The sequence below is a fragment of the Crocodylus porosus genome, unplaced genomic scaffold, assembly GCF_001723895.1.
Source record: "Crocodylus porosus isolate Cpor-Errol unplaced genomic scaffold, CroPor_comp1, whole genome shotgun sequence".
In the NCBI taxonomy this organism is placed as follows: Eukaryota; Metazoa; Chordata; order Crocodylia; family Crocodylidae; genus Crocodylus; species Crocodylus porosus.
Genome location: NW_017728920.1, coordinates 143,940 through 206,617, shown reverse-complemented (window position 1 = coordinate 206,617; position 62,678 = coordinate 143,940). Strand labels below are relative to the sequence as shown.

The 62,678-nt window shown below is 45.4% G+C and overlaps 1 protein-coding gene across 3 annotated transcripts; it reads right to left on the bottom strand.

Annotated features, from left to right (window-relative positions):
- Positions 1–15,661: 15,661 nt before the first annotated feature.
- Positions 15,662–56,362, bottom strand: ZNF365 (zinc finger protein 365). Of its 3 annotated transcripts, none has more exons than XM_019538455.1 (5): positions 56,243–56,362; positions 54,718–55,461; positions 35,085–35,265; positions 23,427–23,464; positions 15,662–18,224 (listed from the first exon to the last, which is right to left on the bottom strand). In XM_019538455.1, the coding sequence occupies exons 2-5, from the start codon at positions 55,446–55,448 to the stop codon at positions 17,978–17,980; spliced, it is 1,197 nt and encodes a 398-aa protein (XP_019394000.1). In that variant the 5' UTR covers positions 55,449–55,461; positions 56,243–56,362; the 3' UTR covers positions 15,662–17,977. The 3 variants fall into 3 exon arrangements, with proteins under 3 accessions (XP_019394000.1, XP_019394001.1, XP_019394002.1); XM_019538456.1 differs by having other exon boundaries at positions 18,103–18,224; positions 23,423–23,464; XM_019538457.1 differs by lacking the exon at positions 15,662–18,224 and adding an exon at positions 22,728–22,807.
- Positions 56,363–62,678: the final 6,316 nt, after the last annotated feature.

Here is a 62,678-nt window from a genome sequence, read left to right as displayed (position 1 = left end):
CCTGCCCTTTGGGCAGGGGGCTGGACTCGATGATCTCCCGAGGTCCCTTCCAGCCCTAATGTCTATGAAATCTATGAAATCTATGAAACACAGGCCCAGACAGTTACAAGAAAATCACCCCCACAAAAATCATCCAGATTAGTTACCTCAGCAGAGTCCTTTGAGACAAAGTTATCCACACTCTCCATAGGTGGTTCTGATACGGGCAGCTTGAGTTCTGTCACCGTCTCTGGTCTTGTTTTGGTAGACTTAGCACCCATCTCACACTCCTGAATCTCCTCCCTGCTTGCATGGTCTCGGGCAAACTGAGGCATCGCTCTGTGGGGCTACAGCAGTCTGGGACCTGATCGGTCATAACTATACCATGTGGTTTAAGGCGGGTCTTGCAGCATGAGGGGGTGGACTTTGGGGGCCTGCATGGGCTGTCCTTCTGATGTCATGGACCATTTGGTGGTGGTGTCACACACCAAGTGACGGGGGGATGGGGGTGGAGTTGCTGATGTTACACACCATGTGACTGGGAGGTGGGGGTGGAGGCAGAGCTGCTGATGCCATGCACCATGTGACTGGGGGAGGGGGCAGGGTTGGTGATGTCATGCACCACATGACTAGGGTCGGGGCAGGACTGGTGATGTCATGCACCACATGACTGAGGTCAGGAGGTGGGGCTAGAGATGTCACACACCATATAAGGGGAGAGGGGTGGGGCTGGGGGGGATGTCCAGTCCCACCCACCTGTCATATTTGCATTGAAGGGTGGTGACCCTATATACTACTGGGGTCAAGGAGACTGGAAACAGCACCTGGGCTTGCCCTGGCAACCTTACCTGTGGTCCTGGGGGTTCCAGTGGCAGTGATCCAGTGGGTGAAGCCTGGCTAGCAGCTGAAGTGTGGCTTTGGCTGGCAAGGCTCTGGTTTCGGGCACTGCACACTGCTGCCAGTTGTGCTGCCTCACTTTTCCAGGCACAGGTTTTTTTAACACCAGGATCTCCTGGTGTAAAACCCCGCTGCTGTGCTGCAAATTAGCAGTGCAACAAATGCCTGCATGTGTAGTACATGCAGTTTGTGGTGCCATAGATTGGTCTAGGGCACCGCATACCATGTGTGCATTCATCTGGGCATGCCCATAGGCCACAACCACAAAAGCAAACACATCTTGCCTGCAGTGCTGGGAATGCTGGGTGGTGGCAGAAGCCAGATTTGTTTTGCCTGAAGGTGCACACTAACAAATTGGATTGGCTCCATGTGCCATGTGTAGTTCCCAGGACTCAGGTGGCATCATGTACCACTGGGGGACTCTGCCTACAGTGGGCCATGAGTCCTACAAGGGCCTGGTGCTGGCTGCTGTCACTGGTGGTGGAAGCTGTGAGCCATGCAGGGGGTAGGTGGGGAGCCCATCTGTCCCACACAGTCCCTCCACCCCCACACAGCCCCCGAATCCCTATGTCCTTTCTTACCAGAGAGAGAACCTGGGTCCCAGGCAGCTCTGAGCCAGTCCTGCCAGCCATACCCCACTTCTATTTCCTCCAGTATATGAAGCAGCAAGCCAGAGCAGCGGGAGTATGTGGCAAGCATAGAGACACTCTGGCCAGGTGCTAGAGCATCTTCTTGAAGGACCCAGGCTCCAGCAGGACCCACGCCCTATGCTGCTTTTTTCTGGTGTGTTTTCTTTTGATACCAGGATTCCCTGGTATCAAACTTAGTGTCCATGCTGCATAATATTTTCAGTTCATGGCATGCCTCCTGAGGCCTCTCAAAATGCTTTGAGATGCTGCAAGAGACACATGTTCGCTCATGTGGATGCGGCCTTAGATGGCAACAGTTGTACCAGCAATCTCTTAGGGCACTTACACACCTGCATAATCCATGGGCACTTACACACATGGAAATCCAGCACAGACTCAATTAATCCAGTTTGCTGGAGCATGTAAATTGACATGCTCTGGCAGCATCGTGCATCACGTGTATCGGTGATGCGCACTGAAAAAATATCGGTGGTGCACTTTGAAATAAAACACATTTAAAGTTCTTTAGTTCAAAGCTCCCTGCTGCCATTTTCTCAGCATGGGAGCTATGCCTACTGCAATCAACATGAATGATACTTGATTTAGATTCAGATACCATACGATAACATGGGATTTATTTAGCTGTTTTTGAGGTGTTAAGTACCTCCTTCAATACAGGCCAAATATTGCTTTTTTTCACTTTGAGTAGCCAGTTCCTGAATCAGCCCCAATATTTTGGAAAGCTTCAGGGAGCAACACAATCCAGACTTGAACAGAGAAGACCTACAAAACCTCATTGTGACTGCAAATGAGTATCATAGGTTAGATAGGGCTACTCATCATCACCTAGAACAGTTGTGCTGCATGTGACTTAACTGAAGCTCTAGTAGAGCAAATCCAGAATGCCTGGTTTAGTTGGCTTTTTAAAAAAAACAACAACCCCCAAAACCCAAATCCATTTCTTGGCTGATCTAAAGCCCACTGAAGTCTATGACAAGGCCCCAGAGCTATAGAAATAGCTTATCTTTTCTCATGTAATTTGTTTTGTAGAAAATGTGGCTGGAATTTGGGACATAATTTTGATACTTTTTCCCTAAAGTCTGTGTTTGTGAAATAAATACTTAGACCTCTACTAACTTCACGAACAGGGACTTAGAGTATTAGTGCAACAGATTATCTAGTTCTTTCAGAATTTAGGACCTGGTCAATAAGCAGTACTGTGGATCCTGGGAGATATTACATTTATAGCATGATTAATGAGTTAACATAAACTGCAAAAAGCCATATGTTCAGGTAATCTATGGTACTCTAAAATGGCACACCAACGATAAACATCTCCCACTTCCACTGTAGAATATCCCTGTGGCTAGTTTGTATGGTGCCTTAAATTCAACACCTCATGTGTACCAGAGTGGGAGCTGCCCTGGACAGCATTGTTGGCATTGACTTGAGACAGCCCTGGGTCTAGATCCCTGAGGCTCAGGCTGGGGGCAGCTCCAGATCCTAAACTGGGATACAGGGTTGCCAAACTGGGATGCAGGGTTGCCCCATGCCTGATCCTGATGCTCACCTGACTGTCAGGCTGGGTGCATCTACACCATGCACTTTAATGCACATTAGCCTATTTTAATGTGCACTGAAGCATCACTTAAAAACCATGCTTTTTACTCAATGCACATTAAAATAGGCTAATGCACATTGTCACTTAGAAAAGCATGCTCTTTAGTTAATTAGTCAGGCTAATGTGCATTTTCCTATACCTAAGGGAATTTTTACATGTGCTTCAGGAGTTTGGGGGCTCTGAGAGCTGCTCTAATTAAAGCGCAACAGAGCATCCCATGTATCAGTACCCCGTGCTTCAAAATGGTGGTGGGGGCACTTTATCTAAAGCTCATCAAATGAGCTTTTGTTATAGCATGACCACCATTTTGAAGCTCAGGGACACTGATACACAAGGCCTGAGGTCTGGCTGGAACACAGTAATTACCATACTTCAGCAGACTTGATTAATTGAGTCTGCTCCAGTGTGCTGTAATGAAAGCATGTCAGAACAGCCTCCTGGTTCATGTACAGACACCCTCATAAAGGAGGTACTAGATTTAATGTGCATTAACTAAAGCACATTAATGCATATGTAGGCATGCCCAGGGTCAGACAGAGGGTAGTCCCAGGGCTGGGACACAACTCGCCTCTGCCCAATCTGTGTTTGTCCCCAGCGGTTGTGCAGTTGGGACCTGAAGAATTTTATAGCTCATGCACCTCTGCTATGGCAGGAAGTATGATTTTTGGGATGGGGCATAAAATTTCTCAGATCCCAACACTGTCATTAATTTAACAGCTGCCAGGGGCTACACAAAGGTCTAATAAATTTGTACCATGCAATGAGCATTTGAAGTTTCTGCTGTCACTATTGCTTTAAATAAGAATTTAATTATCTCTTTGGTATACCAGTGGGCAGTGACATTCTGGAATTTGTATGAGCAACTCAGTTAGATTTCTGAAAGTTAGTTCTTATTCATGGAGTGTTGATTTTCATTCATCAAGTTAAGATAACGCATTCCGCCTGTGTATTGTTTCAATGAAACTGGAATATAATGCCTATTTTTTTACTAAATTATTTTAAATAAAATTAAAATAAATTTAGAATGGGTAAACTAAGATGGGGGGTGGAGAGGGAGTTTGCTAGACCACCAACTTAATTAATTGTGAATTGTTTGTCTATATCACCTATCTAAGAAGGAAGAACAAGAATGAAATATGTTTCAGCCAAACAGAATTGTGGCATTAGCAATGAAATGAGAATGGACATCTTGTTCATATTACAACAGTTTCTATTTATATGAGCCTATTGAATCTGTAAGATCACTTCTGGGGTAAAAAACAAAACAAAATAAAACAAAAACCAGACCCTAGTGCTTATGTCCAAAGCACTAAAATAGTCCACTCCAGGTACTTCAGACAGAATGTATGGAAATAATCAGTATTAGGCTGAAGCAAGAACAAACAGCAGTAGCCATTTTGCGATGCAGAATAAAGGGACAGAATAGCAGGATTTTGCTCAAGTGTATTCAAGGACTTGGCTACCTTTGTAATAGATGATTAGAAAAAACAGAAGTGGTAATTTGACTTAGGCATCAATAAGAGCACCTACTATTCCCTTGAGTACAAATATCAGGTCGAATATTTCCCGTAACTGTACTGGAAACAAAATAAGCATGTTTAGATTTCCTCACATAGGAGATATTGTTAAATTGTGGAGACACAGAGGGATCAAATGCCATCAAGTACTTGGAAAAACAGGCTGTCTCTTAAATGTGTGGGAACACATCACAATTATAGTGGAGCTTCTCCAAACTGCAGCAATTAAGGGTTTGTCAAGGTTTTCATTAGATTCTGCTCTTTTCTAGCTTGTAATGTTACATGGCTGGTAGAATATTTAGGTTTAAGCTGAAACCTGACCCATCAGGTCCTACTTTAGAGCACACTGTTTTGAGCTTTAAACATCTATTTATTCATTTGAAGTTATAGGAGTGATAGGACATCACACTGGGAGTTTCCAAGGGTACTGAAGAGTTAGTGATCCAGCTCCTATTACATTTCAGTTGGATTTGAACACCGAACTCACTTAAACTCTTTTGGCACATCAACACATGCAGACATGTGTGCTTGCAGCAGTTCAAATAGCAGTGGCACAAATTTGTGCTGGAGATTTGTGCCTCAGCATACATGCCTGAACATGCACTTTGGTGTGGGCAAATTGTGCTATTTGGGGCAAACTGAATCTGTCCAGCTCCTCCTGGATCTTCAGCCAGAGGGAGCTGGGTATAAAAGCTGCCCTGGCAAGCACCTTAGGGCTACTTACCCTCAGAAGCTTCTGGGGGAGGAGCCTCTGGGAGGAAGTTGGCTACACCCCCTCCTGTCCTAGGCTGCTACTGCTAGTTGCTGGCTTGGTCTCAGAGCTTTTGGGAGTAAGTTGGTCACACCCCTTCCTGCCTTGGCCTGCTGCTGCTGCCCCGCCCCCACTGGAGGGGATCCTCTGCTGCACGCTGCTATCCCCACTCGGGGAGGGCCCACTGCACTGCACCCCAGTACTGTATCCCAGCTTCTGTGCCCCTGACCAGCCCACCAGCAAGCTGTGGTTGGGGGACAGCCTGGGGAGGGAGCCTGCACTGCCCATGTGCCCCTCCCCAACCAGCACTACTGGAGTCTAGAGGTGCCTTGCCTGCCCCACCTGCCTTGACAGGCCAACCCACACCTTTACCTCCACTTTCACCTAAAACACACCCTGAGTGGCTGAACTGGATGGCTCCTACCATCTCTGCTGCTGTTGTTCTGCTGCTGCCCCTTCTCAGGAGAGAGGGAGATTCCCTGCTGCACCAGCCTGCATCACCTGACACCACACCTACACTGGATTATGCCCTAATTGATTGACTGCTTCTGCCCTCCCCTACAGCTACCTCATTGCATCTGATCCTGCTTTGTCTTCCTGCCTACTGCTCTGCTGCTGAGCACCTGGCTGGAGGCCCGAGGGGTTCCTGAACAGATCTTCAACAAACAAAGCCCCTCCACCACTCCAGCCATCTTTTACATCTGCCTCAGCAGCCTTCTGTGTGTGTCCTTGCCCTTGTGTGTTAAGTCCTGTGTTCCACTTCCCCTGCCCCGGTGTTTGTTGTATGGCTGAGTAAGCCAGCTCGAGTTTCCCCAGTCTTTGTGTGTGTGTGTGTGTGTGTGTGTGTGTGTGTGTGTCCCCTCCCTCACTTGGGACTGTAGCTCAGTGAAGCTTCAGCCCCGTTCCTCCCAACCCTCATTCTTCCCCACAACCCCAACCTTCCTCTACTAGATTCACCAGCAGCCCCATTGGTTATTTTGTTTTTCCTTATTGCCTTCCCTGCCCTCATGTGAAACAATGGCAGGGCAGGAATCATCTGGGGGGGGCAGATGCCCCAACAGAGCTTCCTGTAGCCCTGATTATGGGGGTGGATCCCAGCCAAGCCCCCAAGGGGATGCACGCACCTACAGCCTCCACCCCAGAAGCAGAGCCTGACCAACCTCCTCCAGGGGTGGAGAAGCCTCCAACCTCTGCTGCAGAGGCAGGAAGGACTCCGGCAGGGAGCCAACAGGGCCAGGGGGTCTCCCCTGGCCAGGCCTCCCTTGGAGGGGTTCCCAAACCCCCTACCCTGTTATCAGGGACCAAAAGCAAGGGCAGTGAGAAGGGCTTCTCTTCATCCTCCTCCAGAGCTGGGCGCAGGAACAGCAAGGGCCCTGCCCAAACCTAGACCATCAGTGCCTGAGGGGACCAGGTGTGCTACACCAGCCAACACACCCACCCAGCTTGTCCCTGGCCCTAGCCCTGGCCTCACCAACATGGCCCCCCCGGGGGAGGGGGAACTGCAGCTATGCACAGGCAGCTGTGTAATGACCCAAAGCTGGGGGGCCTGGACCTTCCACCACCAGCCCTTCCAGCTTGGGCAGGGTGACCCCCTTTCCTGCACTTACCCGCAGGCACAGGGTGAAGTGCCAACTGCCCAAGTGGGAGAACCTGCACTTTGAGACCTTGGTGCAGACCCTGGCTTGGGTAGTGGGGGCCCCCAAGATCATGGTGGCCTCTTGCTTTCATGGCAAGGGGGCCTTTTTCCTTGCCTCAGAGGCTGCTGCACAAAAGGTGGTGGAGAGGGGGCTTGTGGTGGAGGGTGAGTATGTCCCTCTCAAACCTCCAGAAGACCTTGGGACAAGTTTGGCAGAGTCCTAAAGAGGGCAGTAGCAACCAAGGGGAGAGAGGGAGCAGGGCCCCCTTGCCCCTAGTTATGCCCCCATCATAGCTGCCCCAGCCCCGGAACTCTCACCATCTCCTACTGAAGCCTGTCTACATGAGGACCACCCCATGCTTGAGTGGGTGCAGGTCCTTTCTGGGTGCAAAGGCCTTAGGACCAGGAGAAGGATGCCTGAGATCCAGCAAGATCCATGGAGCTTGCAGACCTCTCAGTTCCAGTGGTCCCCAGGGGTGAACTACTTGTATTTCTTGACCATGACTACACCTGCCAGTCCTCCAGCAAGGCACAGTTTGCCTTGGACTGCTGGGGAAATTTTGACAGTATCCTTGCCACTGTGAGGGTGCTGGTGGGAGAAGGCAAGGGGCCCAAAAGTTGCAATGCCTGGAACTATAGGCGGGCCCGCAGTTTCATAGACGCTCTCTATATGTATGGGAGAGTGTTACACAAGCCGACGGGCCCCACACTGGGCATTGAGATGCATGAGGCCCCTGCTGAACCACCTACTCCACCATCCCAGCCATGAGGTCATTTAAGATCATGACCCTCAATGTCCACAGCTGCAGCAAGGGTCTCCAGAGATGCCAGGTGCTCTCCTTCCTTCAGAAGAGAGGGTACCTCATGGGATTCTTGCACAAAACCCCAACAACTCCAGCTGGTGAGCCTAATTGATGCTGGAGTGGGGGGCAGGGTCTTTTTTAGTCACCTCTTGGCTACCTCTTGCAGGGTGGTCACCTTGTTTTCCCCAGGCCATCAGCCAGGGTTTCTCCAGGACATTGGGGTGCTTTTGGACCAGCTGCTGCATCTCTGGGTCCAGGTGCAGAGGGTGGTCATGAACCTTCTGAACATGTATGCCCCATGAAGGACCCAGAGTTGGTGGATATTTTCCACCAGGAGACCACATACATCGGCACCCTCATCCCTCGTGAGTGCCTGGTCTTTGGTGGGGAATTTAACATCACCCTAGACATGCAAGACAGATCAGGCAGGAAGTGGAACTAGACTGCTGTGGGCATCCTCAGGGAGATCTTGATGGACTACTTGCTGGTGGATGCCTGGCGTGCCTGTCACCCTATTGACCCCCCTGCTGTCACCTGTGTGAGGGTGGGAGCGGAGCAGGTATGCCACTCCTGGTTGGATCAAGTTTATATCTCCTTGCCACACTTTGCTTGGGCTCATTCCTCGGCATCTGGCTGACCCCTTTCAGTGACCACCACTTTGTCTGGGCCCAGGCCACACTAGGGCCTGGGTGTCTGGGGTCGGCCTACTGGCATTTCAATGCCAGTCTGCTGGAGGATGTGGGCTTCAGGGAGGCCTTCTAGGAGTTTTGGATGGCCTGGTAGGAGCAATGGACAGCTTTCCCTTTGGCTCAGAGATGGTGGGATGTAGGGAAGGTGCACATCTGGCTTTTTTGCCACGGCTACATTTGGGAGCACAGCCAGCAGAGGGAGGTGGTTTGGGAACAGCTTGAGTAGGTAGTGCTAGAGCTGGAGAGGTGCCTGGCCACCAGCTCAACCAACCCGCCCCTTTGCAGAGAGTGTTGGGAGAGGCGGGATGAGGTTCATGCTCTGGATCACCACTGTGCCAGCAGTGCGTTTGTCTGCTCGCTCATCCAGTTCCTTTGGGAGATGGACCACAACTCCTGCTTCTTCTATGCCCTGGGGAGGAGTCAGGGGGCCAAGAAGTACTTGCCTTTTGGTGGGTGATGAAACCCCCCTCACGGATCCAGGTGAGATGCGCCAGTGTGTGCAGGCCTTCTATGAAGAGCTCTTCTGCCTCAATGAAACTGATGCCAAAGCTTTTCAGACCCTGTTGGAGGGACTCCCGCAGGTCAGTGTGTGTGACTGGGACCAGGTGGAGGCTTATCTCACTCTGGCTGAGTTTTTGGCCGCTCTCTGCCTGATGCCTGGCAACAAGGTGGGACATCCTCTGCCTGGACCTTGCCTCAGTCTGGGCCAAATCCGAGGGAAGTGGGGAACTCCCCCTGTTGTGCTGGAGGGCCAGGCTGACTCTCCTGCCAAAGAAGGGGGATCCCCACAACCTGAGGAACTGGTGTCCCATGTCCTTCTTCTGCACAGACTACAAGGTGACAGCGAAGGCCATCTTGCTGTGCCTGTGGCCCATGCTGATGGAGGTGATCCATCCAGACCAGATGTACATGGTGCCCAGATGTTCCATCTTCAATAACCTGTACCTGGTTTGGGACCTCCTGGAGCTAGCGTGCCAGCAGGGCCTGTCTTTTACCCTCTATCCCTGGACCAGGAAAAGGCATTTGACAGAGTGGATCACGGGTACTTCATGGGCATGCTGCAAGCCTTTGACTTTGGGCCCCACTTGGTGCAGGCTCTCCAGGTACTGTGCGCCTCTGCAGAGTGTTTTGTCAAGCTCAACTGGACCCTGATGGAGCCCATCCCATTCAGGAGAGGGGTGTGTCAAGGCTGCTCACTGTCAGGCCAGCTGTACGCCTTGGTCCTGGAGCTCTTCCTTGTTCTCCTGCAGAAGCAGGTGATGGGATTGCTGCTCTGGGAGCTGGCCATGCAGCTGGTTATGTCAGCATATGCTGACAACCTACTTCTTGTGCTCCAGGACTCAGGTGGAGGCCTGCCAGGCATTGTACTCAGCAACCTCCTCTGCCCGGGTCAACTGGGTCAACCTAGACATGCAAAACCGGTCAGGCAGAGAGCAGAACCAGGCCACCATGGGTGTCCTCGGAGATATCCTGATGGACTACTCCCTGGTGGATGTCTGGCGTGCCTGTCACCCTGCTGACCCTGCTGCCTTCACCAATGACATGGGGCCACCTGGGGCATGCCTTCCTCTGCCACTTCTGGGGGCTCCAATATAACTGGCAGGTCCTTGACCTGAAGGGCTTCTCCCTGCAGGACCTGTGAAGGCTGCTAGATTTGTACTAGGAGCTCCTCTGGGCCTGGAGGCTGGTCTCTGCCTCCAGGTCCCCTGCAACAGTCGCCCAGGCTGCCAACCTCTCTTGTAGCCCCTCCTCTGGAACTCCCAGCTGGAGGTACTGACAGCAGAGGTGCCCTGGTTGTGACAGAGGTTGATCCTCGCTGGTGTCACCCCATATCAGAGACCTCCTGGACTATGATAGACAGGAGTGGGTGGACCCTGCTGCATTGGCCTGGTACATGGGTCTACCCTCAACATGTGTGACCTGCTATCTGGTTCAGAGCTGAAATCTGCTCTACCTTTCAATGCCCTTGCCTTTGTTGAACGGATCCTGTGTGGTGGCAGTCCCTGCCCCACTCCCTGTCCTCCAGCCCACCAAATTTTGTCGTGGAGCCAGTACCTCTCCTGGCCTCACAGTGCTCCATGCTCCGTGCTCCACCTTGTGAGCTGGCTGGAGGACACCAGATTGCTCCGCTTTTCTACCATCCATCACTGCCACCTCTACACACACATGCACCACACAATCCATCATGCCACTCTTGTGTCCCATCCAGACACCAAGTGGTGGGACCTGTTCAGCAGGGGCATGGTTGGGGCACCCCTGTGACTGAGTCTGTACTCCACCCTCATTCCTCAAGCCACTGGGGATCTCAGCTGGCGGCTTCTGCGTGAAGCTGTCACCACAGGTGTGTATGTGGTGAGCTTCATGGACAACCCAGTCTCTTGCCCTTTCTATGGGCAGAGGGAGACCCTGGCGCACATGATCCACAAATGTGCCAGGCTGCAGCCCCCTTCACCTCCACCTCCAGAACCTTCTTTTGAGGTTCTGTTTGAATTTCACCCCACCACCTTTTCATTTTTGGCCATTTTTGGCCCCATGACCGGGGACCTCCTGGTCCACCTCCTCCTGGCCCTGGCCATGTGGGCCCTATACTTAACCAGGAAGGAGGCTCTGGCCAGGAAGGTGCCTGGAGACTGTGGGTCCACTTGCCTTTCATTTGTCCGTGCACTTTTCTGGATAGAGCACCAGTGGGCAGTGTCCACCAGCTCCTTGGATGTCTTTGAGGGCTGGTGGGTTTGGCCCCAGGGAGCTCTACTCATTTTCCCCCTCTGGAGCACTTTTCACATTTTGAACCTTTGACCCCCCACATCACTTCTATCCTGTTTTTGCTTTAGTTGTCCCAAGGTATTAGTTGTGTTATTGATTCACTGGCCCCACACCATGGGGGCACTAATTATTTGGGTGGGCCTTGAGCCCATGGCATTTGGGTAACACAGATAGACAGGAGCTTCTGAGGTCCAGCCAGTTGGTATCTGGGGACAGTACCCTTTATGCCAGCTGGAATGCTGAAGCAGCCCTAACTTGGAGTGTTTCCTGCAAACTCTAACTACTGCAGCAGTCTGGCAGTGGGGGCTACTCCCTGGCTGTGACTTGCTGCCACCTGCAATAGCACCTGCCCTCTTGAACCTGTGGCCCCATGGCTGATTGTCTGCCAGACCCAGGTGGGGACTGCATGGCCACCCAGATTGTGGTACAGGCACTGCGGCAGAACCTCCTACACCTCTGGGCCAGCTGCGAGTGGGCAGTGGCTGAAAGTTGGCCTTTGGATAGCATTGCTGTCATGTCTTCTGGTGCACCCACTCCGCCATCTGGACAGCTATTGTCCAGAAGATGTGCTCATTTTAGCGGCCCACTTTGAACTGTGGAAGAGTGTCCTCTTGGCCCCAAATGGCCAGGAGGCCAGCTTCCTCATTTACCCTCCAGTTGGGTCCCTGGTGCTGGTCCTGGGCAGACTCCTCTGCCTGTGTCTTGCCACTTGCCTCACCAGCAGAGATCCTAGTGTTTAAAAATTGCAAATTCTCTGATAAGAAACTCAAAACCCCTCATTAAAATACCCATAATCCATGTTCTTCTGCTATTAAAATGAAACACCACTACATATGGAGATATCAGTTGGGGAACTTTTTATTGATGCATTTACACTTTTAAAGCAATTTGGAAGCATTCCAAATTGAAAGCCCAGCAGTTGGGAAGCCTGTAGTGCCTCTGTCATCATAATAAAATGAATTCTAAATACCTTTGGCATTTGCTTTTTTTATCATAAAAATATCAGATATTTTTATGCCCTCTTCATTCACTGGGATATGGGGTGCTGAGCCACACTGATATGCTGGTGTCCTGCCTCTGCCCTTCACTCCCAACTAAGCCCCCACAAGTGGCCCTCACTCCTGACCCATAACTCCTCCCTGTCCTCACTAGCTCCTTCCTGGCAGCAGCTCCATCCCAGCACCAGGACACAAATCCAGCTGTAGCTGCTCCACCCGCTGCTTTGTGGTTTCAAGCAGTGCAAGCCCTTGGTGTCATGCTCCTTGTGCCCGTGCCCAGGCCCCAGTGATCCCCATCACATTCCTGGGAAGCCCTCAACTGGGGCTCAGGGACTGGGCTGAGTAAACCCCTTCTTTTCTAGGCCAGGTTCCCCCTGCACAGACTGCTCTGGGGGGGCAGGCAGCAATGATTAGGGGGTGCATGTGTGGGACTTATGGAAGTGGCGTAGTTGCTTTCTGATGAGTGAGATTGGCCACAGGGGAACACACCCCACAGCTAGTCAGTGAGATTGGTCAAGGGGGACCCCCCACTGTTGCTGACTCAAGAAGCACCAGTTGTCCATGGGGGCAGGGGAGCACTAAGCCTGGCTCTAGCAGCCTCTCCTATCTGGAGCACTCCCACAGCCCCTACTCCCATCTCTCTCTCTCTCACACACAAACACCCCTGCTGCCACCTTCACCCTGCCCATCACCCCCACAGTGGTTCCTGAAACTAGGAATCCCCGTCCAAGGCTGGGGCTGCATGTTTCAGCATTGGTGTGTGTAACAGGATGCGTGTCCTAGGGGTTGCTGTGCTGTCTTCTAGAGCTCCCTTACTGTGCCAAGTTGCATAAAGGGCATCCTCCATTCTCGTCTACCATGTCTTTGATGTTATATATGTATTATAGGGAGGCTGCCTTTCCGTTCTTTTGGCCACGGTTTCCTGCTGTACACTAGTTCTTTCTATATTAGGTGTTTCTGTGTCCCCCCAGCCTTATGGGCTATGCATGGCTCCAACCACCTGTTTACCACGCCCCAAGCCTCGCAGATGTAATGGACATTGTTCGGTCTTACTCAATGTCTCACTGTTACTGGGGCTCTCAGCAGCCCTGTCTTGCTCTGTGCCTCACTGGCACCTGGGCTTTCCACAGCCTTGTCTTGCTGCGTGCCTCACTGGCAGTCTGGTTCTCCACAGCCCTGTCTCACTCTGTGTCTTGTCTTGCTCTGTGCCTCACTGGTGCATGGGATCTCCACAGCCCTGTCTCACACTACGCCCCACTGGCGCTCTGGCTTTCCACAGCCTTGCCTCACTCGGCACCTTACTGGGCATATGGGGTCAGCACACTCCCCCGGCTATGCCCTTTCTGATGCTTGGGGTTGGCACACTCCCAGTGCTGCACCTTATCTGGCACTCAGAGTCAGCACACTCCCAATGCTGCCCTTTACTGGCATTTGGCGGTCGTTGCCCACCCAGGTCTTCCCAATTGCTGCCCCCCTCTCTGGGGCTGGGGTCGCCACTCTACCATGAGTCCCGTATGAGGCCTCCTCCATCTCCTTATAGCTTCACCCAAGCCACCGGTCTAACAGCAAACAAAACACACGCCCCTGGGCTATAACATAAGCTTGAGCCAGCTGGCTATGACAACATTTGTGCCACCCCAAGGGTTCTCCATCTCTCACCAGTATCACGTTGCTCAGACGTTTAGGCTTCTACCTGCTCACTCAGGCAGAGCTCCTTCCCCCTTGGCTGCTAGCAGGGAACTCCCCTCCTGGCCTCAGGCCTGGGATTTATATAGGAACCAGGCCCTGCCCCTTCCAGTCAGCTGACCGCTAACTGACGCTCCCTCCGGTTGCCCTAGCAACCTGTACCTGGGCTCCTTCCTCACTGCTCCAAAAGTAGCAGGCATCTTAGTGCCCTGCTACAGTGTGGGTATGGGGAAGGGCTGAAGGTCCCACCACATCCCATTTGGCAGCTGGGCATGCTGGCATAAGCTCTGTGGGAGGATGCGGGGTTTGGGGGGGAAGGGGTATGGGGGTTGGCTGTGGGGTTTGTGGGTGGTATGGGGCTTGCACAGGAGTTTGGGGGGTGTGGGGTTTGTCGGTGGATTTGTTGGGTGGGACTGTGTGTGGGGGGGGTGGGACTGCTCAGGAAGGGTGGGTCCATCTGCATAGCACACAGCCCACCCTGAAGCAGCAGCAGCAGCTGCAGCAGCCATCAGGGCTACTGGCAGAGCCCCAACCCAGCACCGCCTGTGTGATATGGCGCTGCACCACCTCAACCCACTCATGCACACCCTTGGCCAGAACTGAGCCAGTCCTGTTGTCACCTGAGATCCTGGCACCACACGGAGGGGCCATGCACCCTTGCACTGGGCTGGGTCCTGCCTGCATGAAGCCAGCCCAACCCGAAGGTGTGTGGAGCACTGTGCGCCATGTGGGGGAACCCACCCCTCTCAAGCAGTTCCCTACCCCCACCCCCACAATCCTCTCCACCCTTTCTCCACAATTCCTACTTACCTGGGACAGCGACTGGGTCAATCCACCGCTGCAGTCATGCCCTGTCCCTATTTTCCCCAGAACACTGAGGCAGTGTATTAGGACAGGAGGGGCACAAGGTAGCCATAGACTCAGCCTCCAGGTGCTGAGTGTGAGGCTTTTTTTCAGGGTGGGTTTCTTTTTTTTTTTTTTTGGATACCTGGATTTCCTGGTATCAAAATTAGAGTTGGCACTGCAAATATGCAGCACGGAGAACATTTCTTCATTCCCAGCATGCCTCTTGTGCCATCTCAAACTGCATTGAGAGGCTGCAACAGGTACACGCTTGTTCATCTGGACAGGCCCTTCAAGTTCCCCGTCTAAGAGTTCTTAGCTTCAGATATTTTTTTCTATATAAAAAAAGTATTTGTAAATCTACAATTTTTACTTTCCAAAATATAGAACAGGCAAAAATCACAACCAAAATACAAATACATTGCACTTACTGCATAAGAGAATTTTTCTTGTTTTTTTTCAACGTAGCTATTTTTAATAATGTTAACAGTACCATAAAATGATGAATATGATTGATATCCTGTGTCTCTGGTGGATATAGATGATTCAACTTTCATCTAAAATCAAATCCATAGAATTACATGAAATTCCATAGCAGGAACCATTTGATTTGTAGAGTAACTAGTTAATAACATTCAGAGTTGAAGATATCAGAAGTTTCTGGTTTCCTTCAATATTTCATATCAGCTTCTCCCAAAGTTTTATGCTCCCAAATATGCTTTTATCTGTCAAAAGAACTATTTCTTTTCAAAGAAAAAATAATTTTATTAGAAGGTTAGGACCCACGTTTGTCAGACTAATTATTGGAAAAATATTTCTAGCATTGTATTACATAGCTCATTAACACAGTAACTGAGAAATATATCTTTATTATTAGTTTTTATATTCGTAAAATGTTTTTCTGGGATAACAGTACATTCCAACTGCTTTGTAACTGATGAACTTGACATTCTTGCAGCAAATAACTTCAATAACTTAGGATATGGGAGGATAGAGACCATTCCATTAAAAAAGAAATACAGATTATTTAAACGATCACTTTGAGATGACTAAAATAAAATAGAGAGTAAGCATCTTATTCATGAAGTCTGAATAGTTGCACTTAACTCCTTATCAAAAAGAGTAGGCAATATATTTGAAAATATAAAGGTTACTTCACTTCTGACTTAAAGAAATAAGTTAATGTATTACTTAAGTTGTTTTTAAAGATCACTCTGTATTATCTGTATTTTTTTTCATTTATGTTAAAAAAGCCAACTGTGGGAAGCAATAGGAAGATTAAAATACATTTATGCCATCTGGATTGCAAAATAAGTTCTTATCCTATATTAACTGACAAAAAGAATATTCAATACAATTAACAAATCCTTTCTACCCGTCTATTATGACATACTGTCCAATCTGACAATGAAATGTCAAAACAAACTTTAACTTCATTAAAAATTAAATACCTGAATTGTTTTTAAACTGTTAATTTCAGTTGAAGCAGTGTTGCGGATGTTTAACTAAACATAAGATTATTTCTTATACAACATTCAGAATAAAAGCAAGGACTTCATATTTTCATTCTTCATTATGACGCCTTCTGGGATGTATGACATTTGTTGTTACCTGTTTATATGCTTATTGGTTACTTTTTATTTTAAATATACTGCAAATCCAGTGCTTATTGCAAGAAATAGTGACAGTGTTATATTTTCTTTTAAATAATCACTTAATTTAGATTATAGTCATAATTATAAAAACAAGAAACATTTCCCACAAAATCTTTATACACATACTGTAAAAACCACCTTCCACAAGGACAATTTACATTTCTTATGAATATTTGAAAAATAAATTACACAGACTTGACTCATCTATTCCTTCTTTTTCTTGAGAAAACTGTTTTTGTTATATCAACAGGATGTAAATATTTGTAAACACGATGTAAAGATTAACATTACTAAAAGTATACATAGTCTGAGTAACACAGAAAATTCAGTCTGACAAACATGACAAATTGGAACCCATTTTAACTGGCACAAACCAAAGGAAACAGACATTCCATGAAGTCCCAATCCCACACCCTTTTCTAGCTGCACACAGTGCTCTGATATGTTCACTTGAAATCCATAGGACAGTTACCATTTTTAAACTTTATTCATTATATATGAAACTATGAAGGACTGGAGCCTAAATTATCACCCCAGTTAAGACAGACTTATTCCAGACACTGTGCTGGCAGGTATTACTTGTCTAAAAACAAGCACAGGATTTGAACATGCTGGCATATAGTGGAACATCTTCTGCTCAAGTTGCTGGTTTGTAGGGTAAATTATCTCCCCCTAAAGTTGCTGGTCCACAGAGGTGAAGAATCTATTAATGCTACCCAGCAGCTTATGGTTTTAGGTATTAGATCCCAGGTTCTATTTCTGCTGATCTGTTATGGCAAGAGTTGTTATAACAGTACTGAAAAATATAAAGTGAAGAACATTTCAAAGCAGTATTGAAGACAGTGAAACTGCATCAAGTAATATGAGCAGAGAGTTTGGCCCTCAGAAGACCAATTTGTTTAGCTGATAAAATAAAAAATGGGACTACCATGAAATATTCCCAACAAGGGTGTACAACAGAAAATTCAGGATTGCAAATGCCAGGCTACTGCTCTGAACAATCTTGAGGACAGCACTAATGTAGACTTTTCACACCTATGTTTGTATATACAGAGTATTTAGTCATTGAACCGGTTCCCTGGCAATCACTCTAATTAAGACTGAATATTAGCGTGCCGATTAAGTGGATTCTTCGAAACTTAAGCAAAAACATAAAATAGAAAAATAGATTATTAAGCCACATGCTGCCACTAAAATCTCTGGTTATAAAACATACATCCATAGTAGTGTACAGCAAGGTACTATAGTCATTTTAAATAGACTTTTGCAATAAATAAGTACATAAATAGGAAAAACAAATGTTAACTGAAATAAATAAATGTTACTTCTTTTACTGAGCCAAAACTGAAGTTACTAAATAAATATTTCATTCTTTATATATTATATATATGTAATTAATGTGTGATGACTAAGTGAATATGAAAAAGTACAAAGCTCATCTAACAGACTTTATTCAATATCTGTTTTGTTGAAGCCTAACTCCTACGGCATTACATAATATTAACTCTTACTATAGCTGTTTGCTTTTTTTGCCCATCTTGGATTTTGCATTCACTTTTCTAGCAGCACTCACTGGTTCGCCTTTTCTCTGTGGCCTCCATAATTCTCTTGAACCATCACCAGCTTCATACACAATTTTAATGGGCTGGATGCTGTTCCTGTCATCCTTGGGTTTCTTCAGGACCATTCTACCTTTTTGAAGGGAATGAGGCTTTGTTTCAGGGACATTATATGAAGTGTGCTGACTTCCTCGGCTTCTGAAATAATAATAATAAAAAAATCAGCCTTGTTTTGTATATGCATCAAATGGTCTGATTTTCTAAGAGGTTGTACAGCATCGATCTATTTTTGGGTGGTAAAAATAGCATTCTTAGAGCTACTGTTCTTTTGCACTGAAGGATGTCATGTAACAACTGTAAATAGGAAGCAGAATTGCAAGCAGAATGGTCATTATCCCACGCAAATAAGAAATAAATGTTAATTTCTTTAACAGAAGAAGTGTACGTGCATCATTGCATACTTTCATTGACGTGAAAGTATCGTCACGTACTGTCGATGAACATGCCACAGTGTTGGTTGATTCACTTAAGGCAATGATTGTCAACCTTTTTGGGCGCATAACACCCCTCACTGGATTGGAGGCACTCCTCTATAAATTTCTGTGAATTGAGTAGAACCCAAATGCTTACCTCTTTCCAGAGGGACCAGACAGTGGGTGTGGGGAACTGACCAGGCAGGGACACTTATCTGCTTATCTTCTCACACCTCTCAGCAGCCTTCAAAGGCTCTAGTGGTATCTCAGAGTGTTATGGCACCCCAGTTGAAAATCACCGATTTAAGGTGAAATTTGCCACCTTGCTGAACAAGGCATGCCTTGATTTGAAGTTTAAAGGAATGATACAATGCAGAAGAAGAATGCTGGGTCTCTGCAAAGGGTATATTTCACCTTGCTTTGAAAACAATGGCATTTAATGCTGCAGCAGTGGAGAGAGGATCCTGGGATTCTGGTATTGAAACTGAGCTCTCTGGTTGTTGTAACACCACAGTCTGCCTTTTACTTTCAAACTGGCAGATAGCCTGCAGTGAAATTCAAGTACCTCGGCTCCTGACTAGCTGACCATTGAGAGAAATGTTAGTTTTGAAATTATGCTTTGGAGTTAATTTATGTTCTGAAAGTTGAGATGAGAGGAGACAGATTGGTATGGGAAAAATATGTCTGCACCATAAAAGGTCTGCTTTAAGGAGCACCACAGTGAAGCACAGCTGCTCCATATTATCCTATGTAGGTGTTATATAACCACCACGTTATGGTGCTGGGTGCACGCCTACTGGTTTGTCCCTACTGGCACACTATAAGGTGGCTATGTTACATCTGCTTCAATGTATGTTACATTTGTGGGGAGGACCAGCCATATTTTTACTGTGGTGCTCACTAATGTAGACCTTTGATACAATGAAACCATAAGAGTTTCAGCCAGAAATGAAAACATGTCCGTGTTTGGGGTGACCTTATTGAAACTGATTGACTTGAGTGATATTATTTCAGACTGACACCAGTGTAACTGAGAACAGAATCTTGCTGTCTAACTTGAAATTTTAACTTGAACTGAAAATACAAGACTTCCAAGTTTTAGTTAAATACAGTTTTGACTATTTCCTTTTTACATCACCTTGAGATGTTTTATAGCAATTATTTATAGCATAAAAGCAGTTATTTGTAATATTAAAATCAATACTATTAATCTAAGGCACCAGCACATCTACCCAAATACTACAAATAAAGCAAAGAACAGCTGGTTTGACATACAAATTTATCTGTTTAAGGATTCCCAGTAGGCTACTATTTTCCATGTCTTATTGTTTCTGGAATTCTCATAGCATATTTGTAGTACTACTTGTACAGGGACTTAAATGGTATTGCATATTTAATAGATCCCATTTTTAAAAAGCTGCAATTCTTCAAGTGCACAAAATTCAAACCACCACATCCATAGAATTCAAAGCTACATTGCCAACTTAATTAACATTCCATAGCGCAGGCTGCACTTTTCATGTGTGAATTTCAGTTTTTAGATCATTAGCTGCAAATATTTCATCTTTTAATGTGTCCCAATATTTCATTTGATGCGAGATCTGCTCCCAAAATGAATGCACAATGGGATTCAATTTAAAAGTCTATGATAGCAAGCAGGGCACAGAAAACTACCAATAAAATAAATCTGTAGAAATAATCCTCTTTTCCTTTAAAGTTTGTTTAGTGTGACAGCTTGCCCTTACACTATTGGGACTCTTGGTTTAAGAGCTTACACAGATGGAACTATATATTGCAACCAGTTAACTACTGAAGTTAAAAGATATGTTACTCTGTACTTATTAACTATCATGAAGAAATTAAAAAATTTATTCTCAAGACAAGATGGCTACAGGACTATCCCAACATGTAATTCCAGTTAATTTATTACTGTACCAGATAATGTTATTAAAGATAACATTTCAATTAAATGGGAATGTGACACAATGTCTGGACCCTAATTTAATAACAACAGAATATAAGAAAATGCTAGTCTTGCCTATTGTGAAGCAAAATACAGAAAATCCAATGCTTCACAATTTGAGCACAAGTCTTATGATGTGGTTTTACTCTGCCTCCTGGAAGCAAGTGATTGTGACAATCTCAGCTTTCATTTTGAAACACATTTCTAGCCTGCAGGGTTACATAGAGACTTTTTGCAAAGGTAACCAAACTGTACCCTGGCAACCACATTCAAAAGCAAACAAAAGAAACACAACTTTTTTACATTTTAAAAATCTCATGGTTCTTCAGAATAGTCTCATGGTTTTCAAAGACCTAATTAATTACTTTTTAACATTTTTGGATTTGCATATGAAATTGATTTGGGAGAAATATGCAGCCTGGCCTCTTTAAAGTGTGTTATCTAACTGGGTTCTGAAGTCTTTGAAATTTACCTGTTAAGCATTGTTGAAGGCCTCTGCATCCTCAATAGGCCACTTCTAAGTGGCTATTAAGCCCACACTTTCTTGTGTGTGTAGGAAACTGGGAAAAAAAACTAGTTTGGAAAACCAGGTAGAAACCCTGGATTAAGAGTTCTGCAGCATGCATGCAGGCCTGGACATGATACTGATAATGGACATCTGTGCTTACAGTAGAGTTACTATTCAATCAGTACAAGAAGCTGATTGGTCAGAGAGGAGATTGCCTTTAAGGGTTGTAAGTACCTAAACTGAGGATGCCTGCCTTGCTTAGATTGTAGTTATATTAGCAAATAGTTTCTTTGATTTTAATTCTATTTTTCATTCTTAATAGTTGTCTTTTATTGATTACTCTGGATGATTTCATGCAGGTGTCCCCTGAACGAGAAAAGAAATACCTTAGTTTCTATAAGGAATACCTTAAGAACACATTTCTAAAATGGACACCTCCTCCTCCCTCTGAAGCAAGAGATATGAACAGAGGTTACTGTACCCAGCAAGCTGTGCCCACTTGCCACAAGTTGGTGATCAAATAAGTGGTGAGAACAATGGATAAAATGAGAGACCAGAAACATGTCCTCAGCTGATATAAACCGGTATAGTTCTGCCAACATCAATGGAATTATACATTAGCTGAAGATCCACCAAGGAGTTGCTGGTAGAAGTTAAAATATCTTTTAAACATGTTAAATGAGTTTATCTACTTTTATGAACTAATTTACACAGCTAGATGTTGAAGTAATACAGAAAAAGTTGTTCTAGGAAAGATACATTTAGATAATTTATAAGAAATGTTATTCTCATTTTAGCCTTTTCAATATCAGTGCACTTTTAGATCAGGTGTTAAATCCTCACCTAGTATCAGCAGTCATAATCCCAGTGGGTGTAACTAATGCCAACTGAGGATCATCACTTTAGAGTGGTGGTAGGATTCAAACCTGGTTCTCTTGTGAAGCCAACTGATTACCCAAAATATATATTTAAATTAAAACCTACAGAAATGTGGAACATTATGTTGTTGTTGAAGTTGCATTAAACTGTAAATATATTTGGGTTACACTTATACACAGCCTCAGCATGGCAACTCAACTGATGTGGTAACCCTGTTTAAATGTGCCATGACTTTTACAAATTAAGCTAATTTAATGCTTTCAAAACAGATTTTCTTTTCATCCAACAGCAGCAGAAGCTTCTCCACACTGCTTTAAGTCTGTTTTATAGGAATGCACTCTACATGTACTTCAGTCTGTCTGTTGATTCAGTCTGCAAGGATGCACCAGTTCCGATAGTTTTCTTGGGACACCTGTCTAATAAGAAGTCAGATGCAGACCTCCGAGACATTTTAATTTCCCAGCAGATGGAGGCAATTTCTGAATTTCATCATATTGCACTAGATTTAAACCAGTTCATGTCAGTGAAAAGAGCCATGTCCTGCCAAATGCCTCTTCAATTTTCCGTTTCCACATCACTTATCCATATGTGATTTCAGTAAAGTATGCATGATTGCAGAAATAAGATATATTGGGCCTAGTTTAATGCAGGCATAAGTGCTTGCAACTCCACTGACTTCAGCAGTTACATTCATACAGCCCAGTAATGAATCTGGCCAATCATGTTTATTTATTTTTTCCCTATTTCCAATCACTTTAATCGTTATAGAAAACTGAAAATGAGAGAGACTGTCAGGTGAACCGTAAGTTAAAGTTTATATTCATGCAAACATGCTCTTTTAGACCATAATCCAGGAGAGGACTATTTAGTGATTTTTAGCAACTGATTAGACAGATTTTTTTTCTTTTTAAAGGCACAAACTCCAACAGGGTTAAATAACTATTCCCACAATGCCTACCTGGAAGACACAAAAGGGATTATTCAAGTTTAAAAATGCAACTCCCCCCCAAAATAACAACAACAACAACCCAACAACAAAGCCCCAAAACAATGTGAGATTAAGCTACACTTTTACACTGTTTTGATACTTTAAGATATTTGTAATGACACACTGTTGATCTTGTTGATCAGGGCGTGTAGTTGTTTATATGTGGTTTTAAGTTGACAATGTTCCTTTTACATGGGAAATGGCATGTATAGAACTCCCTCAAGGATGTTCATAACAGAATGTTAAAGACATTTTCATCTGGAACTCAGCATATGTTTATTGCCTAGATTCAAATACTGGTTTATCAAACTTTGTGAGTACCTCGTGTGGTCAATCAGGAAGCGGTAATTTATTTTACACCAAAGGAATCTATTTCTTTAGGAACATATTGTTTAATTTTTCATTTTGTAAAACATCTGGATTTCCTTTGTTACATTAAATAAAATATATAAAATATCAAAATACAGGACTTCATCCAAAGACCATGGATATCAGAGTAATAGGCTCAGGATAAAGCTTAGACAACAAAAGCAGAAATGCAAGCATGTTAAAATATTCAAATACAAGAAAAATGAAATAACATACATACAGGCATCTGGGTTTCTTATTTAATGAGAAGTCTGTAAGCTGGAACAAAACAAAAATATATTATTCACATTAATACAAACTTGCTAAATGTCAGTTATCCACTGTCTCATAAATTATTTTATATCTATAAAATGTATGTGCATCTACCTCTGAACCTACAAAAAAACTCAGCACCCATGTAAATTAAATCCTGCTACAAATGAGTTCTTTAGATTGGAACAGAGGTCAGGTTATCTGTGTATTTAGAAGACAGAATACCTTGCCTATTTTAGGGGGTGAAGGGAAAGGAGAGAAATTACTCTTGCACTTCCTGCATGGAAACTTGCTGCTTCCTAGCCCACATGCAATAAATTCAACTAAGATGTCATGTGAGGTGGCCCAGTGTTTGTAGGGAAAGAAAACAAGTTCCTAAGAACTCTGAAGTTTGTCATAGCTCGACCATATTTGTTTGGAAACAAATGAAAGGTTTCTTTTTTAAAGAATATCTCTTTTGAGTCATATGGTCATTTTGTGTCAGACTGTCCTTCCATTACAATACTTGAGGACAGAAAAATGCAGAGGTAGATCAGCTAACTGTTATAAATGAGAGGAAGCAATTTTAAATTGAAACAAGGGCAAGAAAAATAAACAAAAGAGGGGAAAAGGTATAAAAGGAAATATTTATTCAGAGAAGATATCAAATGAGAACATATAATTCCATGACTGAGTCTCAGAACAAGGCAAAATTGATATATTACTGAAAACAGGAATAAGAGAATAAAAATGTGAGAGAATTGAATACTAAGGGGTTATGAGGGATACACTACATAATTTCAGAAGTCTTCTTTTGCCTAGTCCAGTGGTGCTCAACCTTTCTGGACTCAAGGCATCCCTCAGTGGACTTCAGGTAACCCTCCATAACTTTTTGTGAATTCAGCGGCCTTCTGTTTCAAAAGCTATAGCTTGTTTCCTTGCAGAGGGGCCTGGCAGTGGACATGGGGATCATCCAGGCAGGGACAAGCCTGAGCCTGCTTTTATCTGTTCAGTTTATCTGTTTATCTTGCACCTCACTTATCTGCTCACAGCTCTCAGCACTCTTAAAAAGATCTGGTGGTACCCCAAGGTGTCCCAGCACCCTGGTTGAGAATCGGTGCTATAGAAACTATAGTTATATCATAGCACATTTCTATGGAAAATTTACTTTGGCAAAGTTGAGATGTGGTTCTGTATCTTCCCAATCTAGTTATCTTGACGTTATGACATTACCTTCCAGCTGTCTACTTTAGGTCAGTCACTCACATTTTTAAACTAAAATTTTAAATAAAGGGCCAGTGAAAGAATGTTTTAAAAATACTTACTAACAGCAACAGGCCAACTACTAAACCTCACACAGCATATCGAAGATGGTTTCTAACAGAAGTTGATCACCGGAGCAGATCTGGTTGACCTATCTGCTGCATATGATACTGTAACACTGCATCATGATCCACAAACTACTTTATGACTAACAACTCACATCTAAGCCAGACCATCTGTAGCCTCATGGAGAACAGGCACTTCTACATGTAAATAAATGGCCAGAAAAGTAGGTGGTGCTCTGTGACAGGTGTGCCCCTTTTGGGGTTTGTCCACCGGTGACCCCGCCCACCTGTTATGGGCCAACTGCTTGCCTTATCGCTTGCCATGCCTTGTTGTTAACTGATTAATTAAAAGATGTTAATTAAGTGGGAACTGCCCATTTTACCGGCCCAATGCAAGGGGGCACTATCTGTGGCTCCTTTCCTCCCCTACACTGCAGCCCAAGCCTTGCAGATGGTACTCACATCATTTAGTCTGGGCCTTACTCTATTCTGGCCCCCTTGCCCTCCCTGGGCTCTCCGTGGCTGTGCTTTACTGGGTGCCTCACTGGGAGTTCATCAAAGCTGCCTCCCCTCTCTGGGGCTTCTCGCTGCCTCCACCAGGGGCTTCTTGCTGCCCCCCCTCTCTGGGGCTTCTCGCTGCCCCCCCCCTCTCTGGGGCTGGGGTCTCCACCTAGCTGTGGCTCCCCTATGAGGCCTCCTCCAACCCCTGATAGCCTCACCCAAACCTCTGGTTCTAACCAGCAAACACAAAAAACAAGCCCCTGGGCTACAACATAAAATCTAAGCCATCCAGCTAAACATCATTCAGTCCCTACTAGGGAATTCTCCACCCCATAACAGCAATCAGGAGCTGCTCATGCAGTCAGGCTTCTCCCCTCTGTTTGCTCCGGCAGAGCTCCTTCTCTCTTGGTTGCTAGTGGGGAACTGCCAGCCTGGGAGTTTAAATGTGAACCAGGCCCTGCCTCTTCCAGTCAGCTGACCACTGGCAGGTGTAGGTCACCAGCTAAATTTGGTTGCCCTGGCAACTGGCAGCTGGAGCTCTGTGACAGGAGTATTGATACTGGAGCCTTTCTATTGGGGACACCACCCTCCTGTTATGGGCCAACCGCCTGCTTACTCGTCTGCCATGCCTTGATCTTAATTGATTGATTGATGTAATTAGCGGGAGGCTGCCCACTTTATGTGCCCCGGTGCCAGGGGGCGCTATCTGCAGCTCCTTTTCCTCCCCTACACTGCAGCCCAAGCCTTGCAAATGGTACTGACGTGGTTTTGACCTGGGCCTTGTTGTGACTTGGCCCTCTCCTTTACCTCCTTGGGGCTTCTCGCTGCCCCCCCTTGCCCTGGGGCTTCTCACTGCTCCCTTGCCCTGGGGCTTCTCACTCTTCGTGGTCCTCTCTCTGAGCTCCTCACTGGCCCCCTCACTCTGGGGTTTCACAATGCCCCCTCACTCTGGGGTTTCACAATGCTCCCTCACTCTGGGGCGTTGCACTGCTCCCTTGCTCTGGGGCATCGCACTGCCCCCTTGCTCTGGGGCTCCTCACTCCTTGTGGCCCTATCTCCAGGCTCCTCACTGCCCCCTCTTGCTCTGGGGCTTCTCACTGCTCCCCCTTGCTCTGGGGCTGGGGTCAATACACCCCAAATGCTGCGACCTGTCTGGTGCCAGGATCCCCACGCTACTGTGGAGCCCCTATGAGGCCTCTTCCAACCCCTAATAGCCTCATCCGGTCCTCCGGTTCAAAACAGCGAACACAAAAACACAAAACCCCTGGGCTATAACATAAAAGGCTAGACCATCTGGCCAAACAACATTCAATCCCTACCAGGAAAACACTCCAACCCCCAGCAGCGACCTGGGGCTGCTCACGCAGTCAGGGTTCTCCCCTCTGTCTGCACTAGCCGAGCTCCTCCTCCCTTGGCTGCCAGAGGGGAACTGCCTGGGCTTATATGGGTCAGGCCCTGCCCCTTCCTGTTAGCTGGCTCCCCAGTGGTTGTCCTGGCAACCAGCACCTGTTACTCTGGGTGCCCTGGTAACTGGCAGCTGGGCCTCCCCCTTCTTGCCACTAGGGGTCTCTCCTGAGCTGTTTTCTGCTCTTAGGCACAAGGCACCTGAGTGCTCTGCAACAGGCTCCTCACTCACTGCTAGGGCTCTTTCCTAGCAGTTTCCCCTCTCTAAAAGGAGCAGGGCGCCTAAGTGCTCTGTGACACTCTCAAAAGAAAAGCTTACCATAAGGCAGTGTGCTCGCCCCAGTTTTATTCAACATCTACACGGTCAGACACTTCCTGCTAAATGCCAGTGTTTCATTTATGTTGACAACCTCCACATTACCGCACAGCAGAAGAATTTTGAGGACACAGAGAAGATCCAGGAGAAGGCACTGAACAAGATATCAGATTATTATCTAAATAATTTCCTGAAACTGAAACCTAGCAGAACCCAAATCTGTTCTTTGCATCTGAGCAAATGGGATGTGGAACAACACTTGAATGTCACCTGCGGTGACCAGAGTCTTGAACATCAGAAACACCCGGTCTGCTTAGGAGTAACACTAGATTGAACACTTACAAAAAGCACATATTAAATACCAAAGCCAACATCAACATATGAAACAACATTCTGCAAAAGCTCACAAATTTCAAGTGAGAAGCACATGTATCCATCCTATGCACTACTGCCTTAGCACTTTTTTTCTCTATGGCTGAATGTGCCTGCACCACCTGAGGACTCTCAAGTCACAGTACCCATATTGACACTGCCTTAATTGATACAAACAGAATTATAACAAGCTATCTAAAACCCACTCCTGTTGAATGGAGGCAATGAGGAAAACCCCCCAGTGAGGAGTTAGAATCTGGCTCCAATTACAAATGGCACACATGGCAAAGACAATTGGCACATGTGGCAAAGCATGAACAGATTGAGAGTGGGTTTCGGCAGATGCAACTTTGTCATGAAATCACAGGGCCTCTATGCAACCGACCAATGTGTTTGTCAGGAGAAGCAAACCATGGGTCATCTCCTGAGATGCCCTGTAGCACCACAGTGCACCCCACAGGATCCGGCAACACCAATGCTAGAAGCAGTGGCCTGTGGAGAATATTTGGAACAGACCAGATAGAAAGGCTGAAATGGAGATACGATGAAGACAGCTAATAACAACAATTTTACATATGCAATGTACGTAGAAAACTTTATTTCTTTCTCTTCGTTTACTGGTAGAAATATTAGGAGGAAAAGTTCTTTGCCTTTTTACTGCTGATTATACTGATTATGCTTTCAACTTATTAAATCTTTTTTTAAACTCATGGGTAAGATTTTTTTTTTCAATTTCTTATTGTAACTATAATCAAAGTAAATTGCTAAAGAAGAATAGTGTGGGCTGAATGTAGCTACTTTACATTGGATTAAACAGTGTAGATACAGTAAAGGTAATTATTGTGTTCAAGATAATTAATAAGCTATAGTGCAAGAGTAAACTGCATTAAATAAATTTTCCCTTACAGTCTTTACTTTTGCCAAAATATACTTCATTTACAGGAACAATTAAGACAATTAAGATCTCTGGCTTAGGTTCTTAGCTTGCCTTGAGTAGCATTCAGTGTATGGAAGGAAGAGAACAACACTTGATTTTACCACTTCTTCCTCTTTCATCCTTCCTTCCAAAATCCCAGGTGCAACTGGTTTAGTTTTTGGCAAAATGGCAGCCTCAAAGCTGTTACAAGCTGTCTGGCTGCAATTTCTCAAGGGTTCATTTTGTATTATGGAATTCTCAAAGCATGGACCACCTGTCTATCCTCTCTTCACTGGGGGTTACCTATGTAGCCAACTCAAAATCAGACAGGGATTTCCCTACTTCAGGGTAATTCCTAGGTAGCTGATTGAGGCTGTTTTGCACCCTGGGGATGCACACAAACTTTACCAGGGCAAGTATCTGACCTGGTGCAGTGGAAGTGTTTTTTAATGAAATCTAATAATCAGATTTCAGTCATTTAACAGGGCTGTTCTGTTACACCCATTGTTCTCCCTCTGATAGTCCTCTATGCAGTTACTTTGAGCCCTGACTTGCAATCCTTACTCAGGCATGACTCCTTCAAGTCGAGGGGAGTTTGGTTTCAGTAAGGACTGGGTCTTCAGGTTCTCTGGCAGCACAGAGGACTAACATATTTACTCAGGTATACACTCTTCCTGACCTGTTGGCAAATAATTTCAGATTATGTCCACTCAAACTGCAGGCAAAAGAAAACCCAAAACCCTCATTCTGTTTGGCAAGGATTTTAAGACAAAAAATCCCCACAGACTTAAATTTAAAAATCACAGAGAATAACAAAAAGTTCCATTAATTCTGCTTTCCTTTCCATCCATTTAAACTCTACATACAGAATAATGCTTTGTGGTTTGAGGCCTGTATAGGACTACAGCTAAAGAAAACTGCAGGAAAACACCCTTCTGGTTGGTTATATAACCCAGGTAGCATTTCACCAGTTTCATGGGCCTTAGCCTTTTTATAGTTTCTCAGTTCACAATGGGACTATGAGTCTTTGGTCATGTCCTTTTGTCTGTAGACTCTCTAGGATGGTGTTTGATATGATGCTACACTTCTCAATATCCATGAACACTAACAGCCAGTAGCATTTATTAATTTGAACTTGACTTTTTCTTTAAAAAAACGTAATATGTACTTTAGTGCTTGTGAAAGGTGCCAGGTTGACAGCCCTAAGAGATTGCTTAAAATGTGGGCAATGACTAGCTAAATTTTCCTACTTTGCGTTTTCCATATCCATAGAAAATCATAGAAAATTAGGGTTGGAAGGGACCTCAGGGTCCCTTTATCAGTTCACTGAGACCTGGGCTAAAACACTGAAATTAGATTTATCAAACATGGCCAAAAGCCATCGGATGCCCCAAAGTTGTTCCCAATACCTATTTAAAAGGAAAATCATACTCTCATAACCAGGAGGAAAAGAATTTTGGGGATGATGCAGTCTTTAAGACAACATGTGAAATGTGTTGTGTCCCCTGCCTAAAAGGATAACAGAATATGCATAGTCAGTGATTAGATACATAGTTGTCTGAGATGCATGCAAAAATATTATTCCTATAAACATTATTTTCTGCTGTATTTTTCATGCTTTACTCTTGGATTTCCTTAACAATGTCTTTCATCCTACTAAGATGCAACTGCTTGCAGCCATATCACCTTGGGTTTTTATAATCTCATGAACTCAAGAGGGTGAGGCTAATCAGTACCTGCATGAGTGATCTCAAAGGCATACCTAGATTATTCAGTAGTTGTCACTATCTGCTAAGGCAATGAACAGACATTGCATGTCCCCCAGGAGAAAGTCTTTTGTCTGATGTACAATAGATGTTATCTATTATCCTGCTTCAAGTCCCTCTGAAGCATTCCAGATAAAATGCACTAAGGCTTTTCCCCAATATAGCCCATTATACTCCTGTTATTGTGGTTCAATCCAGTGACAAACCTGTCAGGCCCTTTACTCTAGCTGGCCATTTACTGGTAGAGAAGTAGTAATGTAGCTTGGAACAGCCTCCACGCAGATGGAGCCCTTGACTCCAGGCTGTGGAGGCTGCCTGGTGTGTCTGCTGAGGGCTGGGATCTGGGCTCCGGGCACTCCTACTTGTGGGATGTGTTCACTGGTGGAGACTCTGGCAGACCGGGTGAGGGAACTCCATCAGGGATCATGCGAAGGACATTGATGCCTACTGACAGACCCTGCACCTGGAGAAGAGTGTCAGAGAGATCAGGAAGAAGAGTGAGCTTCAGCACGATGCCCCCAATGATGGAGAGTGAAAATTGGTCACATCAGGCTCAGAGCCACAACATGCATCAGCTGCTCTACTGACAGCCTTACACAACTATGCAGCCTTGACGTTATCATTGGATGAGGCATCTGCACCCTCCGCATCAAGAACAAGGGGAACAGCCACCCCCATCAAAGCATAAAAAGGGGGATTGTTGTGGGAGACTCCCTGCTGCAAGGAACAGAAGATGCCATCTGTCACCCAGACCCCCTTGCTCGAGAGGTCTGCTGCCATCCAGATGCCAGGATCCAAGATGTAATGGACAGGATTCCAAAGCTGGTCCACCCTAAGGACTACTATCCCATGCTCTATGTCCATGTAGGCACCAATGGCATGGCAAGAAACAACCCCAGGAGAATAATGAGTGACTACAAGACTATGGGGGTGAAGCTCAAGGAACTAGGAGCACAAGTGGTCTTCTCCTCAATCCTCCCAGTTAGAGGCTGTGGCCATCAGAGGGAGGAATGCATTGAGGAAGTCAACCAAAAGCTTCAGAGATGGTGTCACTGAATTGGTTTTGGATTCTTCAACCTTGGTATGCAGTTCAACAGCACTGGTCTGCATGCAAGAGATAGTATCCACCTCACAGGCAGAGGGAAGAAGCTCTTTTCCACAAGAATCACAGACTTGCTGAGGAGGGCTTTAAACTAGACACACCCAGGGTAGTGGGGGTAGATTCCACTATTGGGTATAAATCCTCTGGCCAAGATGGCCCAGAGGAGGGTATTCATGTAGATGATTATCATCCAGATGATTATCAATGCCCCAAGACACTTGCAGAGGGACAGAAAACCTGAGATGCCCCAAGACACTTGCAGAGGGACAGAAAACCTGAGATGACTAAGGATGAACTCAGATGTCTTTATGGGAATGCCAGAAGCATGGGCAATAAACAGGACAAACTGGTACTCCTTCTGGCAGACAAGGATTTTGACATCATTGGGTTGATGGAGACTTCATGGGATGATACATATGATTGGGCAGTGGATATTGAGGGCTACAGGCTCTACAGGAAGGATCGGGTTGGGAAGAAGGGTGGAGACGGGTAGCCCTCTATGTGAAAGAGCAGTACCCCTCCCCTCCCCTCACATTTGATTACATGGGGAAGTCTCTTGAGATGCAAGGGGGCTCAGGAGAAGGGGACCTGATAGTGGGAGTCCACTATAGGCCTCCCTACCAAGAAGAGGAGCACAACAGGATATTCTGCAGAGAACTGGCCAAAGCAGCCAGCACTAAGGACTTGATTGTCATGGGTGACTTCAACTACCTTGACATCTGCTGGGAAGACCATTCAGTCAGCTCCAGCAGGTCAACAAACTTCTTGGCAATTTTAGACCATCTGTCACAGGCTGTGGAGGGGTCAACTAGGGGGAAAGCCCCTCTGAACTTGGTGCCGACCAAAAGAGAAGACATGGTAGGCAACCTGAAGATGAGAGGTACTCTGGGTGACAGTGACCATGATTTGATTAGATTCACCATCCACCCAAAGGCTGGGAATTCTACAAGCAGAACAGAAGTCCTTGACTTCAGAAGGGCAAATTTTGGTAAACTCAGGAGTCTAGTTGGAAAGGCCCTTTGCAATCAGCGACTGGACAACTTGGGAGTTCAGGAATGGTGCCACTTCCCTAAGGAGGCAATTCCCATTGCTCAAAAAGAGGCCATCCCCATGCAGTCAAAAGGAGGGAAAGGGGCCAAGAGACCCACTTGGCTCAACAGGGACATCAGGGAACTTTTCAAAAAGAAATAAGGAGTGTTCATGCAATGGAAAAATGGTTCAGCATCCAGAGAAGAGTACACTCAGACAGCCAGGGCCTGCAGGTATGAGACAAGGAAAGTCAAGGCATGCATCGAGATCAAGCTGGAAACTGAAATAAAAAACAATAAAAAGTCCTTCTATAGGTACTTAGGGAGCAAGAAAAAAATCAAGCTGCACTGTGGGTTCCCCTACTGAATATGGAGGGGAAGCCCACAGCTGATCCCTGTGAAAAGGCAGAGCTCCTTAATTCTTACTTCGCATTAGTATTTTTTAAATCAGTCGTGAACTTGTCACCTGTCCAGAGGCCCAGAGAATATGGCGATGACACTAGCCCACATAAAATCAGCCCTGAACAGGTGAATGTACTCTTAGAACATCTGGATATTTTTAAGTTGGCTGAGCCAGATGACCTGCACCCGAGAGTCCTGAAAGAACTGGCCGAACTCAGAGTGGTGCCTCTGGCAAGACTGTTTGAAGAGTCATGGAACTCTGGAGTGGTCCTGAATGAATGGAATTAAGGGTAAGAAAGAGAAGAGGGACAACCCTACTAACTATAGACTGGTGAGTCTAACTTTGATCCTGGAAAAAATCTTTGAAAAAATCATCAAGGAGGCCATAAACCACAAGGTCATAACTGGTGGGGTGCTGAGAATGAACCAACATGGCTTTGTTGAGGGGAGGTCATGCCTAACAAACCTCGTGTCCTTTTATGACCAGGTAACTAACCAGCTGGACATGGGACATGAGGTACACATCATCTACCTAGACTTCAGCAAGGTCTTTGATACTGTTTCCCATGAGAGTCTCTCAATTAAATTTGGGTGTACTGGCCTAGACCTGGCTATGGTGAGGTGGGTTGCAACTGGCTCAGCAGCTGATCCCAGCAAGTGGTAATTGATGGGGTGGCCTCATCCTGGAGCGCCATCTCCAGTGATCGTCCCAGGGATCAGTGCTTGGGCCCATGCTCTTTAACATCTTTATCAATGACCTGGATGAGCGAGTGGAAAGCACAATGATTACACTTGCAGATGACACCAAGTGGTGGGGAAATGTGGGCATATCTGAAGACAGGGCAAATATCCAGTATGATCTTGACATGCTGGTTCTATGGGCTGAATGCAATCAGATGAATCAGATCAACAGGGATAAGTGCCGGGTCCTTCACCTGGGTAGGAAGAAGCTTCACAACTATACAATGGGTGGTGGTCCACTAGCTGACACTGCATCTGAAAGGGACTTGGGGGTGACAATCGACCAAAGGATGAATACAAAGAATGAGTCATCAGTGTGATGAAGTTGCCAACAGGACAAACAACTCTAGCGTGCATCAGCCAATGTGTAACCAACAGACCCAGGGAGGTGCTCCTCCCCCTCTATTCAACATTGGAGAGGCCACAGCTGGAGTACTATGTCCAGTTCTGGGCACCGCACTTCAAGAAGGATGTGGATAAGCTTAAAAGAGTACAAAGAAGGGCCACCCACACGATCAGGGACCTGGGAGATAGGCCCTGTGAAAAGACTCTGGGAACTGGGCCTGTTCAGTCTGAGTAAGAAAAGACTGAGAGGTAACTTGATAGCCACCTACAAGCATGTCAGGGGCAAACACCAAGATCTAGGGGAACAACTCTTCAGAAAGGCACCCCTTGGGAGGACAAGGTCCAAAGGGCACAAGCTAGTTGAGGAAAAATTTAGGATAGACATAAGGAAAAAATTCTTGTCCATAAGGGTAGCTAGGATCTGGAACACACTCCCAGCAGAGGTGATGCAGTCACCATCCCTCGAGGTTTTCAAGAGGAGGCTGGACAAGCACCTCATGGAGCTTGTTTGAGCCCAATTACCTCCTGCCCATGGCAGGGGACTGGACTCAATGATCTTACAGGTCCCTTCCAGTCCTTCTATTCTATGCTTCTATGATTCTAAGAATAGAAAGGCATTTATTTCTGCTCTGTGTGGCTTCAGATACTAGCTTCAAATAGCGTCTTGTGTTCTTAGTTCCAACAACAGCAAGTAGCTCAGCTTGTGTGTTACAGCTGTGAATATCCCAGATAATCCAAGCAAAACATCCTTCCTTCCCCACCCGTATTAATCATCCAATCTAATTTACTATGTGTTCACTATGTTTAAATGTGTTTTCACCATTATGCATTACACTGAGTTTTAAAGTTACAGGTAAAGTTCAATTAAGCTTAGAATCCAAGAGTATCTATACACGTGCTCTGGGGTTGGGGTGAGGGGGCAGCATTTTAATTACAGTGGTTCCTGGACAGCTATTCTAATTAAAACGCCATAGCGTCATGTATATTCTGTGTCCCACATTTCAAAATGGCAGCAGGGGGCACTTTAACTAATGCTCACTCAACGAGTTTTAGTTAAAGTGCCCCTGCCGGCATTATGAAATGTGGGACACAGAATACATATGACACTGCAGCACACTGAAGCATTCTAATTAGAATGCTCCAGCTCCTATACATTCTATATAAAATGTGTCAGAGCACATGTATAGGCACCATAAGTGTGTCAAATGCCCCATTTACTACTTACTTTGTTGAACATGGTATATATTATGCCAAACACATAGAGAGACTTCTTAAACCCTTAAGTACACAAAAATGAAAACACTTCACAAGTAAGACTGCATTCTCAATTATTCAGTCTTGTTGAATCTATTAACGTTCACATTCAATAACTTTCCCTGGAGCAGTGAACTAGAATATAATTAATGAGACGACATCACTAGCTTACCACATGTTCATTGACATTACTGTAGTTGCATATAATCTGCTGATTTTGATAGTATTCTAATTGTCTTTCTGCCAGATCAACACGCTGCAAGAGATTCTCAATGAAGTGCTGGAGTCTGGCTTTTCCACGGAACTCTTTCTCAGCTGCTTCTTCTAGGAAGTGGTTAAAGGTAACAACTTCTCTGTTAAGACAAAAATATTCAAAGTACCATTTTTGTATTGGAATGCGGCTCAGGATGGCCCTGGTAAGAAAAAGTAAAGGAATATAGCACCTGAAATTCCCTTCCATGTCATTGTCCCAAAATATAACAATCATACCATGTAAACCCTTTAATCAATGTACCAAGTTCCATCTTAAAAATAAGTTAGGCTTCTATGCCCACTATTCCTAGTGGACAACTGTTCCAGAATCCTAGTCCCTAGTGGTTAGATTGCCACCAGAATCCCAGTCCCTGGTTCTAATTGCTACCCTTTTTGTGCCTACATTGTCCTTTTGCTTATCTTTTCTCTCCCAAATGTATTTATCCCTTGGTATATTTATAAACAGCAGTCATATCACATCCCAGCCTTTGTTTTGCTTGGCTAAAGAAATGAAACCTTTGTTAGCCTTCTTCTGTAAAATAGGTGCTTAATTACTCTGATCATCCTAGGACCTCTTTCTGCACCTGTTTCAGTTAACAAAAACTTACACAATTGTAAATGATATATAGTATACATTATTCTCACCAAAGCCTTGTATAATGGCATTAATAGCTCCTCCTTTCTATTGCCAATTCCTTTCTGGATATATCCTAGGAATGCACCTGCCTTTTACATGACTATCCTCTAATTGACTAATACACTCAGGTTTTCTAGTCTGCCACTGTCTACAAATGATGAACATCTTATAATAGAAACTCTTGTTACTACTCCCTCAGTGCCTGACCTTGCCCTTAGAGCTATTGAATTTCATTTCATTTTTAGTTTTCTAGTTCTCAAGGTCAACCAATTTTTCCTCCTTGATATTTGGATTCATCTCTGTATTGCTGATGACTGCCAACTTTGTGCCATCAACAAATTTCATGAGGACAACAATGCAAAGGAGGGATGGTGATCTGCTCTTCTATTTTGCTGTCATGTTTCTAGGTTTTTTCCTGTAAATCACTGGAAAGGAAGAAAACTAAAAACTTGAAAAAAATCTATGGGATTACAAGAGGCTCTTTAAGAAATTCCTTTTGTTCAACTGTTAGCCAGGTTGGAGGTTAAACCACCCACAAGGGACAAAAAAGATACCCTGTTATGCAACGTAATTCAGTACTAGAAGATTCTTTGAGGCATGGCTTAGCCACCGTGCTTTTCAGGAGATTACTACAGCACAGACCTCTCCTTTCTCCACATTCATTCATGTCTTTATGGCAGAGTGCTCCCAAAGAATGTCCCCTCCTTTAGCTGCACTTTATGATTACAATGTGTAAATGATAAAGAGATTTAGGAAAATGTTGCCACTTAGGTGGCTTCTTCTCCTAAAAGGACATTTACCACACCAGCTCCTGGCCAACAGCACTGAAAATGTTTATTGCAGCAAAGGAAGATATCTGTATGCAGTACAAGTAACATGAAATAAATAAAAGAATGCCAAATCAAAGACCAGGATCTTTCATATAATTTAAGAAAAAAACATAATTTCCATCTGCGATAGCTGGAGAAATTTTACAAAAGCAACTTTTAGTACATTCCAAAATATCTGTTTCCTTAATGTTTTTCAGGTGAAAAAGTGGTGCCTTTTTCCTTATTTAAAGATACACCAGTTTGACACTCAACCGGGGGTGTGAGAAGAATAGAAAAAAATGTAAAGTTTGTCCTTGAAGCCTGCCAGTGTAATTTGATGGATTTGGTTTAAATTAACTAAATTATCTGTTCCCAAATAGTTTTATTTTAGCCTGATTCTCTATAACAGGCAATCATCAATCCTCTGGATCATGCTGTATGCGTAAGTCATGTGCCTGACGAATCCGCTTGTGGTTGACAAATTCAAGTTGAGAGTGATACAGCTTGTTACAAGTTTCATAGATCCATATGTTGCCTGAGATGGAGTCCAGTTTACAGAATGCTGCCTTCTTCTTTCTTGCTTTGCTTCTATCCTCTGGATGAAAGCCAGGACTTGTCGTTCCCCCCCTCCCCGGATGGTCTGAGATGCCTATTAAAACTTCACTTCTGCTTAGTTCTGGTTAAATGAGGTGTGTGTGTGTGTGTGTGTGGGGGGGGGAAACGACAAGTCCTTTGCAAATCCAGATTAGAATTGGTCTGATAAATGCTGAGCGGGGTGTGTGTAAATGTGGGTTGATTAGCATTTGGAGCACAGATTTCCCATCATGCAGTGCTCCCCTGTTTCTCTGATCCCAGAATTCACTGCGGTCTTTGCATCGGGCTTTCTTTTCTCTGTCTCCCATGTAAATGAATTGTCATCTGGGTCCATCTTGGACGTAAATGAAACCTAGGGAGTTGCTCCCTTGTCTGGAGGGCTTTAGGTACATCTTCCGCTGCATCTTCATTGTATTTTGTTCAGGCAGAGGAGGGGAAGAAATTCTTTGCGAGTCAGACAGGCTGCGTCCTGGGTTCTGTTTGGTATTTTGCCTTCCCACTTTATTTTCAGCATCTAATGCAGGCTATGTCTTAATAGCCACTGTGATAAGGGTCACGAAGTTGCATTTTAACTTTTATCCTCCCTGAACTTGCAAGGAGCCAGTAGCTCGAACAAGACTGTTGTGATTCAGAGAAGTGTACGCTAGGCTAAGCATTTTCTCCCCTGTATAAGAAATGAAGGGAAAGGGTAGAAGTGAAGAAAAAGCAAGTTGTAGGAGTTCTGAGTAGGCAGCATGTAGGTATAAAATGAACACTCCACATTTAGGCGGTATGGGTTTAGGAGCAACTCTGATCATGCCAGGACTTGCCCCTAATAATAAACAGTTAATAAATTGAGATTGCTGGTATGTAGACACATCCTTATTTGCTTTAGCTTCATTCAAAACTTGGGGTATGGGATATAGGACAAAACTCATATTTGCCTAATGACAAAGGATAAAATTGGCTCAGGGGAAAAATATAATTGGAGAGAAGTGTTAAAAAAAGAGATAAAGAAAAATTAGAAAGATAACATCTTCTAAAGCTTAGTTTGTTTAGGAGTACTCAAACATTTCTCTCTGCACTTCATTATGTTTTATCTAAAAAAAGTCTTAATTCCTTATAGTTGTACATAATCAACTTGTACGTTAACCTCCTGATTCAAGATATGAATACTTCAGCTGGGTTAGAAAGGACAGATCGGGAAGGAATTCTCCCTTTGCCTAGATATACAGCTGGGGAATACAGGCAGAACTTATTTTTGCATTTCACTGTCAAAAGCTGAATGCCAGGGTAGACAAGCAAATGATCTTATTGAGTATGGTAAATTCTATGCTATTTTCCTTGATGTAGCCTGTGGTGGGCCAGCGGGGGGTGCCCTGAGCCACCTACCTCACTACGTCCGACCACCTTCCAGGCCCCAAGTGCCTCCCTGGGGACACCTCACATCTGGCCGACCCCCATCCTAGAGCACACCCACAAGCTGGGAGGTAATGCTGCCACCACCCATGGTCTAGACTGATCTTGGCCCTGTGCCCCCTGGGAAACATAGGCCTAGTAGTCCTTGAGGGTACTCGACCCACTGCAAGAACTTGGTGTGCTTCCCTTAGCCTGAAGCACCAACAGTGGTCTCCCTTAGCCAGCTGGACCAAGGGGACCCCAAGGCATGATCTAGACCATCTCCTAATAAGTCTCCCACACTAGGTACAGAGAACTTTATTGATTACAAGGAGTAGGTTTGGAATGGGGTACAGGGTGGAGAAATATCAAAGAATAACCCTTAGAGCAAAGTGGCATGATAGCCTTTGAGCACACATCTGAGTTACTGCAAGCTATATATCTAGTTAAATCTCAAATAGCTTACTCACAAGTATCATCCAGAGACAGATGGAGATTCCTTCTGGAGGCAAGCAGTACACAAGTTTCAAGAGAGTAAGTTTCGGATGGTCCAGTACTCATCATGGCTGCTGCCCCATCTCCTGGGCAGTCCTTAACTTATATAGATCTTATGACCTCATTTACCTGATCATAACAAGGCCAGCAGCTGTTGGCTGCCAGACAACCAATTTGAAATGCATCACTGGGTACACTGGCAGTCTCTAGCCCCGTCTCCCAGCCATAATGTAACTACCCAGAACAAAAGGGAGATTAAGGCCTCCCACCCAGGTGTGTGAAGCCACTCATGTAGGCAAAGACAGCAGGTGTCCCCCTCCCTCAGGAATGTATCCAGCTCAGGTTACAACTCAGGGTTATTACCTGAAGTAGATGGGACCAGGGGTGCCTACCCTCTGCAGTGACCACGTGTGATAGCCAGAACCAGAGGAGTTAAATCAATACATATATATTCTTGGAGATATCTGGTAATTGTCTGACCTTTAATATTAGCTAATGCAGTTTGCAAATTTGTAACCCGCAAATGTAACTTGCCTGTCCTAAGTTTAACCAAAGCATTGAAACTAATTGTCTGCACTGATCATGAGATTAACTGGGCCCCAAAAATAAAACTGCAAACATCAGCTAATCTAGACATTCTTACTTAAGGTTCAGCCATAACAGCAAATCCTGACCACAAAATATAATTAGCACCTTTCATAAATCCAAGGAGGAGCTGAAAAAAGAGGAAGAAACTAAGGGCTTGAACTTGGGTGGAGTAAATGCTAATCTCAAACTCCAAAGTGATGTGGCATGATTTGCTTATTTGGTGAGTCCAAGTTTAGGCAGTAACCTTTTATAATAATTTCTAACACCTTCTAATCCCATAGGGTAACAGCTGCAGGGCAAGAGATTAGCATAAGATAAGGTATAAAGGAGCATGTATGTCAAGTGACCAGCATGAAGGACAGGACAGAAGGACCATTGCTGTACCAAGCCTGGACCCTGGATTCCCAGTGTGAGCAAGGACTGGATCCTGACTTAGGGATCTTCCCGGTGACCCCTCGGACAGCATTGATTGGGGACGCCTGACTTCGCTGGAACAACTTGGCATGCAGCTGGCATAGAGGGACTGCTGATAAGTTGTGAACCCCATGTGGGAACTCTTTGTCATTTTGTCTATTTGTTGTTATTATTTACTATTAGCTTTTTATTATTATGTTTGTCATAGGAACCTTTCTGTCAACTGCTGTGTGCTAAGTTACAAGTAAATTTGCCTTTACTTCACTCCCGACTCACCTCCTTGATCCCAAACCCAGCAGCCTCACGACTGATATAGTCAGAGCACCTAGCTGGCCTGTGACAAAAACTGACATCACGAACAGGATCAAGGATGGAGAGTTCGGGGGGGAAGAATGGTACAGAGGGGTGGGCCCCGCTGATTGCTTTGATAGAAGAGGTTACAGGTACTAGGAATCCGGGGTGGGATAAGGAGAGGTTGAGACCCACCTGGAGCAATCCCACCACAGTACCCTGCCAGTGGGCCACGTTCGCTGCCGTGTAGAAGGGCAGACCCAAGAAAGGATGCTTGTCTTGGTGGCTGCCAACTTGCTTAAGACTGGGGGCGGAGGAGGCCACTCAGTTTCATCAAGAGAACCAATCCCTAAAAGAGTGAATAACCCAGTCTGAGAGGGAATTGAGAGAAGAAAAGGATTCTAGTAGTGTGGCTTCTGCAACGGCCAGAGAAGCACAAAACCGCCTGGAGATACTAGAGCATCAGGAGGGGAAAACACTAGTTGCACAGGCAATCACCTCCCTTGAGAGAAAGGTACAAGTGGCGCAGTCAATCGAGCCCCCCCTTGAAAGGGTGTGACAGTGTATGGTGGCATACAAGAGACTGAGCTGTGGGGTGACCCAGAAGGCGAGTATGTGATACTTTCAGAAGAGGCCCACATGGTCCCACCTCCCTATGCCCCACCAGCCCAAGAGAATTTAGAGGGAGAGCTGGCCCAAACCTTCCCAATGCAAGTGACCCATGCTCATCAGGGACAACTCACCCAGATAGAGTAGCACTTCTTCACAAGGATGGAAATCCAAGGTCTGCAGGAACAGTACTGATCCAAGCCCGGGGAACCAGTAATGGATTGGTTAATACAAATGTATATGGAAGGGACAGCGGGAGTAAGGCTTAACTGCGCTGAAGCATCCCAGCTTGTACTGAGACCCGGCTTTCCCCTAATGCAGTTTGTAGCAACAACAGGGAGCACGACCTTGTTTAGTGCCACGGTGCAGGCAGTCGCCGGCTGCTATGCCAACACAGAAAGAGAGCTCCACCCTAGCAGTCAGGGGTGGTCTAATGTGGAGGAGGCTGTATTTTGTTTATATCAGCTGGCACTGGAAAGAAACATAGACCATCAACAGCGTGCAAATCAACTTGATGCAACACTAATAAGGTGGAAAAAGTTCTGTCGACGAGCACCCACTGATTTCACCGCCACCATGCTGGCCAAGCAGCAGGCAATGATAGGAAACCCGGTAAGAGAAGCCATTCAGGAATTAGCAGAACTCTTTCCCCTCCTTTTGAAACACAGAATAAATAAACCCTCATGCCAGGCCAAGGCCATGGTTGCAGCCAAAAGGGACGGCGAGTCAGTGGGGCCCCCTAAGTCCAGGAAAGTGTGGGGGTGAAAAATCTAAGACCCTGTATACACGGATGTGGAAAGATTTACTGGCGGCAGGGTTTAGTAAAGAGCAAATTGACGGGCTGCCCACCACGGTCATGCAAAGGTTGTGGGCCAAGGGCAAGGGGCCTTTGTGGGGGCAGTAGAGGATCGGGGACCGGTAATATGGAATAATATTGACCCCTTAATGCAAGTGCCTATAAAAATTTGTTTAAATAGAAGAAAAAGGTCAATCAACATGCTACTAGACACTGGCACTCAGCTGTGCATTTTGGACTGTGCAGAATGGAAGGGGGAATGGAGGTACCAAACGACTGAGACATCTAGTCCGGCTCACAGTCATCTTGCCTAATGGCTCCATAGTACAAGAAGATGCTGTAATGCTCCGGGGAGGGCCGAACCTACTGGGACTAAACGTGTTGGAGGGGAAGTGGTTTATATTTAAGCAGGAAACCTGGCAGTTTGGCTGCGCCACATTTCAGGAAGGCAAGCAGGAAGACACAATGACGGCAGTAGCCCGATGTTCCATGACCCTGTTCCCCCTGCCGGCCATGAAGGGGGTACACTGATCTCAATACCACCCCCACCCCAAAGCAACGCAACCCATCCAGGACGTTATCAACCAGCAGCTGGAGGATGGAACCATCATTCGAACTCATTCCCCATACAACAACCCGGTGTGGCCAGTGCATGAACCAAATGGGGATTGGCGATTAACTGTTGATTTTAGGGCTCTGAATGCCAACACCAACCATCTGACAGCTGTGGTCCCATCCATGCCTGCACTAACAGAAAGCATTAGGTGTTATGGCCCCCAGTGGATGGGATCCGTGGACATTAAAAACATGTTCTTTGCTATCCCCACTTATGAAGATCATTGGCCTTTGTTCGCCTTCACATGGCTGGGATAGCAGTATACCTAGAGAGTCCTACCCAAGGGTTGGGGCACAGCCCCACCTTGGCCCACAGAGTGCTAGCTGTGGTAGTCCATGAAGTCCAATTAGGTCATCCAGAGGCACATATCTGGCAGTATGTCGACAACGTCATGGTGGGAGGCCAAGACTGGGAATTAACCATTTGTGCTTTTGAGTCCCTAAAGGAGAAGGTGCAAGCGTTTGGGTTCACACTGTCCAACAAAAAGATCCAAGAAGCTGGGCCCCAGTGTGAATTCTTGGGAATCCAATGGCAGCAAGGTGGACCCAGCATATCGGCTAGAGAGCTGCAGAGCCTGGTAGCTACGTCTGCCCCCAACAATGTAAAAGAACTGCAAGCCCAGCTGGAAGCACTTAACTTCTGGTGTCTGCATGTCTCCAAGTTTAGTGGGTTGGCCCGGCCCCCATATAATTTGTGTAAGAAGAAGACACAGTGGAAATGGAGCCCCAAGCACTAACATGCCATTCGAGCTCTCAAGGAGGCAGTAACCACCCACCTCCCTAGCAGTACAGCGCCCAGAAGGGGAGCTCTGACTCCATATAAATGTGTCCAATGGGGGGCCCCATTGGAGCTTGTGGCAAAGGGATACACCTGAGGCAGAGGGAAAACCACTTGGGTTTTAGAGCCGGGGCTGGAAAGAGGCTGAAGCCTGATACACCCTGCTAGAACAAATGCTGTGTGTGGCAGCCGCAGCATTAAAAGCCACAGAGGCCCTGAGAGGGGACCACTGTCATAACCACCACTGATGCCCATCCTGGGAATGGCATTGTCTGACTGACACATCCCGCCAGGAGGGCGAGCCCAAGAAACAACAGTGCAAAAAGGGATCTATTATATTTTAAGTCAGGCTCAGCAGGTAACCCCAAAGGGGTATCCAGAGCTAGTGGAAAAGATCACAGAAAGCACGATTATCATATACCCAGATGCAGCCAGCTCTGAAGAACTGTCTCCCATCAAAGAAGCACCTCCCTTTTCACCCAACACAGAAACTGGAGAAGACACAGAAGTCTGGTTTACCGACGGCTCAGCCAAAGGTCGCACCTGGAGTGGGGCTGCCATATAGATTTAAGCAACTCACACTAGGGGGACATGGTCAAAGGGTGCAATATGCCGAGCTAGCTGCTGTAGTCAGAGTACCCAAGTATGAACTGGTAGAGGGACCAGGCCGCCCTACACAGCCCATTTATATCTACTGCAATTTGTGGATGGTAGAGGAGGGTTTCACCAAGTGGCTACCCCTGTGGAAGGGGGAAAACTTCAAAAGGCGGAGAAGAGACATCTGGAGCCGGGAAAAGTGGGAGGCCTTGTGGAAAATGGCACAGGAAGGCCTTTCCTTACACATATGATATGTTAGTGCAGCACATGGGAACAGAAAACCTGAAGGGCCAGAGGCAAAGTGGAACAGGCAAGTGGATGAGCTAGCCAAAGGCAGCACAGAAGCCCTTGTTGCTGAAGTAGAGGCTCAACCACCCCCAGAGAAGCTGCCCAGCCCCTCCCTCCAGCAGACCCCTAGAGTGCTAGCCGCAGAATGGCTGCATTGGCAGCATGGGTACCCTGGCCACGACTGCACTGCTCACCTAGCAGCCACCTGGGGCATTCACCTAACTAAAAGGGAAGCACAGGAATTGGTCAACTCCTGCATTACCTGTCAAGAGGTCAAAGCTTGACTGACCCCTGCCTTGACTACCCCTTTGTCATTATGCGATAGAAAGGTAATATAGCAGGTTTGGCAATGTGACTTTATAGGTCCGCTCCCCCGCATCCCAAGAAAGCAAGAGTATGTGTTTGTAGCACTGGAGGCGGTCATCAGAACGATGTTTGCCTGGGCCTACACCAAGCACTGGAAGACCTGTTAGCCATCTACCTGCCTTCTGTGGAACTGCAAGGTGACAATGGTTCACATTTTCACAACAACCTTGCCTATGAGTGGACCGTGAGACTTCATGTGCTGTGGACCTATCACATTCCCTATCACTCACAATCTAATGGACTAGTAGAATGGGCCAACGGTATCTTAAAGTGCAACCTGCAAATGGCCACTGGCCCAGCCCTCAAGGGCTGGGACTTACACCTGAGTCACTCAATTAACTGGGCCAACAATCAGCCCCGCCCTGGAGGAAGCCCCATGCAGCAAGCATTTGGCTGGGGGGGGGGCCGCGAGCCAGCAGTGGAAAGGCCAAGGGGTGGCTGGGGAAAGCTCCAGGTGGGGGACCAGGTAGTGGTTAGGCACCCACAGGGGGACAAGTGGGAAGGGGTGTTAATGGAGAGACACACATAATTCATGGTGGGTGTTGAGGTCTGTTTGTTATAGTAACCTTTCTGTTAACTGCTGTATGCTAAGCTATAAGTAAATTTGCCTTTACTTCACTCCTGACTTGCCTCCTTGATCCCAAACCCAGCAGCCTAATGGCTGATACTCTCACAGCGCCTAGCCAGCCTGTGACACCATGGTAACCAAATTGTCCGATAGCAGTTTGGGGAGAGACTGAGATGGCATTCTGCCACATTTAGGGAAGCCTAAATTTAGGGACTTTATTAATAATTACTGTCAATTAACAATTAATATTTAATATTAATAATTAATATTTAATATTAATAAATAGTGAACATTAATAATTTTAGGGACACCTAAATTTAGGGAAGCCATTAGTACTAGTAGAATTACCATGCTCTTTGTCCTTGCTAGTTTGGATTCATTCACACATCTTATTAATCTTCCTTTAATGATTATACTGGCAATTACTTTTTCTCCAGACTGAAGTGAGCCTTATCACTCTATACTTCATACAATATCTGTAAAGATATGAACACTAGTGGCCACCCTGAAAGCTCAGCCATAGCTCCCATATCACAGAGGTAAATGACACACTGTTGTTAATAGCCTAGCTCCATTCGCATTATTTATTTATATTTAGAATTTATTTTTTTATCTCAGTTCCCAGAGGAACAACATCAAGCCCTGAAGGATTTGCTGCTATTAACTTTCTCTAGTTGTTCCAACTATTTTTTCCTTAGAGACCTCTCTCTTTGCCATTGTTTACTCTTGATTAACTAAAAAAAGTTCTCTTGGGATTCTTTTTTCTGTCACCCATAATCAAGAAGACTGATCCACAGAACCCACTATGTCTTTTTTATTGCTCCTGTCACCCCTTGCAGTTTGTATGAACTTACAGCTTGCACAGACCTTCTTGCTTCAGATATATATTTTAAAATCTATTATTAAAAGCCTTGCCTCTTTGCTCTTAAGTCTTGCCTCCTTTGGGGTTCTCAACCTTTTTCTTCCTGAACCTCCCCCCCCGCCCCCCACTCCAGCATGCTATAAAAACTCCATGGCCCCAGGTACAGTGGGCAGGACTCAGCAGTGTGTAGCCTTGGGATCCCATTCACCTGAGCAGCAATAGCACATAAGGCTTGCTTGTCTGCCCACAGCACCACCTGCAAGACGGAAGCTGCATCTGCCTCTGCCCCTTCTTCAGGACTTGCCTCAGGCCCAAGGGGGTCGAGACACCTGCTGACCTCCTGAAACTTGCTTGTGACCCCCAGTTGAGAACTGATAATTTACATTACTTATGTTGGATTTCCACATTGTGATATTTACTTTGCAAATTAACTGATATTCTCCCTGGGTCAAATACTACTTCTACAGAAGTCTGTAGCAAACCTCCCTAATTTTAGGCCTCTCTTTAGAGTGCTACAATGGAGAGTACACATCAAGTTGCCTAAGTTTCCAAACCAAACAGCCTCTTCAGCAATGTGAAGGTGAAATGGGAAACATTTGTTAAAGGCCAATTCAAAGCCGGGGTACAATCCCTTCCAAAGAGTATTAGTACATTCTGCACATGTTCAATGTTCCAAAAGTTTTCAAATCTCCCTGAACCCTTCTCTTCGCGATTTCATTTCTATCCTATCTTCCCTCTCCAACACTAATCTGCCCTTTTATCCCTTCTGTTCAATGCACCCTAACAATTCTCACCACTCCCTTCCTCAAAAATGTAAGCTGCTCCTGTTACTGTTTGTGCCTCTAAATGTATAATGCCAAGCCTTGCTTCAGACTCATCTGAGCAAGGAGACTTATATTCAATGGACCTTGGAATCTCTGTGGACCTCAGTCACAGTGGCTAGTTCATCCAACCTGCATGAGTCTTAGTAGGCAAGGAATCAGATGGAAGAATTAAGTCAGAGTCATTCCTCTGAGTTTTTTCGCATTTGGATTTTTTCTTGTCCTTGTAAATTTACTTGTACCAATAACAGACTTCTTATTTTCTATTGGTATTAGGATTGGGCATATTGCAGTTATCTTGGTTTTCTACATGATTTTCAGCTGATAACCATCACATGTTTTAGCAGAAGCAGAGTTTGTGGTATCTCAAGTATGACAGTGATGATATTCCTCTTTCTTTAAAGACTATTCACAGGAAGATAATATTTTTAAGTCAGCCATCTTGACCATACCTGGAAATAAATACATCATATTCTCAAGGTTATTTACAATACATTATGAAAGTACCTTCATATCTTGCAAACATTCAGGTTTAGGATCTAAGCACTCCATCCTATTAAACAATTATATTTTGAATAGTTTTGTCCAAAATAAAAGAAAACCTTCATGTTACTTTAAGACAAAAAAAAATGGTACATTTGTAATGCAGCAAGCTTTGATTTTTTTCTTTTTTAAAGACTAGCAGGCTACATTTATCGGCTATCAGCTTTTTTTGGCTGGTGTAGCCAATGACGTACTGGGAAACAATATGCCTTCCAACCAGGGTCTCCAGATGCCACATACATGCACTGCCACACTTATGCACTGGCCAGGAATGCATCTGGGCAGAGTGGACAGCAGCACCCTGTATGTAAGTCTGTGGAGGGGAAGGGGCATGAGGGAGGGAAGGGGTGTGGAGGGGCAGATCGAGGCCCCCATGGTGAGGGAAGGCACGGGGGGAAGCGTTGGGGATGAGGCATGGTGAATGGGACCCCAGGGGAGCAGGATGGAGCTGCAGGTGCCTTGTCTAGGGGATCGGCATCCCAGTACTTAAAAGTGGTGGCAGGGGTGCTTGAACTGAAGCTCATTAGTTAAAGTGCTGCCACCATCTTTTTAAGGACCAGAATGCTTTTAACCGGAGCAGAGCTAAGCGGGGCAAAGGTGGTCTGCCTCGCACTGCTGCTTTGCCCCAGGAGCCACTGACTGTATGCCCCTTGCCCATCTGGTGGCAGTGGTGGCAGCAAGCTGTCTCTCCAGCTGCTGGACAGGTAGGGGGCGTGGCGCAGCCAGTGCACAGCTCCCAGCGCAAGACATCAGGGAGAAGAGCCCTGAGCAGGCAGCTCACGTCCACCCTTGTCCCACTCAGCTTCACTCTGATTAAAAGTATCCTGGCACTTAAAAATAGTGGTGGGGGTGCTTGAACTAAAGCTCATCAAATGAGCTTTAATTCAAGCACCGCTGCACCCATTTTTTAAGTGCTAGGACGCTGATCCCCTGGGCAAGCCCCCAAGGCTCTGTCCAGCTCCCCGCCCTAGCCCCAGGGTCCCATTCACCACCCTGCCCCCACCACTCCCTCACCATGGGGGACTCAATCTGCTTCCCCCGTGCTCCTTCCCCTCCACAGATTTACCTGCAGGATGCTGCTCTCCACACTGCCTGGCTGCATTTCTGTAAATCAGTTATCAGATTGGTATTGGCTGATATGTCTGGTGAATAATCAGCTGTCGATATTGGCCAAGAAAAATCTTTTATTGGTGCACCCCTACAGATTACCACTATTAATTTACTGTACTGACAAGCAAAGACTGTTGTTTTCGTTTTGCAGCTGAAAGTAACTGGACGCACATTCCAATTTGTACAAAAGTATGAGTTACATTGGTCTCTAACAGCCAGGATCTCTACCATTGGTGAATGGTTATATTCATGAATGGTTATTCATAAAATTTATGAATGATGGTGGGGCCATCAACAGGAAAAACTATTTAGGAGTAGGAATAAGGGCTTTGCACTCTATCATCTTTTTTGTTCAACATTTTTTGTGCAATAATGGCTTTGATTCTTCCTTGTTCCCTTTATGTTATTTGGAACCCCAAAAAGGCATTTGGAAAGAATAGGCTCTGTGCTGCTGACAGCACATTAACATCAACTGTACCAGTCTGCTACTTAGGGGCATGAGGATGATGCTTTGTGACCTGTCCTGGACTGGCAAGTTACAATTATACCTTAAGGCAGTGGTTTTCAAACATACTAGTCATGGAACCCTTTCATATAACTTCTGCTGCAGAACCCTTACCTCTGTCCTCAAGACTGATGCAGAGCTGTGTGACCCAGGCTGGCAAATGGCAGCATGCCACCTCCAAACCTGATCTGCCCCCAATCTCTCTTCAGAGCCCCTGATAATCTATCATGGAACCCAAGGGTTCTACAGAGGACAGTTTGAAAACCACTGACTGCTCTGAGGCCTTGCCTGTAGGGCAAATTGATTGGCAGTGCCATTCCAAAATAGGTTATACCACAATAGCTATTCTTGAGTAACCCCTTGTGCAAACACATTATTCCAAAATAAGTGTCTTTAAGTCTACAACAATTGTTCTCCTTTGTGAGTAAAAAAACCTACCTATACGAGGTATGGGGCAAAGCCAATGGCAATTTTATCAAACTGCTAAATGTATGGTCCTTCAAGAGCATCGTTATGGCTTACAATGTTAAACATTTCTGGCTTTGGTATAAGAGCACGGTCAAAAGAAAACAAAGCAAAAAGAAATTCCTCATAGAAATCTTAGACTTTTGTAAAGAAAGCATTCCTACAGAATGTCTGTTGTTCTTAGGCATAATGATAAATGCAGACAGTTACTTATTAGATTATTTACCTAACCTTTTAAATATTTTTCAAATCCTGAAATTAGGGCCAGCCGAAAATCTTCTTACTTTACATGCTATCCTGTTTAGATTCACTGAACTCAAACCCTATGTGCTTGATTATTTTTTTACTATATCAGTGCAACACCTTTGTTTCCAGAAATAAGTCTCTCGATGCTCCTTTTAAGTTGAGTTCATTGTTTCACTTGGCTTCTGTTGTCTTCTTGTTAGAGCATTCAATGGGTATTTCCTTTGTGCAGGTTCTGCATTATTCTCAAAATCATAGTGTTCACACTGAGTCTTTTTCTTCTTCATCAAACATTAAATATTTCCTTTCCTAGCACATTTTCTAATTAAATCCGTAAGTTGCTCAGCAGCTCTGCTCAAGGCTTGATCCCACAGTCAAATGAGCAATCCTTTTCATTCATGGGTCAGACTGATGGGACTCAAAGAGGTAGCACTTATCTTTGATCACTGTACTTAGTGCACTAGAATATTAATTTTTTATTTTCAAAATAAAGTTTCTTCCCACTTGGCTTTTTAACTGTGAACAGAGTAACCAAAGCAGTGACATCTGCATTAATGTCTGTCTAGGCACAAAATTGGTGTACTGTTAATCATACCATTATGGTTAAGTCATTTTATCCCTATTATTATACCAAAATAAAAGTACTTTAGTTTGGCAAAGCTATTCCTGTGAGGGGAATAATACACAGCTGAAAAAACTATTTATTCTGATATAATTTATTCTGATACATCTGTGTCCACACTAGACCTTTTTTTTTTAAGAAGAAAAGATGCAATAAATACACAAAAGAATCCAAAGAAGTAAAATAGCTATACAATACAAAATCTGTATGGAGATAAGGCCTGAGTGTGTTGACAGCCTACAACAGCATTCAAAGAGGCATAAACTACTCACATTCAGGCCAGTAGGGTGTTAACCCAAACTTTACAATTTTCCTATTTTTCCAGTCTGACACTGCTCCCATTGAGGTTAATGGAACTACTTGTTCTTGAAAGGACACAAAACGTTGGGCCAAACACAAACAATGGCAGTGCTCCCACTGATTTTGGCAAGAGCTGGATCATCTCCAGGATGCAGATGGAGGATCCAGAAAAGGAGGGGGGGCCCTTCAGTTTGCTCATTGCGCATGTACAGCACATCTGAGCTCCTGGTTGGCTGGCATGGGCTCCTAGGAGGGCTGCATCTGGGCAACAAGCTCTCTGAGCTCACTAGTTGGTCAAGTTGGGCTCTTGCCAGAACCACTGTGTTCACGCAGCTCTGGAGCCCCAGGGGTGAATACTACTGCTGAGCCGCACATTTTCCCCTACCCCTGAATTCTCCCCTCTTTCCCCCCGCCGCCCTTAGTTCTACCTAAGGTGATGCCCGCATCCCAGTCCCTTAGAGACCTCAGCATGTACCTGCTCCTGATCCTATGACTTCAGTTAGGACTCTTGCTTCCCTGACCTTGTTTATTTCTGATCCCCTGGATTGAGACCCTCTAGTCTAGGGTCAAGGCTTAACCACACAGTTATATGATATTCCAGCTGTACCTCTGACATTGCCCTGCTACCCTTATTGGAAGTCTGTTTCAGGCTGTTATAATTCTCCGCTTACAGTCTCTTGTATTTTCAGCCTCAATTTACTCCTGACCAGTTTATGCCCACTTGTTCTTCTATCAACACTGTCCCTTAGCTTTTCTCGCTTCCTGGTTCTTACACCATTGATCTATTTACAGAAAGTAATTATATCCCTACTTAGCCTTTGCTTTGCTAAACCTTAACAAGCCGTTTTAATCTTTGTTGTAAAGCAGCATCTTAATCATCCTCTTCCATCTGCCTCCGTTTCAATTTGAATTCATTATTCCTGAACACAGGTGACCAGAACTATATGCAGTACTCCAGATGAGATCTCCTCAGGATCTTGTACAGTGGCACTAATACTTCCCTGCCTCTATGGCAAATATTTTTCCTCATATATCCTAGTAATGCCACTCACCTAGTAATATAGTTGCTTTTTTCATGGTGGCATCACCCTGGTGTCTCCTTGGCTATATGTAGACTGCAATGTACTGTAAAATACCCACATTGGTTCGGCTGCCAGAAGCAGTCTAGCTACGGCTATATGGAATTCCACACAGGCTAGCTGATTCTGTCAAGAAAACAGGGAAATTTAGGGACACAGGACCATCAGTGTTGTTTAAGACATGGGAAATTAGCTCCCACAGACTTTCATGATACCATGGCAAGACTGATCCCAATCTAGTCAAGGTAGTTCATTTAAAGCTAGATTGTGTATCTCTACCGAACACTGCTGTGTGCAGTATATATATACACACATACATAATCATTCAGTGATTAATAATTATTTCACTTCTTTTGTGAGTTCCAACTGATGAATCCTCAGCTAATAGGAGCCAAAAACAAAAAATGCTGCTAAGTGCCTGCTCCTTGGACTATTAGATTTCTCTCCATTTCATAGATGGATCTGCTTTCTTGGTCATATCTGGCTTGATAGAACTGGGGTAAAAACTGCAACTGCCATTTTAAGTGGTCTGTTTTCCCACCCTCCTTGGAAAGGCATTTGGAATCTTTAACAATTTCTTCCTTTCGGCTAGGCTTAAGAGGTGGATCTGATGATGGATCTTGGATGGACAGATCAATCGCTCTCCAGCTGAGCTGGTTCTATTGGTCTGTTCATTTCTACCTGAACCCATGACAAACAAAACATATTAGTCAGCCTCAATTTTCCTTGGTTCCTTGTGTTGTTTTTCTGGATTGATGTGTTATAAAAGAGGCAAATCTTCAATGGTAGTTGCTGACACAAAAGGAAGATCACAATGAAATGAATCTACTGTGGATGTCCTCACCTCTCCAGATCAAAATAAGGGAGTGTCTTCTGCTTCTTTTTCCATCAGAAATTGTTGCTGTCTTTCATGAATTGGTTGACAGGTGGTGCCATATTTAAAATCATCAATTCCTTCAATATTAAAAAAAAGAGTGGAAGATTTGTATATCTAAGGTTCTCAAACATTCATCAGGTACACACCTCAATAACTCAGGGGAAAATCAGTCCATTGGGAAGAGTCCTCTTTCTAAGAATGCTTCCTTGTGGTAAGGAATTTCAAAGTTTTCCTTTCAGCACCAAATCTCAGTTCCCGTTATCTTGTCCTTTCTTCACTTATCCAACAAATTTAACTAAAGATTTTCTAAGCCTTTATTTCTTTGAGTATCCTTTTCCAGGTCCGCAAGAATCTGGCACTGCCATTTCTGATATCATGAAGTAGACTTTTCCCCACTTCCATCTGGACCCTTTACATCTTGGGTGCTCCCAGAGGACAGCACATTCTTTCATTCCTGGCGACAGGCTTGACAATTCATCTTAGTCACAAGTTCCTAATCACACAGACCTCAGGCTCAGGTGTGAGCCACAGGCTTTTTATTCTTCTGTGAGCAGTTCATCTTGCTTTCCGTTCTTTCTAGCAGTCCCCCATATAGGATCTTCCTCTTCCTTGGAATCCAGTCTTTTCTCTCTTTAACAGAAATTAGACAGCAGTTGCTCAACTCTGTTTCTGTTTCACTATATGATCTCTTCTCTGACTCATATTTGTGGACGCATTCTTCTGTGGGCCATCTGTTGCTCCAGATCTCCTTGTTTAGTAGTGGCCTGTAATCCTTAAACATTCAAGATACCTTCATGTCTTCCTACCATCATCATGTCTTCAGATACTGTCTGAACTCCACCATCATATTCAGCTATATCTTTAGTCCTCAACTCTTGTCTTCCATAGCTCTTTCAGGGGAAATATCAGATAGAAATTCCATGAAGAACCCCTCAAGGATAATATACATCCCATAACTATGTATCCAGTCACTTCTGTGATCTCTTACTCCATTACTCTTGTAATGTTGCACCAGGAATTATCATCATGGTCTCTTTGTAGGAGGGAGTTTGGGGGATTTTCATCCCTTCTTTTTTAGGTTAAGGAATACTAACTCCCACACCAACTCCTTTGTTTGAGATCTTATGTCTTTTACTGCTATGTCTGCTGACGTTCAACACAATTTATTTTTAAGCTAATGAAATCACATTATATTATCAAACAATATGCATTTTCCTAAAAATAATTTTGTTACTCCAAATTGCCCGAAAATGTTTCAGAGAATGCTAAATAAAAGGAAGTAGTTCAGACATTAAAAATGTAGTAACCTGGTACATTATTTATCAATGCATCATGAAGATATTTTTAAAGGGACTAGGCTTGTAAAAATGAGTGTAGAATATGCTTCTGGTTCTAGTAATAAACAGATCGTTTTTATGAATCCAATTCCCTCTAAAATCTTACTATATGGGCTCTATTGAGCACTACTTTATAACGCTGCCTTGTTGCTGTACAGTAGATAAGAAATTCTACTGTAGGACAACACAGGGCATGATTTGGCCCTTGGACAGAGGCAAATGATGATGATTACACTGACAGTATCTTCCTCCAAAAACCAGGCCCACTGTCTTCAGTAGGACTACTCAGAGAATAGTATTCAACAGGTTTAAGAGGATTTCCACCTATCACCTATTAAACCCTTATTTTTAAAAATGTTATGTGCTAGAACATATTAGTTAGAGGATGTCTACACCACACAATGTAGTGGCATGTAGGAGATAGTCAAGTTAACTCTGATTTGACCTAGCTCTGGTACCAGAAGTGACAATAGCCATGGTAGTGTAACAATCCACAGGACTGATTTACCAGGATGATATTTCATTACCCAGCTTGGGTATCTGTACATACTACATTGCAAGTTGTAGATATAGCCTCAGGTTCAGTCAGTTATTAATATCATTTACACTTGTGCCATCCCACTGAAGTAATTTACATTATGCTGATGTTACTGAGGGTAGCATTTCTTGAAGTGCTTCCTAAGCTGGCACTGTAGTGTAGTAGTGACAGAAGGGTTCTTGTGACCAAGAAGCACTGCTTTCAAATAAGAAACCCATTTTGCTGAAAAATGCACTTTTCTGTCAATAGAAGCATCAGGTTGCTTGCAAATCAAGAAACACCAGACCCACCCTCATTTACATTCTTTCATAACCAGTAAAGTAGCAGTACCTATAAATATTTTTTCCATCTAGATATTTTCTTATATTATATCTGTTCTCCAAGCACATACAAAGCCATCAACACTGCTTCTTTTGCCTTTCTACTTACTCTTCTTTCCTGTGAAGTTCTTCCTCGGACTCTGTGAGACGTTGTTTCAGCACTGCAATCATCTCAACTGCAACATCTACCTGTCTGTTCAAGGCCCTCTCTCGCCTTTGAACTTCCTGTTTCTTCTGAGAGAGCTGCACAAAAGCTGCCCGAACTTCCAGCAGTTCAGCAGTTTTTTGGGCCAACTCTTTGGTAAGCCTGTCAATTCTCTTCTCTATTGTTTTATCTACAGCTTCCACCATCATATTAAACTTTTCTCTTACACGTGCCTCAAAAGGTGCTTTTGAGTCTGGTGTGGGAATCCCAGGTTTAGAAATTTGCTCATCAGGGGAGTTTGCTGGTATGTAATTTGCGACAAAAGAGACAGGCCTTTCAGCTTCCACCTCCAGCGATTTTCTATTTTTTGTGTTCTCATGTGATATATCACAAAAATTTATGTAGGCTGGGTTTTGTTTCACTGCATGGCTGGCTTTCCCCAGTTTTCCTTGAGTTGAGGCCTCTGAGGAAGAAAGCAAATCTGCATCTTTGAGGGAGGAAGGTAGGTTGCATTTTGTCAAAAGACTTCTGTCCTCATAACTATGATTATACTCCAAATGTGCCCTCAGAGAAGACAGGCTTCTGAATCTGGTGTGGTCACCACACCGTGGGCAACGAAATGGCATGCAGATACTGACATTTTCAAAAGATTCTGGCCAGGAATATCTGCTTTCTTCAAAAGTGTTCTGTTGCATTACTCTCAGATTCCTGTAAGAAAGGAAAGATGGATTCATTTGAAGGTTGTGTTAAAAGAAGCCCTTATCTCTTAATGAAAAAAAACAAACCTTTAAACTAATTTTCAAGCCTGCTTCTGGGAAAAGCAACCAGAGATGTCTCATCCCAAAGTGACACACCAGAATAGTTGCAAAGATTTTTTTGTTATTGCAAAACTAGGGAAGTTGCTATATGCTCACTGGAGAAGCTGAAACATGACCCTAAAGAACTTGTTTAGCAGACTGTACAAGAAAGTGATGTGAAAGAGGTTTAGTTTGTAGTGCTGTGCACTCAGAAATTAATATCTTACTATGCTTTTTTTCTGACATTAATTTGTTAGTCCTGTTTCTGACAGATCAAGGCCAGGGAGATGGCTGCATTAGCTATGTGGAGCAGCAAGCAAAAAGACCTAACCCTTTCACACAAGACAACAGATGCAAAATTTCCTACTGCTGTGTACAGATCGGGATGCAAAGAGGTGCCAGGACCGGGCTGGGAGTCTCACACCCTGGCAAGCTCGAGGAGGCAAAGGTGGGGTGTGACAGGGGGTCAGCAGGCAGGCAGAGGGCACACCGGGCTCAGTGAGACAAGGTCACTATTTCTGCACAGGCTTGGCCGAGCTCCAGCCCGCGGTGCCTGGGTCAGCACAGCACCATTCAGCAGGCCAGGGTGCGGGCTCCGTCCAGCTCCCCCGCGCGCCTCCCTGCATTGGCAAACGCATGCCCGGACTGCAGCAGGCGCGTCGCCTTCCCCCGCTGCAGCGAGCGCCACTTACCGGACTTGTTGCTGCCGCCGCGGCCGGGGCTGATGCTGCGGGGAAAGCCGTTTTCAGCAGAGCCGTAAATCACGCTGAGCCCGGCGCGGTCCCACCTCCCCGCGCACCCCGGCGCGGAGCGGGCGCGGGGAGGAGCTGGGGGCGGGAGCCGGAGCCGCGCGGGCCCCGCTTCACCGGGGCAGGCGGAGCAGCCCGGCGAGGGGAGGAGAAAGGCAAGGGGAACGGCAGGAACAAGCTCTTCAATGAGGCGAAGGGATGGGGAGGGAAGGGCTCGGGCCTTTTGCATTGCAGTGGGTTTGGTGCAGCTCAGTGTCAAGTTGCAGCAAGGAAAATTTAGGTTAGATATTAGGAAACATTTTCTCACTAGGAGGGTAGTGAAACACTGGAACAGGTTACCCAGAGAGGTGGTGGAATCTCCATCCTTGGGGGGTTTCAAAACCTGGGTAGACAAAGCTTTGGCTGGGATGATCTGGTTGGGGCTGGTCCTGCTTTGAGCAGGGGTTGGATAGATGACCTCCTGAGGTCCTTTCCAACCTTAATTTTCTATGATTTGTCTTGCCTGACTTCATAGGGATTTTGCCCCTGAGTTCAGTAGGAGCCAAGGGAAATGCTCCTTTGCTAGCCACGACTGTATGCTCAGGTGGGAAGGATGCTTGGGACTGAGAGAGCCAGGTCAGGTCCAAGCCAACCTGATACAATTATTGGCAATAATCCAGTAAGAATTGTGGACTATGGGGAAATGAATAGGCAGCCCATGTGTTTCTCTAAAAGTGGAGCAGGCTTGTGACGCAGCTTTGCAACATAGTTAAAGTTCTTGAACCATACTGTTCAACTTTGAAGTAGCTGGGGACTGCCCAGTGCGGGGTGTGGGCCCTTGGGGCTACATGCCACCCCCATGCTGCACTGCATGGCCCACCGTGGCCGCACCCCATGCCCAGGTATCCCCACTTGCACTGCATGCAGGATGTCTTCCCACTGTGCCTCCCCTGCTGCACCATGCTCCCAGGTGCTATGCTGCTGTACAAAGCACCCCCATGCTGCTGCTCCTCAAGCCTCCTTGCTGCACTGGCCAGGCCAGCCCCTTTGCTGCTACCCACTTATCCCAGCTGCACTGTGCATCCAAGCACCTGACCCATCTGTGGCTTCCCATGCCTGAGTTCCCCCACTGCACCACACCACTCAGGCATCATGGGCTGTGGGCTAACCTGGCACTGAACGCTGTACCGCCCTGCCTCCCGGGGTGGGAAGGGGAAACCAGGAGGAAGGGGAGCCTGGAGTCCCCAGCCAGAACAATGGGGTAGCAGTGGCTGGGTGGGAGTCCAGGGGTGGTAATTTAACCCATCACAGGCTGCCATTTGGACAGCCCTGCTTGAACCCAAAGCTAAATCAGTTGCTGAAAAAACTATGTAGAAACTTTACTGTGTAGGAATGTCATTATGTGGAATATGTATGGCTGCTCCCTTGGTCCAAACCTGGGACAGTCATTTGCTCAATTGCAAAATAGCTTCTCTACCACCTAGTCACTACTAGTGCCTACTTCCCAACAAGCAGCCAGCTGGTCATATGTCTACTCCTTACTACAAATTAATTTATGCTGCGGTAAATCTGGAGTGAATGATTCCGTAATAACTGTATTTTGCATCTGCACTGTAACTCCATTGGGTTTACATCACCTATCTGATATTAACTTTGTTCCTTTGACTTTGACCTATGCTATGCTGTTTAGTATCTGTTGATATTATATCATGTTTATTTAGTATTTCATAACATTTTTGCAAGCAATATAGTGCATGTAAGTCTGTAGCAAGGGAGAGAGAAAAAGCTATTTAAGATAAAGTACAATGCTGGCACAAGAACAAATGGATTTAAACCAGCAATGGATACTTTAAGGTTGGAAATTAGAAGGTGGTCTCCAGATATCAGGGATTCTACAACAGCCTTACAGTTGGCGTACTGAGGGCATAAAACCTTAAGTTGTTTTAAGATGGCATGACAAATTTAAGAACAGGATTATATGATGTAGTTGCTCATAAGAGCAGGGGACTAGATTTGAACACCCAGGAAATCCCTTCCTTTTCTATTTATGTTATATGAGATTACTGTAATTTTTTTCTTAATTTAGTGGGCTGGAGAAAGAACATTTTAATAAATGATTCTTTGCTCTTGGAGAGCTCTGCCATATGTTGCTCATATGCCAGAATAAGCTCACAAAGACACAGTAGACCTTGCAAATTTTTAGTAGTGACTGTATTAGTTAGTCAGTAACTAAAGGAGGATTTTTTTTCTGACAAGGAAGGCCCTAATTCTATAACAGCATTCATATTGATATACTCTTCTGCCCGTGTGGCTTTCAACTGCATGATCAGAACTTCATGTTATTGATATTACACAGAGAAGGATCGGGAAAGTGGAGGGGTGCACTAGTGCACTTGCACCCCACTTTGATTCCTGCTCCACCCAAAGTTTAAAACTAACTGCCTGGCAGAGGCATTTCTAGTCAGGCAGTGCTGAGGGAGTCAATTGACTTCATGGCATATTACAATCTACCTGATCCCTTCTAAACTCTTAATTCTGCAGGTGTTAATGACCCTCCCTTTTTAAAATGGATTTGATGTTCCACCAGTCAAGCTACTCTTTGTTCTGAAGTGCTGCTGTCTGTTACCTGCTCCTATTTTACAGCCCTGCAGTTGTTTTTAACTCATACCAATGAAGTTATATTTGTTTTTACTTCACTTCTGAATTGAACAATACAGTGCTAGGCTCCTGGCGTATTAATAAAACCTCTAGCTTATTTTTCATTAGAGAAAAATATGTGTTGTTTTATATATGATGATGCACCTCACCATCTGCACTATCCCCATGCCTTTCCTAAATTCTAGATCTGCCCATGGTGTTATTGGAAATGGATCCTTTCAATAAAAGTTAAGATTTTAAAATTTGTTTGGGTATTCTTGACCATTACACACATTGTTGCAAATCTTAGGAAATAACATTAAGGCTAGCCCAGAGGTGTATGTCTGTTGGGGTAATAGGGGGAATGTCACTCTTCTAAATGGTAGCATGTGAGATCTTTATTCTACCATGTTAAGGTATTTTTAAATTTGGGACAGGGAAATACTGAAATATTTAACACTGTTATAGTACATCTCTTTAATAAGTAAATTATACAAGCATAGATCTAGATGTTGGAAGCACATTGATAAATGCCTTTGTGATTAAGACAACCCCATAAATGATTCAATAGATGATACATCAAAGAAAGTTATTTTTATTGCATCTTAGAGCATCATCTGATCCCTTAAGTTTGTGGCTTACTACCCATGCTGAAATGTCATGTACTAATTAATAGGGCTGTGCTAAATTTTGCTGGCTGTTTTGTTTCAACATTGTTTTGACTCATGTAGAGCTTGAAACAGCAAAATCAAAACGAAATGACGGGCTTTGAAAGAGTCTTGAAACAAAACAAAGCTAGTCAAAACGTTTTGAAAGTTTCGAAGCAGTCAGCAGCCAGGTGGTGGGAGGCAGGGGAGAATCAGGGCTGCGCTCCCAGAGGCTCCACAGCCCCACGTGGCTCAGCCAGATGGAAACGCAGCCCTGCCTCTCCCTGCCTCCCATGGCCAGGCTGCGGGAAGCTGATCACAGAGTGCTTCAGTCAGGCTGGGGAAGGGAACTGGGCCCAGCTGAGCTGAGTTCCCTTCCCCAACACTAGGATTAGGCTGGGAAGGCAACAATGGGGCTAGGGAACTCAGGTCAGCTGGGCTCAGTTCCTTTCCCTCCTGGCTTCCCTCCCCAGTACCTGGCTTCCCTCCCTCATCTGGAGGCAGATTGGGGGCCCACAACCCTGGGAGGAATGTCACAGGCCCCACAGCTCTCCCGGGGTTGCGGGCCCCCAATCTGTCTGCTGGATGAGAGAGCCTGTTTCGAGCTTCCCCATTATAGCCTATGGGTGAAATGTTGAAACAGCATCATTGTTTCTACGAAACGAAATGGAACAGCAGTTTCGAATAGAAATGAAATTCGAAATGAAATGCTGTTCCATTGAAACCTCGAAATGCAAGTCGAAACAGAATGGTGCTGTTTTGCTCAGCCCTACTATTTACCTTGCATTACATTGTCGTAATGTAACAGTCTGACCTTTTACTGAAGATTCGATGCTGATTGGGAGAATCAGCGATTCAGCCATTGACACAGCTTTAAATGCTTTTTCTACATACTCCAAGGTACGAGGAGCAGCTCGTGAATGCTGCGATGCTGGGGCAGATGGAGCATCCCACAGAAGTGTGGGGCGGCCGGTCCACTTCTGGCTGAGCGCAGGGGGGCTGAACATAAAAGTACTTCCAGTCCACTTCCGGGTCCACCACCAAACGCACAGGGGGGCCTCCCTGCACCCCCTGGCTCGGTGATCAGCCATGGGGCGAGCCCAGGTGTCCCCCCAGACCCAGAAGGCACCAGTCACTGAGCTGGGTGAGTGCAGGGGCCCCACAGCGCGCTCCCCAGTGGACCTGGAAGTGGACCAGAAGTGCTTCTAGTCCACTTCCAGGTCTGCTGCCAAGTGCGCTGTGGGGGCCCCCCATGCTTCTGTGGGGCGCTCCATCTGCCCAGCATCACAGCATTTACAAGCTGCCTGATACCTTGAGGTATGTAGAAAAACATTTAAAGCTGTGTCTATATCCAAACTGCCGAATCTTTCTGAATCTCTCCAAATCAATTCGGAGGGTTCCAATTCAATTTGGAGAGATTAACGGGTCTCTTGAATCAATTTGGAGATTTCACCACCGAATTGGGCTGAATCTCCACTGTATTGAATCAGGGACGGAAGCTTCACACAGCCCTTGTAAGTATAATAGGAACCATCATAGAATTAGGAAAGGAAGATATGGCTTTTAAGGAGCCACTGGCCATCTGACCTGCCAAGTACCAGTAGAGTTGTGTTAGGCTGGGTATAAGGCTGCAGCTGTCCAATGTCTGTTGCTGCTGTCCTCCTCCCTGATTTTCACAGAGCTTACTCAAATGCTTGAAGTTAGTACATTCTTGAATAGCTTTGCTGGACTGGGATGTAGCACTCATTTCTTAGTTGGCTATTTCCAGTCACATCTGTATGTGCTCTAGTCCTTGTGCCATATTGGCAGGGGTGGGGTGATTAGTCTCTCCTTAATACAATATGCCAAGTTGTGTGCATTTTGCGGAATAGAATATACCTCATTCTCTGCATGCCTGAATTTCATATACTGTAAATTAAATCAGGAATTGCCAGAATTCCTGGCAATTCCCCAAGGCCCACTGCACCAGAGTCCCCTCCCCTCTGGAGCTCTGCAATAGGTATGAAGCTCTTGCAGCCCCAGTAGAGCCTGCAGAGCTGCCAGCTCCTGCAGGCAAGGGAGGAAAACTAACAGCTACCATCCCTACTTTCCCCAAGAAGAAATACAGAGTGGTCATTGTGGGAGACTCCCTCCTGAGAGAGACTAAGGGAGAAATCTGCTGCCCCAACCCCTTACCCAGGGAGGTCTGCTTCCGCCCAGGGGCCCATATCCAGGACATAGCTGAAAGGATCCCCAAGTTTATCTAGTCCTCCAACCACAACCCCCATGCTCCTTATACATGTGGGCACGAATGACACAGCTCAGAGTGATCCCAGCTGGGTCATGAGTGGCTACAGGGCTCTGGGAGCGGGGGTTAGGGGGTTGGGGTTGGTGGTCTTTTCCTCGATCCTCCCGGGTACAGGTCATGGGGCTGAGGAGAGAGAGACAGATTGAGGTAGTCAACTGAAGACTGATTGGCTGGTGTCATCGTGAAGGCTTCCACTTCCACGATCACAGTCTGTTCTTTGGTAAGAGAAGCAGCGATCTGCTGGGAAGAGATGGCTTCCACCTCACTTCACTGGGGAGGAAGCTCTTTTCAACCAGATTGGCTGACCTGCTCAACCGGGGTTTAAACAAAGCCCTCCAGGGGATGGGTGGACTACCACCATAGCAAGCCCACCAGGCAACTACTGCAAAACCAGCAGGTTAGGGGATTCAAGGAAATCACTCCTACTCCAGCTCTGGAATGGCATCCTGGGAGTGCAAGGAAGCATAGGGCTTCCAACAGAACACTTACATGTCTGTACACCAATGCCAGGAGCTTGGGGAACAAACAGGAGGAACTGGTCCTCCTGCTAACTGAGAATGACTGTGATCTTATAGGGACAATGGAGGGACTCCACCTATGACTGGGCCATAGGTGTAGACAGTTATACCCTGTACAAGAGAGACTGTGTGGAAAAAGGGGGTGGGGGTATAGCCCTCTATATGTCAAGGGAAGGTACACATCCCTGCAATCTGACTTTGGCACCCATGGAGGATGATTGGAGACCCTCTGGGTTAAAATATGTGGGGAACTTGCCACAGGGGACACAATGGTAGGAGCCTACTACGGACCTCCTAATCAGGACCAAGAG

What these genes read in the sequence shown, in the direction of transcription:
- ZNF365 (XM_019538455.1), bottom strand. Translation starts at nt 55,448, where the DNA reads ATGCAACAGAACACTTTTGAAGAAAGCAGATATTCCTGGCCAGAATCT. An exon ending in GAACTTCACAGGAAAGAAGA is followed by an intron (nt 35,266 to 54,717) that starts GTAAGTAGAAAG and finishes TTGTCTTAACAG; the next exon opens with AGAAGTTGTTACCTTTAACC. An exon ending in GTAATGTCAATGAACATGTG is followed by an intron (nt 23,465 to 35,084) that starts GTAAGCTAGTGA and finishes GTTTTGTTCCAG; the next exon opens with CTTACAGACTTCTCATTAAA.